The sequence below is a fragment of the Perca fluviatilis genome, chromosome 14, assembly GCF_010015445.1.
Source record: "Perca fluviatilis chromosome 14, GENO_Pfluv_1.0, whole genome shotgun sequence".
Classification (NCBI taxonomy): Eukaryota; Metazoa; Chordata; class Actinopteri; order Perciformes; family Percidae; genus Perca; species Perca fluviatilis.
This window is the reverse complement of record NC_053125.1, coordinates 10,022,542-10,073,126: the sequence shown is the minus strand read 5'-3', so window position 1 is coordinate 10,073,126 and position 50,585 is coordinate 10,022,542. Positions and strand designations below refer to the sequence as shown.

At 41.9% G+C, this 50,585-nt stretch overlaps 1 protein-coding gene across 3 annotated transcripts; it reads right to left on the bottom strand.

The window, feature by feature from the left end:
- Window positions 1-4,744: 4,744 nt before the first annotated feature.
- On the bottom strand, window positions 4,745-27,580 carry serpinh2 (serine (or cysteine) peptidase inhibitor, clade H, member 2). Of its 3 annotated transcripts, none has more exons than XM_039822038.1 (5): window positions 27,182-27,579; window positions 25,986-26,629; window positions 19,524-19,616; window positions 18,721-18,953; window positions 4,745-6,406 (listed from the first exon to the last, which is right to left on the bottom strand). In XM_039822038.1, exons 2-5 carry the CDS (start codon window positions 26,620-26,622, stop codon window positions 6,101-6,103), a joined length of 1,269 nt encoding a protein of 422 aa, XP_039677972.1. In that variant the 5' UTR covers window positions 26,623-26,629; window positions 27,182-27,579; the 3' UTR covers window positions 4,745-6,100. The 3 variants fall into 3 exon arrangements, with proteins under 3 accessions (XP_039677972.1, XP_039677973.1, XP_039677974.1); XM_039822039.1 differs by having other exon boundaries at window positions 27,112-27,194; XM_039822040.1 differs by lacking the exon at window positions 19,524-19,616 and having other exon boundaries at window positions 27,182-27,580.
- Window positions 27,581-50,585: the final 23,005 nt, after the last annotated feature.

Genomic DNA, 50,585 nt, shown 5'->3' with positions numbered 1-50,585 from the left:
GAGGAGAGAGATTTGACCCACCTATACTGGTGGGCACAAGGAGTTGGATGAGAAAAGTCAGGGTTTTTGTTCCTGGACTTAAGTTTTAATAATTCCTTATACATAATCAAACACAAATTGGAAAGTTACAGTAAATCTCAAACTTTAATTGTAATAATACATACTGTTAAAGTTATTCAATTTACAGCATAACAACTATAACCAGGGTTTCTGCGGGTCCTTAGAGTCTCTCATTTAACTTGTTGAAACCTGCAGAAAACCTGTATAATATAAAAATATCAAATTTCAAAATAAAGATTCATCTCAATTTCCCTTCAATGTTGATCAATATGTTATTACACCAAATATAAAATAAGATATTCAAGGAGGGATTAGTAATCCTAAAATGATGGTGACACCAATCATCCTGAGACCAATTTAAGAAAAGTCCAATTAGAATCCAAAGTCGGAGGTCAGATTGGTGGAGTTTGGTGTGTGTATCCCACCACAGCATCCTACATCAGATACACCGGAAGTCTGAAGTTGAGCTCTGAGGCGGACTGGCACGCAGACTTCCTGGCTCCTGGGCAGCATTGAAGACCGGCCTATCATCATCGCACTCTGCTGTCAGCAGCCACTCAAGCTCCAGAGGAACAAGTCCACTGAGCCGCGGTGGCTTGCCTCCACACAGCGACACATGATGTCACCATGCAGGGCTTCAGAGCGCGGCTGAGTCTTCCCCACAGCCCAAACGCCCACCATCAGCAGAGGCTCCGAGAAGCCAGGGTTACCCCCTGAGAGACGGCCTTTGTCTCCCTAGAATGCAGTTCACCAAAACAGCTGCAGGACACTCCCCAAACAGCTCAAAACACAGTGAGCATGAATTTGTCAACGTGAAGGGGTAACACCCGGCTGGAACAGGTTAAAGAGTCAGACTTTTTTCAGACGTCTCCCAGTAATCACTCACTCGGTGACTTGCAGCTGTCTAGACAGGTTAAAGCTATTTTTGGTAGAAAAGTAAAAAGACTTCTGGACGTCTAGGTCCCCACAGTATAACATCTAGGTAGGTACTTAGATGTTAAAGGGACCAGGATGCCTCAAAGACTTCCACTTTCAGACCGATTTAGCCTGGTTTTAACCTACCGGTGGTGGAGGAAGTATTCAGATAGTTTACTTTGGTTAAAGTAGCAATACCACCATAAGTAGCATGAACTACTCAAGTAAAGTAAAAGTACCTGAAATCTGTACTTAAGTACAATACTTACAGTAAATGCACGTAGGTACAGACTATTCCACCACTGAACCTAGCCATCTGGACTTCAAGTCACCAGTGGGCTACTTACTGGGTTGGTTACATACAGTAGAACTGTTGTTCCGTCATTTCAGTGAAATGCTGTAGAAGCAGAGTTAAATATGTAACCAGTAGACGTCTGAAGAGCTTGCACTTCTCCAGCCCATCAGCCAGATGATCGGCCTTCACATCAACAGTATACCATCCCAGCGCAACTGGGACGGGCGGGGAGCCCCACAGGAAGCCTGACCACAGTCGGGGAAAATAAGATGAAAACGAAAGGAAATTAGCATCATGCATGTTGTCAGCCTGATCTGTGTAATCAGTATGTATCTGAGGGTCTGCACAGCTTTGACCGGTGGTTTTGCCGCAGCCCGCCTCGAGCTTCAGAGCTTCAGAGCTGTCCAGGTGTCCTCTGTGGGTACTGAGGTGAATTTGTACAGGGACTGCAATTTATGCACGAGATAACACCTCAACATTTTAATTTATTCACACATACTGGTTATTGCATCATTGTAGAACCCATAGCTGTGATCATCTAATTCCATACTGCATTATATTCTCTCTCTCGCTCAAATTCAAACAACCTTCTTAAAATGAATGTTGTCAATAATGTTTAATTAAAGTGTTCAAGTAAATTCACAGTACAGACACAACTGAAATCTAACCATGACCATCTCTCTCACCTTCTTTATTCACTGCCTGGCCCTTTCTCTGGGACTCCTCGCTTGTCTCTCCTGCCAAAGTATAATTATAGAAATGTCTCACACATAAATGCAAGCAAAATCTGTGTTTTACAATTATATATTTATACAATAATAATACTGTAGGCTATTATTACACTATAATTATGCTAGGTGTTTGTGTTGTTTCTTCTCTCAACTCCATCACCTTCTCTCTTTTTCTCCTCATCTTGTCTTTTCATTTTCTGTCTCAGTGGAAAAAAACAGGGTCAATTGATAATTATACGTAAATGTGTGCATGAATAGGTCCTGAGCATGTGTGTGTATTTCAGGCCTGTGTGTAGTGATTTCAAAAAAACAGAGTGTAAATTGTAATTGTAATTTCCCCACTAGGGATCAATAAACAGTATAAATTAAGGTATAAATTAATTAACATATATATATAATACATAATATGTGAAACCTCTTCAAGATGGATGGTCCGCACAGGAGCTATTTGTCAGATGATGAATGCCACTGAATAATCAAAGAACCACCGTGTTGAGTAGATTTTTTAGTAATGACAATCATCCACTTATCACTTTATTTCGTGAAATTTGTTTTGTATATCTACACCTCAGAGAAAATACAGAGGCCTAGACCTCTGTCACCTCAATTGTGGGTACAGCCATGGTATCATCCTGTACTGCACACTGGCATATTTTCAATTCAGTAACATAGTTTTTGCATTTCCCTCTCACTCAGCATTGGTTTGTTTTCAGAGCAATATCTTAATTATTGCATCTCCAAAGGCTCTTAATTAATTAATAAATGGCACAAATAAATGTAGGCCTATACAAAATGAACTAGGTGTTTTAATTAACTAGGTTTTCCCCAACTCATCCTGCCAAGAAGACATGTCCCATCTTAAGAGAGCCTAATGTGAACTCTTGCTAAAGGTATGTAAACATTTGTTAGGTTCATTAATGTCTGAAGGCCATTTTGTTATCTAAATAGCTGAAAAAGTGCATCTTCATTAACATCTCCCTTGCAGGTTAAAATCCACATCTGAGAATTCTCTGAAGCAGGTGGATGTGTGTCTCTACCGTCGAACACAAGTATGAAACATCGCTGTTTCCCATGTATCACATGCCTGCCTCTTATTTATGAATAATCTCAGGCTTTTAACAAGAGCAAGGTGAAAATGGAACGGCCCCTGTAGCATTCCTATCAGCAAGGTGACCCCGAGTTGAGCAGAGCCACTTGTATGATTACCTCTAAAGGGTAAGTACCGTACTGTAACTGGGATGACTCTGCTCCGAGTGCTCTTTTGCAATCTCACCCTCTTTTCTGCCACTTGGATTGTCCAAGAGTTGAACCCACCACACAAGGCAGCAGGAAAGACAGGGAGTTCGTGGTCCGACATTTATCATGTTTTATTTAAAAACTGAGATTAAACATTAAATTCTCCTCAAACCTGTTTTTTCATGTGAGAGAGTGAGGAGAAGCTCCACTGTTGGCGATAGTGTCAAGTCATCACAGACAACTCCGAACGCAGTTCACCTCAATTACCTGTCCAACATATTGCTGCTTGCTATCGTCAAGGAGTGTTGCCGGTCACTGTGTGTGCTGAAGAGAGACAAACACACAGTCAACAAATATATATTTTGGAATATACTGTATCAAGCATCGTGGCACGACAGCTTTCACAGTTGCTATCTTTGAAAACAAATGCACAGTCTTGCACAAATCACTTTGGCTTGGGAATTATTTTGTGTTAATTAGTTAGGAACTTTCCCTTAAATGCTGTAATCCAACAAAATATTTTCTGATGTGCAAAGTATGGCTCAGTGACATAATTTACATGGAAAAAAGCACAAGTTTGTCAACTGGCCAATTAAGAAATCAAATCAATAGGCCTGTGTGCATTTTAAGGCTCACCCCGCAGCTTTAAAGCACTTTGGTAGTGACGGTGAAAAAAACACCCTCATCCAGTTCCCATCATACAGCTGTACATTGAGAAGCCCTTCAAAAGAATAAAATGATTAAGAACAAAATCACAAATCTTTCATGACCAAAAAACTGATCAAACATCATTTGCACCAAAAGACAGGATAAAAAGCCTGTACGTATGTATTGGTGCAACGTCAGTGTACATTGGCATATACTGTAATACCTACCCTCATAGTTGGATATACTGTACATATAGCTGCTGTATGCATCACTGAGAAGTGGTTACCTTTTCCTTTTGAGCAGATGTGGACATGTATGTTTGTCAGTTTTGTGAAGTGAATAAAATGTGAGGGCGAGCCAGCAAGGAGCTGGTGCTGGAATGAGCAGGATTGATGTGCTCACAGCATACGGCCTCGGATCCATCATCGGCTTGTCTGAACTGGGCTCCTGGGTTTATTCAGTGTGGAGTATACCTGCAGTATGGTGCCCTTTACAAGTCCCCGTCCACACAGGAGGCAACTGCAGAGGTCATTGTAGTAGCTTCACACACGCACGCACGCACACACACACACACAGTTGCTGAGCAAAGGGCTAAATTAGGAACAAAGCTGAAATACCGGGGTGTTAGTGGAACAGATTCGTTGAATGCTGCGCAACAGACGGACCAGCTGTGTGTGTAGACGCCGTTACTAAGCACTGTAACAGAACAGATGTAGCACACATTTTCACTTTTAAGAAAATACATTACTTCTTTTTCCTGGTACCAGACTTTGACAACTTCTAGAAAAAAAACAAAAACATCATGCTGGAAACAGCAATTGTTTTATACTCACATTACATGGACAGCACAACACTAAAGTGAATGTTGTATAGTTTTTAATAAAACACAATATAAGATACACATTTACCTTAGTTGGTTGGGAATTTAGTGAATGTTTTGACAAAGTTGATGGTGCACTGCGAGCTTATTATGCACTGCACCTCAAAATTCATTAACCGATGCTGGTTCATGGATTTAAATCTGAACCGCACACCCTTGAGGCTCAATGTCAGCCAATTTGCTTCAGGGTAGAAGTTTAAAAAAAAAAAAAAAAAAAAAGTACTGTCAAGAAAGAGCTGTGGCAGTCCATGCAAACTATACATTAATAGTACGTGTTTTGATGATTGGTTTCTATCAAATACAAATATTTATTTAAAAAATACACCTCATCAAATATCAAACATACACTTCACACACACCACAGTAGCTAGTGTGGTTCATTCACATATCACAACCATTTCCTCTGGTGCTTTAAAGAAAAACTAAATGTACAAATGAAAATCAATACCTCTTTGAATGGCTGTAATCATCCTAAATATTAAGTTGTTACATTTAAGTCGAGCGATGTCAGTCGTGTTTGTTTCCAGCGGCATAGCGCTGTCATTGATCCTGGCTGGTATTAAGAGATTAAAAGGTTCCCCGTCCTCTCCGTGTTGTTGACAAGCGTTGTGAGTCATTACAGCCATTAGCATTAAGCTGGCTCATCAATAAGCACTTGGCTGATCCATCAGTCTTCCTCTGATGTAGCCCAGGGGACCCCACCGTAACTCCCTGTCAGCTTCGGGAGCGGCCGCATGGGCACCCTTGATCTGTCGGTCACCGCGCACGCTCGCTCGCTTCACTCACTCACTCGCTCACTCACTCACTCGCTCACTCACGCACTAACAGGCTCTGGTGTTTGGCTGACAGGGAGGATTCAAGTGTCACTATAAGTCTCTGTTCTTTGTAGATGCTGCTGTATGTGTTGAGTGAGTGTAGCCACTTCTGCTCGTCAGCATGTTAGTTTGTCAGTGCATTCTTTTTTGTTATTTTGGTTTGTGTTGACTTGATCATTGAGGCCTTGAATGTGTGCGTATGTGAGAGACAATGCAGGGAGTCTCTCCAAGTTAGTGTTTTTGCTGTATCCGTCGACTTCAGTAATGTCTTGCACTGTATCTTTATGTATGCCATGTAGGGGTCTGTGTGTGTGCGTGTGTGTGTCAGGTATGTCAGTGTCAGTCAGCGCAGGACTATGCAGCGTCTATGTATGACAGCCAGCCGTTGTCTGATGTGATAGGGTGCCACAGTGAATGGCAATGTCTCGACTTAGAAACCAGTGGGTCGTCTTTGAGAGGGAGCTTGTAAGACACAGAGCCAAAAAAGAAGACCGGAAAAGGGTATATATGTTGGTGGGTATTACAGTTCATCATGGAGGGCCTCTCCCTCTACATGGTCCAGAGCTCCCATGAGCAGCAGGGCTCCAGTAGTGTTGTCTCTGACAAAGATGATGAAGGGGTGATCAGCGTAGAACAGTTTGGGCTTTTCTATGTTCTCCTCCTCTAGATCTGCATCTCCTTTCCCAGCTTGAGCAGCCAGCTCAAGGGAAGCCCAATGGAGGACTCCACCCAAGTGGAGTTTCCCCTTGCCCTTGTCTGACACCCCCGAGAAGTCGGCCACCTTCTGGTCCCAGGCATCGGTCAAGCCCAGAGCAGACAACTGCTTCTGGAAAGTGAAAACACAGAGTAATGGAATGTATGGACTGCCTTGAATCAATTCCCCCAAAGCTGTGAGGCCATCCCATAGAGAGGTCCTGCAAGTGTTTGCAAACAAGCAGCTGCCAGGACACTGATTAATTATGCACACAAGAATACCAAACAGCGAGTGGGAGGGAACGCACATTATAAAATTTCAGTTTGAGAAAAGCACTGCCATTTCCAAACCTCTCCGCATGATTAACGTACACATTAAACCGTCCACAACAGTCAATCAGTAACTTTTCTAAAAGGGTTTTGACCATGTTTATTTACTTTCTATCCCAGAAATTTGAGATGGGAAGGAGGCTGACAGTTGCCCTTGTTGTGAGCTGGCAGAACAAAGTGGGCGACAGGCAGCAGAGGAGACGGAAGGAAGAAGCAGAGGATGAATAATTTAAGAGTGATGCCCCGTGACCTCAGCACCTCCTTTGTTTTGGCTCTGATATGAATTCCACAGAAAGTCGTCGTCATGACAGGTAGTTTATCCTCCCATGGCAGAGGGCCACTCACAGTGACAGGCTTCTCCAGGGGCCAGATGAGAGCATGTGTGGGTGTGAGCGTGCGACTTGTGTGTGGATGTGCGGGAGGGCCACTGCTGGAAGAGGAAGTTGCAGAGGGAGATGAGTGGGCAAAGATCTGTTTTCTAGCATTGTTTAAACTTCCACTGATTAAAACTCTTTATTGGAAATACATTTTACCTGCAGACAAGAAGAGTAAATCACTTGGATGAGCTGTCTGGGTAAATGTGAGTGCTCTGGGAGTGCTGCCTTACTCACATTGGTTTTCTTTTCAAAACCACGTATGTACATATAATACTGCATAATTCCTAAAACCACATGCTGATGGACAATTGTAGTAATCCATCTAGAATGTCTGCTTCTCTACTTAAAAATGTAGATGTGCATGTAAGATGAAGTTAGACTGGATTGTGTCGACTTATGCCTAAACATGAAATACGTAGATGTATATACACAGTTGTATGCATCTGTCAATCCCATTCTAGTGTTTTCATGCAAAGCTCTTGTCTCTACACAGATACACACCTCCTGCTCTAATGCAATTCTATTGTCCTCATCCATTATTCCTGCACTCTTCCTCCACTCGCTACCACTACATCACTGTCTTCCTCTGCTGCTGTGCCACTTGCCTGGCATCCCCATCCCTCATATGCCCCGCCCGCCTCTATTTTATCCCACTCTGTCTCTCTCTCTCTCTGCTTCTAACTCAGTCTTTTTTCTCCCCGCCTCATCCTTCTCTTTCTACGACAGGCCGGCTCGGCCCGGTATACATCGCTTTCTCAACTCCTCCATCTCCATCTGCAATCATTCCAAGGTTCTTCCGCTCCTTATCTAACAAAGGAACATAAGCAGACTTACGCTGGTGGATTCCTCAGATTGGCAGATGGTTTCTGTGTTTCTCTGTGTCATCCGCCATGTCCATCCATCCTTCCTCATTCTCCTCAACAGTATTCCAGGAAGACCCAGCTCACTTGGCCTACAGTAGTGCAGGTGCCACTATGAACATATAAATAGTACCAACCAACCCCACATGACCTAGCTTTCCTCTCTGACTCTCTTGCTCTGCTTGTCAAGGCAAAAGCTTTTGGTAAATCTTTTTGAAGGTATAATGCGTTTTAAAAATTAAAAGGACCCCGTGGCAGCACGCTGGGAAACAGACCAGGGGTGTTAGAGGAGCCAATGGAGGCCCTGTGTGCCACATAGATGTGGCACTGCATTACATGGGGAAAAACCCCTCTGGGAGGTGGTCTATGGCTGCCCTTTCTCTCTGAAGCACCACATGAATCTTAGATGGAACAGCACTGGGCGGACTGCTGATGCGAGTGAGAGCCACAGGCATTGTCAGCTGGTGGTTTCCTCTATGTGGTGTGTGTGGTGTGTGTGGGGGGTGTGTGTGTGTGTGTGTGTGTGTGTGTGTGTGTATGTAGCGTTTACTTGGCCTACAGCGGTGCAGTATAACCGGGCCTGAGGTAGCATGGCATCAACCCTCAGGCGTGCAGCACTCGGCATCACATTATTTCAGCTCGATGGTTGAGCCCACTAAGTAGCTTGTTGGGTGTACCTGTGGGGGTTTTAAGGGGATAAGTTGTGACAGCCAGGACATGTTACAGCTCTATCTGTGAGGAGTCACAGCAGCTGATGTTAAAAGATAGAGCAGCCTTAATAATGACAATGGGGGAAAAAAGAAAGATGAGAAGAAAAGCAGAGATCAAACAGGTATACCAGGGTTTCCCAAAGCACTTTCCAGTTTAGGCGGCCCGCCTTAACAACACGTGCCTGCTGCCTTAATTAAGTCTTCAAAAGATGTTAAATATCTGCCGTGTTACTCTGTCCTGTCTGAGTGGCTGTAACGTCCAAGTCACAGCAACACAGTCACAGGAAAACAAGGTAACGGCCAGTTGTCAAGATACCACCAATCACAACGGAAAGAGCATTTGCTGCGGGTGAGTGTAGCTGTCGTTTATTCACATTTAAAGGGATAAATCGCCATTTCACCGTTGCGTGCGCGTCGGAATTTGTCAAAAAATGTGCGGGCAGCTGGGGCATGCCCGGGCAGAGACGGGGTGAGTGGACTTACCGGAGCGTTGGCATATGGCAGGCAGAGAGCATTTCTATATGTATCTCTGTCCTGTTCTTCACATCAGTGAGGCTTTCTTCTCTTGTTTCAACGAAGTGAATACATGACGAAGTGACTGGAACTATCCATCACCTCTCGCGCGTGGATTTCTCAACATCCTGGCTGTTTCCCGGTCTTTGAGACACAGCTGTTATCTGTGTTTTTTGTTTTGGTTTTTTTAAATCACTACATGTGGTTCACAACACACGGTTAGTTAGCGTAGTTAACACTACACACAGTGAAATTATGTGTCCTGTTTTTATTTCACGAATACTATCTGCTTTGGGTGAATGAATCTATGGGCTGAGCTATTATCACAGAGCGGTTTGTTTTGGAGAAGAGTTGTCAGGCGAAGTGGAGAGTGTGTCATGGAGGATAATGGGAGCCATGCGAGTAAAACTGTTAAAGCACCTTTTTTTATAGTTTAATGAGCTTAAAATTGCACATTTTTGAAAAGTTTTGAAAAGCTGGTTATTTATTAATTATACATTTTTATTGAAATGTAATACTTAGTGTAGTGTGTAGTAAACCCCCCCCCGGTCAGATGCCAATCCTACCACCTTAGCTAACAAATTTTCTGCGGTAAACCCTGTATACTATTGCTAAACAGTGCTTTTTATTATATATATATATATATATATATATATATATATATATATATATATATATATATATATATATATAAGCTGCTGTTTCCAAACTATGAGACTTGAACTGGGAAAAGACCTTAAGATGATTAAAACATAGGAAAGACTACACGCCACACATAACAACTATCTCTACCAACATCAGATAGGTTTTTTTCTCAGTCAAATAGGGGCACTTGCGGAACAACTAAAGAGTAAAGAAGACAACAGATTGAATCAAGTCCTGTCACTAGGTAACTAACGAAATCCCATGAAAAGCCTTGTATGGTTGTGTGTAGAATGGAATATACTTGAATATACTTGGTGTAGCTATGTAATTATTGGTTATATTCTAGCTTCATCATTTGGTCTATGAAATGTCAAGAATTAGTCAAAGAAATACCCATCATGATTTCTAAAAGCCCAAGATGATGTTTTCAAATGTCTTGTTTGCCAAGTAATATCCAAATCTCCATAAATGTCCAGTCTCCAGTGATATAAAACCAGCAAATCCTCACAAAGACTGAAACTATTTGTTTACCAAAATACTTGCAGAATGATTATCTGTTGGTCAGTTTCTTCTACTTCTTCTACTATATAATGTCTTCAGTCCCAATTCTGCTTGTAAATATCAAATATGTGTCCGGTAGCTGATTGGTTACAGCACATGCATAGTCCCTGGTGGGGACCTTTGTAGCATCCCATTCTCTCTCCCCTTTTTATTTCTGCCTCTTCATTTGTCCAATAAATAAATAAATAAATAAATAAATATATATTGATGAGAACATCTGCATCTTTTGAACCAGAATGCAAGTTATTTCAATTCTTAAAACACCACACACTATATGATTTTATCTCACCACGGTCAACATCAACTGACTCAGACTGAAACAAACTGGCCCAATCAACTGGGATACCTACATTGTGACTGTGATCAGTCCAACAATCATAAAACACTGGGGTTAAAACCTCCCTGCCCCCGCACAGTTTACACCTCCTGTTCCCTCCGGCTTACCAATCACACCGGCCAAATGATTCTTTAAAGCTGTCGCCACCTTAAACAACTACAGACGTGTTCTGCTTAATACAATACTGCCCTTAACATTCTGTGTGGGTGGTTTCAAGTATGTAGTACATGGCACTGGCATCATCACAGCTCCATTTCACGGACACATTAGATGCAGGCTTTAAAAAAAAACTCTTTCTATTGGCTCTCTTGAGGCTTCAAAGCCTCTCCATCTCTTTATTGAGTCTCATCAGCAATACTGCTACTGGCATCTTATTTACATTGGCTTTTACCTCTTTTACACAGTCAATACGCTCTCCGTCTCATTCACTCGCTCACATATATACACATAAATGGCTTTTTATTCCACAAGGCTATTTTCCAACAAATGAAAAAGAAAAAAAAAAAAAAAGCTTTTGCTTTTAGTAAGGGATTTAACGAATAGCCATGAAACCCATCTGATAAATTCATATGATGCAGGGCTGTGGTAGCTGGGTTAAAACAGCTGTCCCTCGACACTGTATACTGCAGTGTGTGCTCTTGTAAATATTTGATGGCCTTTTGACCTCATTAGCCGTGATTGAGTGAGCTCTCCGTTGCACACTCATATGTCTTAGTCACCGACTGGAGATACAGCCAGAATGGAGCTCAAGCTCGACCATTACTGTGTATGTGTGTGTGTGGCCTGGTCAGCACGGGATCAGAGACAGAGGGAGAGGGTGGTTTATCCAGTGGCCTCTGGGCCAGGCTTGTTAAGAGGGTTCTCCGTCTCCAAATACAGACTCCGACACAGCGTGCCCTTCACCAGAGGAGAACTTCACAAATAGGGAGACGGAAAGAAAGAAAAAGGCAGAATTCTGCAGCTATTTATAGTTCTCGGTGACGCTTTAAACCTTCTCCCTAAGCAATCATTGACCCCCCTCGTCATCCTCCACCTCTTCTGCTCACTTGCCTGCCGAATGTCAATCCTATTTAGGTCAGCAGAGCCAATGTGCGGCTGCTGACTGATGGCGTATTACAGTCACATGTGAGACCTACAAAAAGGAATTAGATCCCTGAAAATGATATGACGGAGAGGACAGAGGTGAGGGAGGGAATGGGTGTGTTCGGAGGTGGCAAATCCATGTAACATGACCCAGAGGTGCGTGATTTAGTTTGTTCTCATTGGTGTCGCACAGAGGACACTAGTGTTAGGGTTGATACAGTACACACACACGCACACACACACACATAATGATCTTCTATTTGTCCAGATGCTTCCCTCTAATCTCAGGAGTCCATGGTCGTCCAAAGCACTGACAGACAGAGTGGTACACAGTATTAACGCACGGTGATGAGCAATTATTTGCCCGACCCAATTGGAAAAATGAATGGCAGAAAAGACATGGCAGAATGTCACTGGCCAGAGGGGTTGGACAGACCGATGAAATGAGCTCGGAGTGGGTTGAGGGCTTGTTCAGAGATTTAGCCCTTTCATAATGATTCCTCAAATGCACTTCTTTTTTCTTCAGAGAGCTAACGGAGGCAGACAGCTCTTGACGAGTTGGAGAAACAGAGGCCAAAACATTCAAGTGCTTGTCCATAATTAGGTTACACAATGGGAGCTACTTTTAGTTATTTACAAGTGTAAAAAGTTGTTGTTTTCAGTCTGGCAAACTCTTGCAGAGACAAAAGAGGATCTGTGCAACAGTGCATTTCTGCTGTTTCCCTGGTAAACTTGTAGCTGTGTCAAAAGGAATTGTTTCAAGCTTTAGTTCTAGATTACAGCCTCTTCCCCAGAGTGTCCTGACAATGTTAATGTCAAAAGCTTGTTTTTCAGGGCATGTCTAGCAGAGTAACATGGCAGCACAACTCTTCTGAGATGTTTGTTAAACTAGAAAGAGGCCAAAGTGGATTTTGTCAGTCCATGATGAGGTTACAATATACATCTACAGAGGACATGGTAATAGGTTCCAGTCCCTTGCCCTAAGGAAATGGGTTTTTTTTTTTTTTTTTTTTTTTTTTTTTTTTTTTTTTTTTTTTTTTTTTTTTTTTTTTTTTTTTTTTTTTTTTTTTTTTTTTTTTTTTTTTTTTTCTCTCTCTCTCTCTCTCTCTCTCTCTCTCTCTCTCTCTCTCTCTCTCTCTCTCTCTCTCTCTCTCTCTCTCTCTCTCCAAGAGGGTCCAAACAGAAGTGAACTCACTCTAAGCTGTGGGATAGGAGCTTAGGCGCATCCATGCGATTTGGAAATGTTTCAACTTAACAGATAAATGATCCAGAGGTTGTATGACTCCACCTAATAATCGCAAGGAGACAAAAGAAAAGGGAAGCTGAAGGAAAATAACGAAAGTTGGAATTTCCAGCAGTTTTAAGCTAGCTAGCTTTTCCTTGCATTCAATCTAAATGCATCGTCTGTCTCTTACTGGTGGGTAACAGTGAGCACTAAAGAATGTCTGAAGAATATTTTAATGGTACGACATTGTCTTAAATGCAAATCCTTTTCTTTACTGTTTTGCTCACCTAAGCTCGCTTTTTAGCCAGTCTTGAGCTAGCAAATCTTTCCTTCACTGTCTTTCTTATTAGCAAAGAATGGGATACAAAACATTCATGTAGCAGCTTCACCTTTTGAGCCTTTGCCAGTTTAAATGGCAAACATTGCCCTTGGAAGGTCAAGTCAGCTGTGGTTAATTTACATTAAGTAACTAGAAAATTTTACTTGGCAGATTTGTGTGCTCTCTGCAAGCCGGTGTCTGTACAAAGATCATTTGTGAGGGAACCTCCACTTCATAACACAACTGCACAATCGCAAGTGTTTCTGTAGTCCCAATAGTGTGTCATCTATTAATCAACTTAAAGCTTTAGAGCATAACATTTTTATAATAATGAACGTCCGTTTCATTCATCGCCAAATGAGTTGCTACAAAGCTAATTAAGACTTTCAGCTCCACAAAAGTCTCTCTGTATTTCTCAGTATGGCTATGTTTACAAAATGGTGTCGTCTGGCAACTTTTGTGCGCAGAACTTCGAGTGAAGATAATGACCTCTTCAGAAGAGTCCATGTTTTGAGGGGTGAGGGGTGGTGCGCGATCACGGCTGTATCATGTGGACGTGCCAACAGTTTTGTTGTCATTACTTAGAACTCCTCATGGGGGAGACAGACACTACACACTGTAGCTTTAATAGTTTTGAACCAGCTCGTGAAAAATCAGGTGTGTCACATCCAAAAACCCATGACCGAGACATCCCTAGTGAGTTCATTATTTGGCAACTGCAAATAAAAAAGTGAACCTGTAGATCAGAACTATGACTGCAACTAATGTCAGCACAATATGCTTGAAAAGGCAACTTTCTTTTTGCCATGTCCCACATCCTCAAAGATGTGGAGGCCTGTGTGATTGTAGCAAGTCTGACGCTCTTGCCCCACACTATGAACCCTGTGAACTGGTCAAATGCGTGCTCTTACACTAGCTCGACAACTCTCCAACCTTTCAGTCAGCAGCCTGACACAGCCTCCGGTTTGGCCTGTGTGAACCTTAAGGGCCGGGACACATCAGGCCGATTATCGGCCGTGGGACAGTCTGGCGAGGTCAGTGTCTCAAATCTGTTCAGTGTGTCCCGTGCCGTCGTCCGTCTGGGGGGCTGTCGGCGTTCATTTTGGCCGACCTGACATGTTCGGTCGGCGGCAGGGAAATCGGGACTCACCCAGAAATGACGAGCGCAATGAGGTGACTACAGTCTCTCAAAATCTGAGGAAAATCTTTTAAACTGACCTTTGTTGAGCTGAAATGAAGACAGATTCAGCAACTGCACGGCCTATTTCTCGCTTAAAATGTTTTCAGAAACACGTTTCAGTGAACTATTTTAGTACAATATGAGATCGTATCGTAACTTCCGGAGAAAACAAACCCATGTGACGCGTTCGTCCAATCAGCTGCCGGTTTTCATTTCTTGGGCAACATTACAGATTAGCGCCGCCTGCTGTTATAGAGATGTATTACGTCTCGTCTCATCTCGTCTTTTTGGTCTGTTTTGTGGTAGTTTTTTGGACCTCGGGGACGCGACTGATCATATCAACGGGGTTTTCTGTCAACGGTCGGCCGTCGGCTATATGCGTCCCGGCCCTAACACGCCCCATGCCCTCACATTAGCATGAGCAGCCACTAAGCTGCTGCCTGTCTGTCTGCCTGCTGCTCCTCCTGGCTTCCTTTCCTCTGAGACTCAGACCACCTACCTGCTGGCTCCAAGGGCTAAGAGAAGCAGAGATACAGGCAGACTACCAGCTGGGCTGTGACATGACCTTTGTGCTCCTGCAAAAGGAAATCTGTGGGAGGCTTTGGAAGTCCACCGAGGAGCTACAGGTCACGGTCATCCTGAGGCCCCTCTCAGCCTACGAGCTGCCAGGGGTTTGATTCCCTGCTTACAGCCCAATGCTGTGAGTACAGCTGGGTGCCAATCACCTCAAGGGAAGGAGTGACATTTGAACGCATTGAACTGGAAGGGGCAAGCCAGGCCACTGCTTCCCTAAGAGCACTAAAAAGGCAGAGGAAAAGAAAGACATGTAGGCAAAAACAGAGGTCACAGGTGACGAATGCATGGAGGACAACAAGAAAGAGGAAGAAATGACATGCGAGAAACACTGTGCGACATGGAGGCAGAGCAGCAAGGCACAAGGACAGAGAGAGAGGAGGCGACAAATACACCTGAAGGGGAAGAAAAAGGGAACCAAGATAAGCAGAGTACGAGTTGGGAAAAGGAGGTGGATAAGACAGAAGCATAGAACAAAGAAGAGGAGACATGGAAAAACCAAAGACGAGGATGAAGAAGGCGAGGAAACAATGAGAATGATGACTGGGTGTCTTTGAGATATGAGAAACCGTATCAGGTGAAGTGAAAAATTATGCAGCGTGTGGACACAGGAAATGAATGAAAGCTAGAAACTAAAAGAAGAAAGCACAATTGTGGCTGCATGCAGGGATCCACTCTGTCAAATTCCACTACTGTATTAAAAAGCTGAGAAACCACTTCCCCACTGCACGTTTAATGTACTGTGTAAGCATATCACCTCAGTCCTCAGTGTCAAATACAAATGCAGGGAACGTGGATTAAAAGTAAAAAAGATTTAACAGTGTTACTCCCACAGAAACACCTGTAGATCCCCCTACAAAGAAAAACTACAAATCCTGTTGCTAGGGCAAGGTGAGGGGAGTCTGGAAATTAGGCTAATACAAGATGGACTGCGTCTGGTGGGGATGGAGCACCTGGTTGTTCACTCTCACAAGGATTTGCCAGAGCCAGCCAAGGATCTGGGGGGGGGGGAATTCAGAAGCCACAGCTCAGGCAGCTGTGCTGCAGCCATACACACAGGCAGTGCAGGGAGGAGTAAAAGGGATGCAACCACAGACCTAGAGGATGTACCTTGCTCAAAGACATAACCCTGATATGGAACAAGGTGTCACAGATGAACTACCTTGTAAAGTCAGCGACATAAAGAAGCCCCTCTGATCGCATTCAAAGAGTTTTTCAGCCTATCAGGTGAGGATTAAGACATCAGTCTTTTATCCAAACATTTTAGAGCAGTCTGCATCAGAGATACCACTCACTCTGCCTGCAATAAAAGACAGGCATGATGTATTAGCCTGAACTATATGAGATTCAAAATATGGGAAATATACTATAAAAAGTATTACGCTGTGATTGATTTAAAACTAAAGGTCAAGTTTATTCCATCTTAATGGAAGATATCGTTTTACTTATTTCACTAGTACAACTACGCTGCACATAGCTGTACATATCTGTCTATATGCAGGGCTCTAGAGTGCGACCAAAATTTGTAAGGGTGCGACTACGATTTTTCCTAGGTCGCACCGGTGCACTTAACATCCTTGCATCTGCTGCCTCTCCACAAACAAAGCGATATCGTTTATATCTATATGGTCTAATGTTGCGTTACATGACCCATTCCTTCTGTAAAGTCGTGCCTGGGTTTGGATCTCTCCTCTGCGCAGCCCCGCCCCCATTCAGTCACACACGGCTCCCCTGCAACATGGAGAGACACAGCGCCGCCGGTCCAGACTGCTGACATTTGTCTACAGTTTTAATTGTTATTAACACAGCTGTATATCGTTAAGTATGAGAGGGAAACCTGTATTGGTACCAGTGTTTCCGCTGGTAACTCTCTGTTATTGCGGCCGCTACGGCCAAAAACACATTAGAAGTTATTAAATGCAACTGACTTCAGTTGGTTGAGTAATAGCGTGTGAGACGAAGCCTGCTGGACCTGGGCGAGAGATGTGACCCATGGCCAGAAAATCATAGTTCATAAAAATGCAGCGCAGTGACAATACAGACATTTCATAGCCTACACAAGATGTGTGTAACGCCACTGACCCGCCAAAGCGCATTCGACCCGTGCTGGACCCATTCATAATGAGTCAACCGTCACTCTGTGAGTAGCATACGCTTCAGTCCATCGCACTCCCCCTCTCTCCCTCTGTCTTTTTGATAGGAAAGCTGAAGACATGAAAGGGGAGAGAGAGGGGGGAATGACATGTAGGAAAGGGCCGCGGGTCGGAGTCGAACCTCTATATATACCAAGTGAGCTATCCGGGCGTCCTCTTTCTCTTTTAATCAGTCTGTTATTGTTGTTGAAAACAAGTGAATGAGCTTTCTCAGAGATATATATATTTTTAATATATCCTAGGCTTTTTATTTCAGATAACTGTGTTATAAAATGTGTTGCAGCTGTATATTTTCAAACTGGTAAAGGAAACCCTGTCTTTGCATTTTATTTTAATCACAATCTGTTTTAATAAAAGAGCTTGTGAAAAGTGGCTTTGACTTAAAACTGAACATTTAGCCCACTTTGTAAAAAAAGACAGAGCTATATATTGTGTATCGCCATTCCGTGTTAACGGCGACGCAAGGAAAAATTTGGGTGCACCTAAATTTTGTGCTGGTGCACCTAAATAAAAAAAGTTAGGCGCACCAGTGCAACCAAGGCAAAAAGTTAGTCTGGAGCCCTGATATGGTTCATTCAGTATATCCATATTTTTCTTATTATATATTTTGTTAATACACTGCATATATCTATATCTGTATTATTCTTACTACTAGTATAATGTCACTGCTACTACATTGCACATATCAGTACATGTTCGTATTACATAGCCATATTTATTCTGCTTTTCTAACACTGCAATATATTTATTGTCCTGCCTATGCACCACCTGTCTATACTTGTATATCGCATTGCACTTTTCTGCTTTTTTTTTTTGCACTTCTGGTTGGACGCAGACTGCATTTCACTGTCTTTGTACTTGTACTCTGCACAATGACAATAAAGTTGAATCTAATCTAAAAAACTGTTTAACCATGAATCCATAGCGGAAGAGCCAAAAACAGTTGTTCTTTGAGTGGCCACTTGAGGCTGCCTCCATAGACCCCCATTTGAGACATTTTTTTTAACTCAACCGTTGAAATTATAGTCAGGCTGGGGCGGCCTCTAGCTCCTCCAATAAGATGTTGGCTGAGTCCTGCAGCGGCGCGGGTTCAAATCCGACCTGCTGCCCTTTGCTGCGTGTCATCCCCCAGCTCTCTCCCCCTTTCATGTCTATCCACTGTCACTTGTAATAAAGGGAAAAAGCCCCCCAAAAAAATCTTTAAAAAAAGGAAATTATATTCAGGCTTAAAGTTCTGCATAACAAAAGGTGTTCAGCTTTGAGTGACAGGTGGCTGCCATCACATGAGGCGAGCATAGACTCTAGGCTTCATTTGGCCCGCCTCAGCCCCATTTTTGGATTAGCCGACATCAAGCGCTGGCAAGATGGCGGCGGCTGAGCCACTGGGAGCTGCCCATTTTTAGCTTCATTATGGTTCTTCAGAAACCTACGGGTGCCGTCACGGAGAATATGTCCATATTTTTATATTATAGTCTTTGCTACAATCACAATAATGTACAGTAAGTTTAAACGTAATTTAACATTCATACCGATAGTTCAAAAATGCTTCACCAAATATGAATAAAACGTTGTTGTGCTAACCTGCAGACTGAGTGTGCTGGTGATGTTGGTCACGGGCAGAGAGATGGACACACTGGTGATATTGGTCTTCTCCAGCCACTTGGACAGCAGCTCAAGAGTCAGAAGCTTCTCCAACCTCGCCAGGCTCTCCACATGAAAGGGCATTAGAAGCACGACGCTGGCCTTGCCCCCACATAGAGGCGCCTCCAGAACCTGCACCATGTTTTCTATGTCTTCATGGTGACGGTACAAACCTGGAGGATATGACAGGTGGAGGCATGCACAGTGGGGGGGAAAAGATCAGAGTCAGGGAGAGAATTTGTCATAATGGAACATTCTTGCTTTTCAGTGGTAGTTCAGAGCAGTATCTCTCTGCAGCAGTTCTCTCAGTTCAGACTTGCATTTTCAGCTGTGTCACTTGGTGCCACCTGAGTTCTCACTGAACTGAATTACAGGAGAAAACACTACAGAGTTGGGTTGAATCCACTCAAACATGATGTGAATGCAACCTTAGACATGACAAAGGATCACTGAAATAATCTTTTTCATGAATTTGAAATGGCATACTAGAACATTAACTAGAATACAATGTATCCCTCCAACATCTTTTACTGCTGTCGTAGCAGAAATATGCTCTGCTCCGTTGTTGTTTTAAGACAATGCATAAAATATGAAAAGTGTGTTAAATAAATCATAAAAGGTACACAGTGATAAATAGGAGAGAAGCAGATTGGACCTTACAGATGTTCAAGCCATTTTAGAACTCAAATTGCTGCCGCATCTATTTGCTGGCAGGAGTGCAGCAGCGACAGACTGGCTTTTACCTGCTCTGTGCATCATCACCACTTTGGTGTATTCCTTCCCCAAGAAGGTACGATGATCTGTGCTCCCCTTGCTGAACTCTCTCTCCCAGAGGCCTGAGCAAACAGCCAAACAAACACAGAGGACAGAGCCATTTTGAATGCAGAGCGCCTGACATGGATAGGCTGTGAGAAAATACTGAATGATTGAAAAGAGGCAAAAAGGTGGACAGACACTAGGTTAAACAATGCCATGTTCATAAAATACATACAGACCTCATACACAGTGACACCGGCTGACACTGCTCATGAATCATCAATATCTACCGGCCATTAAAAAGTGTCTACTCTTCTCAATGCTGAGTTGAGAGTGCTATACTGAGGCAGTTATGAGGTCCTTAAGGCCACATCGTCCCATTCACTGTTCACCACATGCCACTTGGCCCGGCTAACCCCCTGACAGCTGTCAATTTAGGAGAGTAGTGGAATTACTGTTGTAATAACCTCACAACACATTCCCAAAGCCGCCGGCCCATTCTATTGTGCAGGGGACACTGGGTTGAGTGAGGAGGTCGACAGATTATGACTTGTACTTATGTCACTCTTTGTGAATGACGCCTGGTGCCAGCTAGGGCTAAAACTAACAAGGATTTCATTAATCGATTATCAATCACAACACTTATGACACAAAACTAAGGTGCAAGAAGGCCAAGGAAATATCAAATGGCTCATTTTCCCTGTTGAAAGTCTAGAGACCAATTGCTTGGCTCTATTATTAAATACTTGCACTGGACAAAGAGTGCAGAGCCTTCTATTCTCTATCGATAATCAGCTAGTCCCTAAAATGTCAAACAATTGTGAAAAATACATTTTGAAAGTTCCCAAAGCCCAAGGTGACATCTTTAAATTGCTTGTTTAGTCCCACACAATTCAAAATACTCCATTTAAAATGTTATAAAACCGAGTAAAGCAGCTCTCAAATGCCAAATATTCTCATTTGAATGTTTGGCATTTTTGCTTAAACAAATTACTTTAAAAATGATTTAGTATTTATTATAGCTTGTTATCATGTATGCTAACTTCTTTTTTAAGATTATAATTTTTTTGGCATTTTAGGTTTCTATTTGTATAGGACGGCTTAGACTTGAAAGAGGAGAGAGAGGGGGGCACGACATGCAGCAAAGGGCCGCGTGTCGGAGTCGAACCCACGGCCGCTGCGTCAGGGAGTAAACCTCTATATATGGGTGCCTGCTCTACTCGGTGAGCTAACCTGGTGCCCTATGCTAACATGTAATAATTAGCACTTAGAACACAGTGCAGCTGAGACTGATGAGATTTCATTAGTTTTTTGAGGTATTTAGCTGTTCACCAAAGTATTGGACAAATTAGAATTTTGACCTGACGATGGCCCTAGATGAAAAGCTAAGGGATAAACAAAGTTATTACAACTTATCCTGAGGGGGACGTGAATGTCTTTAACACATTTCATGGCAATCCATACAATAGTTGTCGAGAGTTTCTCCTCGCCACTGTCGCATTAGCCACTGCTAATGCTTGCTCTTGGGGGAATTACTGGAATTGTTGGGGCTTTGTAAATTATAGAGTGTGGTCTAGACCTACTCTATATGTAAAGTGTCTCGTGATAACTCTTGTTATGATTTGATACTATAAATAAAATTGAATTGAGATATTTCACTAAAAACCGTGAACGTCAACCTGGTAGGATTTCTTTCCAACTCTACTCCCCTGGTGATTTCATCAGTGATATTTTCTTCAGACATTGGAAAGCTCCAGAGCCACACAATACATTATACAACTGATTTTACAGGCTGACAGGTACAGAACTAACTAAACTGAACTTGATGTGTAAAACTGGAGCCGCTTTAAATAGTATAATTGATTATAAAAATGAATGATAATACATTTTCTGTTGATCAATTAATGAACAAAAATTACAGCACTAGGCTTTCCCAGAACCACCCAGCCTAAATTGGACCCCAGCCAATGAGAAGTCACAGCAGAATGACATGTGATTCTCCCTTCCAGGCATGCTAGCACAAGTCACAGACATTCGCTCTGCTTGCTATAACATCAGCGAGTGAAACATAATCGCGCTGGAATTCAAAAACAACTGGCTGAAGATTACCTGAAGTGGCAGCCGTGTTGTTGAAAAGATGTCGTAATGAGGAATAACTTCTCCACAGTATGGTGTACACGTGTATGTCTGAGTTGTATCGAGCAGGGACTTAATGACCTCACCAGCCTGTGTAACAGACTCTGTGGATCTCTGCGTGTGGGCTTGTGTCTAGACGAGCTTTGGGTTCGCCCTGCATTATCTTCTTTTTATGGGACACTGTAGCAAGAGAGATCACTTGAAACCTGAATCCATTCATATCAATCAGCAATAAACAATGAGACAATTGCACAGCTGAGAACTCCAAATCGCACACAGACTTACCAATTCATACTGTAAATTTAAGGCAAAAACCAGGGAAGAATCAATGAGGCCTACTGGCTCCCTCTCCTCCCTCATCAACTTTTGATTACAAGTAGATGTGGTATTTCAGAAGCTATTATTAGGAGGTAAAAATATGTGGGGACTTGTTGTTCTCTCTAGCCTTTTCTATCCTCTTCTCGTTCCCCATGTTGCTGTGTTATCCTGTGTATAAGTTTCTCTCAACAGTTTTTTTTCCACAATCTTATTTTTCTTCTTCCATCTGCAGTGTTTGTTTGTCTAAAATAGGAACAAAGCCTGAATTAATTAACCAGTGTGGACTGGAACTCCCAAGGTAAGCCTTTTACATCCCTCCACTATGTCTGTCAATCTCTTTCGCTCTCTCAGCAGGCCACCCTCTCTCTTTCCTTTTCTCAGTTTTCGCTATTTACTTGCATCGCTTTGTCCCCTTCCCACCCAGACATCTCTCCCTACACTGCTCATTCTCTTTGCTTTTAACATCTCTCCACTATAAACATGTTCCACTACTAATTGCCCCTGACCTTCCCTTTCTCTGAATGCTGTGTACAGCCCAGGGAAGGAGGGACCGCAAAGAGCTTTTTTTAATTCTCCCCTTCAATAATTAACTAAAGGGGACGACAGTGAAACAAACAAAAGTGGGCAAAAAAAGCAGATGCCTGTTCAGTGCCTAAAGAAATCCCGGCCCCATCTCTAAAACCATTACATTATCACACACTATGAATTGTGTGAAATCAAAGACAAATAAAAAAGTTACAACAAACCAAAGGCAGCAAGTACGAGCAAGAAGCAAACTATCGACCACTTGTGAATTATGAATTAAAACTAAAGGAATCCAATTTTAAGTAATCTGATTTGTGTGCTGCAATCTGCTGTGTAATCTAATTTGTATATTTTCTCCACAAAATTAATGAACCGACCAACGAGGGCCAGTTCACAGAAAAACTAATTTCGTAATGAAGTCAAAATATCAAACAAAGAAAATTAATTAAATTGCTTATCAATGTATAGTCTGTCTGGGAATGTTATTTTCAAAAGGCTGTCTATCTGTTGGCAACAGGTTTTTCACTTCAGCCGTCTTGCCTTCTTTGCACCTAATAAAAAGAATACCTGCAGGAGGAAACAGAAGGGATAGAGGCAGATAGAAGCAGATAAGGATGTGAACAGGAGACATGGGAAGAAGAGGAAGAGGAGACAGGGGGTAGATTAGACACACGATAAACAGTGACAAAAGCATAAAAACAGAGACAAACGCCACAAAAAGAAAAAGTGAAACAGAAGGATATATTTAACACATCATCATCTTTTGTGGAGACTGCAAACAAAAATCATATCAGCAGGCATGCGAATGTTGGCTTTGCTCTGAGAAAAAGAGAGATGGTACTGTAGATTATAGTCCTGAAAAGTTGTCAAGAAAATGGAAAATGGGCTATTTGCTATTTCTTTGACTCATAATGAACTAAAATCTAGTTGTACTGACACCCTTTAACAGCCAAATAAAAGTTACAATATTCTAACTCTATAACCTTTAATGGTACTTTTAAAAAGGTCCCATATTATGCTAATTTTCAGTTTCATACTTTTATTTTGGGGTTTCTACTAGAACATGTTTACATGCTTTAATGTTCAAAAAACATTATCAAACACATCATTATTATCTTATCATAATTATCATTATTATTTCTCATACTGTCTGTCTGAAACGCTCCGTTTTAGCGTGTGTCTCTTTAAACCCCCCTCCCGAAAAAGACCTGCTCTGCTTGGTCCGCATTTCTGTGCTTTCCGCATCTCTGTACCGTCATTGCAGCCGGGGAATGACTATAACCTCCAGAAAAACGCGATTATGCGATCGCATGATTCAATGCATAATCAGCCAAAGTCTGCATATTCATGCGGGGGCCGCATTTTTTCAAATATGCCGCACTTTCGCCGCATAAATTGCCGATTTCCGCTTGCATGATTTCATAATCCCCGCATTTTCGTTGCAAAATAGTCACATATATCTTAGCAGAAAGTTGAAAAAATGTTGTGTTTACTTCACACAAGAGCAGCCATTTTCCCCTGTTGCCATGGGAACGTTATGAAGTGTCGTAATTACCCAACGTGAACATCATCGAAAAGCAGGGTGTTGGAGGTTGATAATTTGAGTCTCTTAAGTTGGTATCCAATAAGAAAGCTATCTTAATATCTGATGTCTACTCAAATTTCTTTAAGTGCTCCTGCTGTCTATATTATTAACTTTAATATATATAGTATACTTTAATACTATATTATTTGTATATATGTTTGTATGTTATTTGTTTACTTATTGCAATGACTGAATATCTGTAAACTATTTTTGGAAATTAAGTTTAAAAAAAAAAGCAGGGTGTTGGGGGAATCACTTTTTCATCATCCCGCAATTTTTGCAAGTTCCCGCATTTTTTGCAAGTTCCCGCAATTTCATCGCATAAAATTACATAAATATCCTGCATATTCCATCGCATTTTTTAAGAAAACGTGCCGCATAATCAAGGATTTTTGCCCGCAACAATCACAAAAAAACTATTTTTTCTGGAAGGACTGTATAACAGCACTGTAGCGCCACTTTCTACCAATATATAGTATAGTTGTGACATCACAACTGTACAGAAGTCCTGACGGCTCATTTAAAAAGGCACAGTTTCTGAATACTGACTGTGTGCATTTTAGGGGTGGGAATCACCAGAGGCCTCACGATACGATATCATCATGATACTTATGTCACGATACGATATTATTGCGATTTTAAACATATTGCAATATTCTGCGATATATTGCAATGTATTACCTTTTTTCCCAACTTCTTCCCAATTTCAAATGATGTCCCCAAAGGAAAATTCTGTCATCATCTGTTTTATCTAAAAACATACATTTCTCTGTTTGTTCATCTCATGCAAAATGGGATTGTCAAGCAGACAGAGTGACCAACACATATATCATAAAATATCGATACTTGGCGTCTGTGTATCGATACAGTATTGCCACAAAAAATATTGCGATACTATGCTGTATCGATTTTTTGCCCCACCCCTAGTGCATTTCTCATTTTAATACTTTCACTGTGTTTATATAGCACCTCAACCTGCTTCATAATTAAAAAAAGATACGTAAATCTCACTTTTTACAATATGGGAGCATTAAAAGGGCACAATGAATTTCAGATTGTGAGATTATATGGATATGTTTTTGGGATGCAACCGTTAAATCACAGATGGGGCTTTTCGTACCGAAACACTGACTAGTTTCATCCACTGCAGCCCGTCACAAAGAACAGATCTGAGCCAAGCTGTGCCGCTGCAGACTTGGAGCGCTCCAAGCACAGATGTTAGGCATGACACCGAGGGAGAGAGTCTGGACACTTGTTACTCAATTATTTAAGATGACACATCACCCCCCAATGGAAGATGAATATGCTCTCAGTGATAGACCCCAGAATCATCCTTTATCTGCTGTGTCCACCAGCTGGAGTCCAGTGCATGCACACACACAGGAACACACACAGACATGCACACTGCACACAGGTGGGCATGCTGGCACACACAATGTAGTGGGCAAACTGGCATGTAGCCTCTCAGTGCTGTCTGAGAACACTGAAAACAGTATATAGGCATGTCATATTAATATTTCTTAAGACTTCTCATCCAGTGCAGCAAACAACATCAATAAAGAGGCATTGCATAGTTACAAATGACTCCACAATTACAAAGCACACCAGTCTATTTCAGCATTACTCAGTCCAGTCTAACTGCTATGTTACATATCTAATTTATTTCCAAGCAGTTATGCCACTGGATACTCACCATAATGAAATATTCAGTTGGCTATGAACTTGCATCACTTAGGGTCACAGATAGGACTGTTTTGGAGACACTGACAAGTGATGACATGTTTGCATACTATTTTAGGACTATTATTTCACAACCAAGTGAGTATAGACAAGCCCACTTCACTTGTAAATTCTTGTGTGTACTGTGTGCACGGTTTCTCCATACCTTTAAAGTGCAGGGCATTGGCCAGTATCAGAGCTCCAGCCTTAGCCTGGATGTAAGCTGCTAAAGGCGCTCCCTCCAGTCCACCAAGCCCAGCCTTGGCCCAACCATGGAGCTGCTTCAGGTCAGCCGTGGAGTCTCCTTTTCCCAGTGGGTGATGCAGCAGCCTGAACCTAGCCTGGCTCTCCTTCACAAACGCCTGGCTGACTGGAGGAGCTTGCTTGGAAAACAGAGCTGAGGATGTGTGCAGGTGAAAGCTGGTACCATTGGCTGCAGTGAAGCTCTTTAATGCCTGGGACAGAAGATCCCCGGTGTGGGCACCAGCCTTGGAGGGGGATGGGGTCTTGATGAGGTCTTTGAGCTGGCTGGAAGTGGTACCTGCTGAACCTCCATCCAGCGCTCCAAGTGAGGAGGCCACAAGCAGAGGGGAGAAGAGGGTGTTTACAGAGATCGAGTCAGAGCGGAGGGCCTGGTACAGGTGCAGACCAAGAGCCCAGCTGGGGTCACCCAGAGGAGGAGGAGGGCGGGACGGAGGTCTGGTTGGGGCAGCAGGGCTCTTCTTGGATGGATCGGCCGTGCTGCCCTGCACCAGAAGAACTGGCCAAGAAATGAGTATATAGACAGGAAGCCTGGGCAGCATGGCAGATCTAGAGGAAATCACAGGGAGGGAAATATAAACTATGTGTGTGTGTATGACAATGAGAGGAATGAAGGGAATTAATTCCTCTCATTAATACAAAGAATAAAGCTATATTCATTACAAATATTTTGGCTGATTTTTAACAGTGTAATGGCTACTTATGTTATTGCACAGTTCATATTTGAGATTTATATAAACACAGCCTAAGGGTTCCCTTTTGCTGTAAAACTACAACTAGGCTACTTATGCAAACAGCAGTCCCTACTCATACAGTGCCACAGCGGTAAACTTGATTTTGTAAATTCCTGCCCACTTGGCAACATGGTTATTATCTGGAAAAACCAGAGTGTGACACTTTGATCAAGTTTCAAAAGTTTTTCTCTATATTGCCTAACAAAAAAACCCTAGACTCGCCGACTGATTTGGCCGAGTTGGTGACAGCTAGGAGTGACGACAAACATCTGTTATCTAGAATTCAGCCTAGCTTACTCTTGTTGTGGTTTCCGCAGACCTCTAGACGAAAAGGAAAGAAGGAAACGCGTTATTTGATCAAATTTACCGTCAGTGACTTCAAGTCCTATCCCTCTCCTCCACTGCTGCTGCTGCTGCTGCTTTTAGCCGTGTCCGGCCCAGGAAGTGCCGGGAGTGGGTTTCAGACGTGGCAGGCAGCACACGGAGGAAGTTTTTCCGTCTTTCCTCAACTTCACCCCGGGAAAAGCTTCCTGTTTAACCCAAACCTCCAGGCATCTCATCGAAGCAGCTACTGTGCGCAGTTTGATATAAACGGTGGCAATTAAGGCTAACGAAAAAAATAAATAAATAAACGGGGTAAAACTTTATTCAACAGCTGTCACCCAAAATACCTTCAGAGTGAGATGTGAGATGTAGTTGTAGGGGTTTATAGTGCCATACTGTGAAAAAGCACCATGAAAAAGTCCCGTTCCGTTTTCAAAGCAGAACATCGCCCCGTGGTTAAAGTAGCCTAACCTCGTTTTACTGCAGTTACAGGCTACTGCATAGGCTATTACAGCTAAATATGCAACTTCGTCTATAAAAAAAAATATTTATGAATGTAGAATCCATTAGAAGCTAACCACGGGAGAAAACCTACAGTTAGGTCGCTTTAAAGTCCGTTGTGTCGTCTCTATCCTGGTGTACGCAGGCATAATACATTTATGCTTTACAAAACCATAATTAAATGGGACAAAGTCCCTAGGGATACATTATAGCGGTTTGCTATGAGCTTAGGGGTTATTATGTGCATGTAATGTTGGGCCTGGTATAGTTTTTTAAAACGAACAGAAATCCACCAGTTGAAGTAAATGAGGCGTTTCTCCATGCATTCAAAAGCGAGCTTTGTGGGTTTGCCCGGATAATAAACCCTCTTGTTCTTGGCTCAGTTGGGGTTGTAGTTCCCAAAGCCGTTCAAGCGGGGTCGCTAATGGTCTTCTCTTCGCCTCAGCTCAGTGACCCTGGGAGAGGCTGCAGCATGTGGGCCAGGGCCTCGCGAACTTGACACCCAGCCCTCCCAGTGGATAGGATATAGACCACAGAGCCAGCAGGCACAGTTTGCTCCAGGCAAATCCCCCTGAGGAGTTTTTACTTAGCCTATTAGTTGCGATTTAGTGTTAAATCTGTCTGCATTTTGGGACCATAATTAGGGAATGGGCAGTAACACTATGATGTTTAAAATAGCCCACCTTTTAGAATCTTTATTTTTTATGTCTAATTTTCTGAAATGTGCAGGTGACCCCCCCCCCACCCACTCCCAGTGCACCCTAACACAACCTTACTTTGCAGTAGCTGTATTAATCTACTGTCAAGAAAAAGTAGGGCACACCATGCAAGCCTGTAATACGTCTGACCCTTTCAAATGTCCTCATTCTGTATTCTCCTCATTTCCCCGTTTTTCGCTTTCCTAAATTGTAGCTGCACTCCCCCTACAGCAGAACAAGGAGTGGAGAGCAGATAACTTGTAACACACGGCTTCGGGACAAGTATTAGTGCCCAAATTGAAGGATGGAGAATGGTCATATAGGGTCCTAATCAATAAATGTAGAGATAGACTAAGGAGGCTAGAGAAGGATCACAGAGGGATATGGAGGAAGATAACTGCTCAAGACCACCAATTTTCAGCAATCAGGCCGAACATGACAGCTTGTAGACCCAACCAATTATTTACCCCAGCCAAATCAATAGAGCTCTCTCCGAAAGATAACCATCAGCAGCACTATCTGCAACACATTCACAGCAGAACTCACAAACACACACTGAGCACTCTGCTCGCTCTGCCACTGCCACTTTTCAGCTTTTCATCGACTGCACTTAAAAAATAAAGACCACAATCATTTAATTATTGGACAACTACACTGAAAAGAGAAGCATTAAAACAGCATATGTCAAACTGTGCCTACAGCTAACATGAAATGGCATCACAGGGACACCCAAAAGAAACATATGCACTTGCACACGCACACATTCGTTAATGGAGTTGAGGCTGCAAATACAGGCATGTTAGTGGTGATGAGTCGATGTGTGCAACGTCAGAAGTCTTAACCCTCACCACAGGAGTCACTGCCCCCTCCTGGGACCCCCCCAGCACCACATCACAGTCAGTTTCATCAGTAATGAGAAATGACACATATTACAGTGCAGTTGATTCATAAAAAACAGGGCTTGCACTGCAGTTAAACGAGTCCCCGAGGAACCGCTTAGGAACCTGAGAGGCCCATCAGTCAGAGGATTGTGCATCTAGGGATTTATAAAGTAATGCACTTTAACCACAATGCACCACCACATCTCACCTCCTGCACCCTGCCCTGTTTGCCCTCACCTCTCCGCACCTTGTTCAAGCCTCGAGCCCAGATTCAGTTTTCCATCTCCAGATGTCATTGTCTTAGGCAGTAAATGTTGTATTTCACCTCCCATGTTATCCGTTTATGCGGCTGTTAGCCATTGTTCTTGACTGTTGTTGAGGTTAAACGCTTGTGGCTCAAGGGCTCGGCAACAGAATCAACACCTCGCAATGAAAGCCGTTATGGTCACTGCCAACAGGCCTAGAGCTATATCCACTCCCCATGCCCGATTCTTGCTCTCATTTTCTCTCAGTTTCTCTTCAACACACATTTACTGTTTCACACATATTGTAGCCTTTATTTTTTTCCAACCATCTCTATTCCTTCGCTCTTTCTAGAATGAGAGATTTCACTTTGCACTACATTATCTCAGCTTCCTTAGACTCCTTTTCACCCCATAACTTCCTCTTTTCCTTGCTTTCCTTTTTCATCCATCCCTCCATGTCACTGTGCCTGAGGATTAAGTAGTTTCTACCTCTGGGGGCTCCACACTCACTCACGCACACACACATATATATATCTATTTCCTCCTCCTCCCTTTCCTGGAAGAGAAGTGAAATTTCTAAGACAGGACATATAGCAGACAGAACCCCTTTACCGTTAAAAACCTACCTAAAACAAAGACTCAAACTTTTCTTATGAATATATTAAAGTGTCCTCCCACAGCGCTCTTTCCTCTCCCGGCCTTTCCTCCACCTTCTCCCACCTCCCCTTACTCACTGTCGACCCAATTCCTCCCTGCTTCTCACCTCCTCTCATTCCTTCACCCCTACTCCTACACTTTTCCCATCTCTCCTCTGCTCCTTCTCCCTTTCCAACGCTGTCTAAATTTCTCCCCGTGCCCCCGTGAGACATTTTGGAGTCTGTACAGAACAAACAGCATGTAACATGTGAGCCCCTGTTCTCGTCGGTTCTGGTCTGCCTGTCTGTCATCAACTCTGGTCCGTTTCAACTAGTACAGTTTAGGCCCTGTCTGGACAGGTCCACAGGGTCCTGTTGGTTTACATCAAGTTCCATTGTGGTTCTTTCAAATTAGGGCTCTTACTTAATGTCTGGGCAAGCTGCTAAGCTGCAACCATGATTTTTACTGAAGCATTACCTTAACCCCAGTTTCACCCTGGCTGGAGATCTTCTGCCAAACCTAGACCATACATACAAGGAAAACACATAATATCCTAAGAGGATTTTTAAAAGTAACCAGGACCTTGACCTTTTTGATTATTATCAGCTTCTAATGTTGGGGATTTAGGATTTAAATTGTATTCACCGTAATGTAAAAATCAACTAAGAAAAAGAAAGATCGATTGAGGCAGACAAATGGAGACAAAAGTAAAAGGATAGTTCAAATATAAAGCAATCATTTCTGAACCGTTCAAAGCTAAAAATGATGGTTAGGTCTGCTTTACTGAAGATCTAAAAATACACATTTTAGATGGGCTCTAGGGTGGGAGATGAGTGTGTCCCCCAACTGTGATGTTTTTCTCCCCCACTTTGAATATCTAGGACAAAACTCTATAAGGCAACAGGAGGTACGGCTGCACAGATGGAAGGAAGGGAATACGTGTTTTTAATCGATGGGGGAAAGAGAGAGGGGGCAGTGGCAGAAAGGTGAGGAGGGCCATTGGCGGTTGGGGTCGGGGTGAACATGTTGAACAGTGCCAAAATCACAGACACATCTGCTGTTCATCTCAAATGTTTCCAATAAGCTTTAAATGTTTCCTGAAGCCCTGTGAAAGTGTACCGAGCTGCCAAGACAGAAGGGGGTTGGTGTTTGATTTTCTTTGTGTGTGTGTGTGTGTGTGTGTGTGTGTGTGTGTGTGTGTGTGTGTGTGTGTGTGTGTGTGTGTGTGTGTGTGTGTGTGTGTGTGTGTGTGTGTGTGTCTGTGTTAAAGAAATAGGTGGTCTCTCACACTTTTTTTTCTTCTTCATTGGACGTGTCTATAAATTACCCAAACTTGAGTGAAATGCAGAGAAGTACAAAAGCAAGGGTACACATCTTTACAGGCACACATCCACACAGCAAGGAAGGCAAATAAGTGGCTTTTAATGTGCTCAGTGAGTCAGGCAGAAAAGCAAATGCCAAGCACCTAAAAGAGTACACAGCTGCTTCAAGCAAGTGTTGACAACTATCTTTATAGGAATTAAATATTGCTCTTAGCCCCACCCCAAGTAACCGCCAAACACCTGTGACTCACATCAGACAGGCTCAGGTTCCATGACATTAAATCAACATGTTCGCTTTTTGACGCCTCACACACAAACTCATATATAATGTGCCTCACCCGCAACCACATACATACCTCAGAAATATGGACACACACCTTCAAAGACTGATATGTTGACACCCCTCACCCACACACACACACCCACACACACAGCTTTCTCTGGCTGTGAGTTTGCCAGCAGCCAGCTGGTACTGTCATGTCTGATAGGCTGCAACAGCGTGTGTGAGACGAGGCCGGGAGAGGAAAGAAGGAAGGAGGGAGGCAAGCTGAAAATGTATACAGCAGAATGCATTAGTAAGATTGAGAACACTATATCAAACCATGGCAACTCATTACACTGTCTTATTTGGGTCCACAGGGACTCCCCCTCCTCCTCCCCCCATGTCCTTTATCCCAATCCTCCACACTACAAGACATTTTTCTTTGTCTGCGGCCGCCTTCTTTTTATTGAATGACCTCCTGTTTGTGTTTTTTAAAGAACTTAAATATGAACTAAATATGATCATGACAGGGATGAATTGTGTATTGACACTTTGCATAAGTGAGAGATAATGATTTTGTGTGTCAGCTATGTTGTTTTTAATAAAAGGGAAATAAGAAAGATTTTTCCCTGCCCTGCAAGACAATAATTAAAATGTTGATCAAGACTAATCATCCAGCAATTATTCCATGATGTGACTAGCCAAAAAAGCACACAACAAAGCAGTATTATTATTCCAGTGTTTTGTAATGTCTGAATTTGCCTCCAGACCAGACATTAAGTGATTTGGTTGGTTGGGGGAATTAATGGCCACATAGATAGAAGCTGATAATTACATAGATTTCTTAATGTAAAACCAGCTGTCTATTGAAGAAATTTTTTACCAGCCGCAACACCTTGTGAGTCTGTGTGTCTGTGTGTGTGTGTGTGTGTGTGTGTGTGTGTGTGTGTCATCACGGCAAAATGTTGTCCTGGAGACACCTACTGTAGCAGCAACTACCACAGAGGCAATTTTGAGTACTTGGCCAGGTTGTTTATGTCTGCGGCCAGATTTTGTCTCTGCGATAACGCTGAACCGTGCAAGATGCAGTCACAAAACTTTACATGTATGTAGTTGACATCAAAATGAAGGCTGAGTTCCAAAATGGGTGTGGTTTCAACAAGGGCACCGGAAGTAGGGGGTAGAAAGTAGGGAAGGGGCCCCTCCACTTTACGCCCCTGGCCTGATTTGGCGTCGCAGCTGGTGTTATCCCAAGATGGTCTCTAGTTGATTTTTTTCCGAAGGGAAATCCAACTAAACAAAATTAAGTCTGCAGTCATGCTAGCAGCTCCGTGAGGCTCTACTGTAATGCTACCATGATCACAATGACAATGTTGAATATGCTGATATTTAGCAGGTATAATGTTTTTAAGACAAGACTGATACATTGTATCTATATTTGGCCTAGTTATTGAGACATTTCAATTAAAACACAAATAACAACCCCCTTGTTGGCATTAGAGGAAACGCCAGGATCACCAAAGCCATATTCTTCATCTAGGAACCATAAATGTCTGTAAAAAAAAAGTTGTGCCTATCCATCTGATCGATGTTGAGATATTTTTAACACGTTTTTCACACTATTCACATATGATACTTATATAAATATCAAAAAGCAATATACACCTCCCCCCTCCCCTGACACAAACACAGAACAAGAAATACCACCAAAAAGCAAAAAAAACAAATACAATTGAGACCCCCCTTGGTATTTTAGTCTGGACCAAAGTTGTGAACCGACAGACCAACTGACTCTCAGACAGTCCGACATTGTCATCCCTAGAACCACGATGCTAACATTGCTAACTATGAAAAGATCCACTTTCTTTTCACAAGCTATTAAAACAGTCAAAGTGCTGGCAAGCAGAGCACTTAACCCTGATCTATGACCAGTGGCAAAAAGCAAGTTACCCATTGCAGCAGCAGACAAATGACTTTGCATGATTAGCAGACATCATCTCTCGGGCATGAGCTCTCTTCGGGAATTAACTTTCAATTAAAAAAAAGTCACAATTTTATATTATTAGCATTATTTAATATTATTATATAAAGCAAAGTAAAGTTTAATTGCCTGTATGTACATATCCGTAAATCTCAAAATTCCAAATTAAAAACGTTATCACAAAACATTTCAAATGAGTGATGTATCCAGATTTAAAAGCAGTTGGGTTGCAAACGAATGTCCTCAGCAAAGTTTGAAACTTTTATTATAAAAAGAGAACTTAAGGCTGCCCTTTACTTAAAGTTTGTTGCAAAACCTTTTATGGTTAAACTATATTACAGAACTTCTACAGATCTCCCTTACACAGAAAGAATATTCATATATTCAAAAGTAATTGTTATTGTAATGTAATTCCTAACATAAAGGATAGTAATACAGCACACATTCAATTTAACATAACTGCAGAATGCAGTGACATTTGAACAGGATATTGTGAAGTCCTCACAATCACAGCCTCAGAGATTAACATCCATAAAGAGTATAGTCGAGCTACCATCACCTGTCCCCATGTTTTATTCACAGCCTATCCCCGTGCATTACCATACATATTTATAAGAGATAACTACATTTACATGTACACCCTTGAGCATGTGCATGTGCACACACACACCTAGTTCAAGTTCCAAGTTCAGCCTATCCCTCAGGGTTAAAGCTGTCATTTTAGTCCTTCACAGCGGTTACTGTACGTGTGCATATCATGGAGCATGCACAGATCTAATGTGTGTGTGTGTGTGTGTGTGTGTGTGTGGGGTGTGTTTGTGTGTGTGTGTGTGTGTGTGTGTGTGTGTGTGTGTGTGATTCAGATTGACTGATAGATGATGGCTGCAGGGCAGGTGGGCACTGAGTCATCTGCAGGTGTCGGAAGGTGGATGGATGGAGGGGAAATGTGTGGAAAATTTGGGGGCAGGGAGGGGTGGAATAGATGAAGTTAGGTAGCCTGTCGGTCAGGCTGCCACTCAGCCTCATGGGAAACTGGTTTCAGCACAGCTTAAGGGCACAAAGACAGAGGGAGGAAACCGAAATAATGTGGGAAAGGGAAGCAAGGCAGAAGGGGAAAGGGTAACAGGTCAAAATATGTGGCACATTGGGGGATTAGAGAAACTAAGAGATGCAAATGAACAGTGTCAGTGCTTTATTAATCACACTGCCATGGAAAGGTGGAGGGAGCGATCGACGCGGGGGAATCACAGGAACACACAAAGATAAAAATAGGGGAATTCTGGTAAGCAACAGGCAAAAGCGAGAGCAAGTGGATGAGTAATGGCACAGGAATGAAAGACGAGGTGGAGTGGCATGCACAGGCAGAATACAAAAAAAAAAAAAAAAAAAAATATATATATATATATATATATATATATATATATACATATATATGATGATGTAAAATATCACTGCTACCAAATCACCAGGTGATGTCATCTGGTTGAATGCAACATCATCACACTGGGTTTGGGGCGACAGGGTTGAGATGGAAGAGGGGGTGTAACTGCGTCCTCGTAAAAGAGCAAAAGAAATCTGCTCTGTACATTCTCATTATCCCATCATCTCTCTCTCTCTCTCCAGTTCCTATCAAAGCTTGTCTGTCTCCCTCCCCCCCCCCGCCCACACCTCTCCTAAGCCGCTCTACTATTCGGCTCGGCGAGGCTTAAGATGGAGGGATTTTGCCCTCTTCTCCCTCCATGTCAGTTCATTTCCAGTACAGAGTGCTATATGAGAAGCCTGCATCTATCAGCAAGGACATATAAGCTGCTATGAATGTCAAGGGTCAACTTGTGATATTATTCTGCTGTTAATGGCCCGCCGTGTTATAGGGCCTCTAATATCCCTGGAAAAGACTGCTCAGACAGCTGCAGTGTATGTATGAGTGTGTGTGTGTGTGTGTGTGTGTGTGTGTGTGTGTGTGTGTGTCACATCAAGAGGCTGTGAGACCACCTTGTAGTGACTCACATGACTAATGCTCTTTTAAATCACAAGCGGGTTTCAAAATCAAAGAAATATTTTTTATGGCCTCATCCACATCCAACAGCACACACAGGCGCATACACACAAACAAACAAACAAACACTTTAGGCCATTCGTTTGCACTTTAGCCAGCCTTTGTAAAGTTTTGACCTTTTATTTTATTTTTGAGTTTTAGTTTATAGTTCCACTTTGGCTCTTTACTTTCTCTAAAGCACTAAAAACACAGCAACTTTAAAAAAATATTAAATGACATTTAACGGCATTAAGTTAAAGTGTGTTGGGGGAAATGCATTAATTCCTTTTGCATTCATCAAAATTCTAATAGTTTCAGCCATACCCAGTGTGAAGTCAAAAGATGCACACTGAGAGGCCTGTAAATATTACTTCACTGTAATCTCAAAGTGGCCACAGGTGCAGCCCTCATGCATTTATTAAAAGCACATTTGAATTTTTAAACTGTTGAATTGCATTGTGTTGGGGTGCCAACATGCAGATTCACTTCATTTCTCTCCCTCCTGCTGCAGTGAGCAATAAAAGACTCACTTACAGGCTTTTAAAGCCCCCCACCCCCCACCACATCCATGTGTGTGAAGATTTCCACAGAAGCGAGTTTAAGAGCAAACCTTATAGGCAGTATACTATAGGTCGAAACTATATGTTCTTATTTTGGGACTTATGAGACCATTATCGCAAAACTACTGGTGCCATGTGGAACATTTAAACATCAATAATTCAGTGTCATATTCATTTCGAAACATAAAACCAATTACCATAAACCAAGAAATCCACAGCTGAGTAGAATGGCAGCCTGTATTGGAGTCTGCTCCATAATACATTGTTTCTGCAACAAAAAGTAACAGCTATCATGGAAAATGTGGATACTAAACATGCTCGTGGCATGAGCAATCATGTCCTTCATTGTCTCAACTGATTACAGCATTTATACTAAGGTAGAAGAATAGAAGAAGAGCAGCTTTTTAGATTTTTGCATGGATGCAGTCATTTAGGAGAAAAAACCTTTTTGTTTTTGGATGACATTGTTCTACCAAGCTATAACAGATGCCACACGGACTATCTGATTGGATCTGATTCATTTCTTTAGTCTAAAGGGGCCTTGCATTGTGTTCACTCAGAAGTGCGATTTTTCATTTCATTAATACACACAGTGAAAAGTGGTGGAAAAATAATCAGATGAGAAAAGTAAAAGTAGCAATATTATAATGCAGAAATACTCCATCATAAGTTTAAGTCCTTTTTAGAACTTTACTTGGAGGACAGATATATAGTATTAGTAAGATAATTTAATGTAGTATAATAAGTACTCATTCTGAATAATGACCCTTTTCAGTGTATTCAATTAGCAATGAATTAAAGTGTTAGCAGCCTTTTAATGTTAGCCGGTCACATTGGAACTGAATTTAACTACTTTATATACTGCTGTTGGGTGCTTTAACCTATAACATTATATTTTGCATGATACATTTTTATCAAAGTAACTTCACCCATCAGAAAAAAGAGGTGGAAGAAAATGTATCAAATGTATTTCCCAGTGAAATTCTGTGGGTTTAGTGGGTAATCAAGCTGTACAGTACAAACTGAAAACACAATAAACAAGATAAGTACTTCTCACCTCTGCAGAATAAATGTTACCAAAAAGGATATGGTTAAGAACAACCTAAGCTCTAAGGTCCATTTAATGGATTTTAGACTTGTTAGCTGAATATCACAGTTTGAATTCAGCAAATGGCGCTGGCTCAGGCTTCATCACATTAACTTAAAAAGATGGGTATGCATACCCATTTGTACATCATGTACACCATATGTTTTTGTTTGCTGTAATCACGCTTTCAATGTAATAAGGGGCGACGAAATCGACAATCCTAGTTCCATGCATAAAATATTCCCATGTTTATCTGAAGCTAAAGAGACTAACTCAGACTGCTTAAGTCTCGTATCAGCTTCAGCTATCATTTGGAATGTATTTTGGCGATCTCTGTGGACTGACCGTTTTGTGCATTTGAAGCACATTAGAAGGGGTCTTTTAATGGCCAGTATGGACAGAGGGATGATTAAAGCCAGATAAGAGGGGGATGTTTGTAACCACTATCCTGGTTCAAGGTTAGCCTGGAAATCCAGACCCAAATCTGAAAGATTAAGGGCCTGGCACTGAGTAATGACAATGGCCCAACTCGAGGGGCGGCACCAAGCATGGATTTGAAAATCTCACTGCACGCAATTTGATAACACTATGACCAATCACAACAACACAAGGGGTGACGTATCCAGAGCCCCATACACTTAGCTACCAGCGGAGCTAACTGGTAGATTACACTGTCGTCATCTGTTTAGCTCGCCTCTGGCCCGCCTATATCAGATACACCGATGTGATTGGTGCAGCACGGCTACAAGGGCATAGTTAATGAATTCCTCAATGCCAGAGTGACTCGCTGAGCAAATTCAAATTGTGCTCTCGCGAGAACTCTGGATTTCCAGGGTAGTTCAAGTTCAGAAGAGATCTGAGGAGCAGTCAACAAAAGTCCTCGTAAATCCACCGAATTTAAAAATCCAGCACAATCAAAGCGGAAGGAAACGGAAAATACATGCATCCGGGGGAATTTCCTACAGCACCGAAGCAATCCCGGAAGTGGAACGCAAAGGATATAGACTAGCTGGGCGATGACCATGACTCTATCCCAGTCGATTACATGAGCAGCTTTCGACTGGTGGTCCAACAGACAGCTGATCTTATCTGCTTCTGTACAGGGTGTTTCCCACAGCTATATTGCTGGTATACACAACTGTTTTTCTATCCAGGGATTCCTTTCTTTTTTAGGCTAACGCCTAACAATAAATAATTTGTTAAAAGTTGATCTGCTTTTCATTGAGAATGCACATGGCCCCTTCCTGCTATTCAAATAGCTTGGACTGTATCCGACTTTATAACAAACTAATGGGAAATTAATTATTTTTTTTATTATGGTTCATGTTAAAGCCTACTGAATTGAAAATCAATATGTTTTTGACTAGCTTTTCTTTCTGTACAGTGCATAAGCAGACCCAGAGACCACCTTGCAGGTATATTGCTGAGGACCCAAGGAAGTGCAATGTATCAAACTTAAACATTTTAAGCATCAGCGGTGTAACTTTCGGAATGTATGCTTTTGTTTCTGGAAATAGCCTGGTCACAAATAGAAAGCTGTTGTGTAGGTGTATTGCTCAGGATCCAAAGAAGCGCAGTCTCGAGTGTGAAGTTGTTTGCAGGGCGGTTCTCAAGAAAAGCTCGAATCGACTCGTTCCAAACGGGCACTGCACTAGTCCCTGATAATAAAGCAGCCTTTTTAGAAAATCACACCAATTCTAGTTTTTCTTTGCCCTTAATAACCCTCATCCTGTTGCACTACCTGGCTTGATTTACGGTCGTCAAGGTAACCGCTCCATTATAAGCATAATAGCTTGCACAGAACAATGTATGTCATCATTTTGACAAATTTCTGTATGGCTCGCTGGAAAATCATTATCATAATTGCGACTACATGTGTGTACCTCAGCGTGAGCACGTACCTGGGCACCTGGTATATATTTTTGAAATGGTCTGGTTCTGACAGCACAGACAAAGAGGGCCCAATAAGGGCCATACTGAAATCTGTTCTCGGAAGCTTTTTTACAGACTCCTACTGTTTTCTGTTGTTCTTTCTGAAGGTGACTTCATTTCTTCCCCTTAACAATTTCTACTCCTATACAGACAGCAGGAGGCTGACACAGAGGCAAAAGAGAAATGTTTTGTGCGGCAAAGACTCTACCAGCTACAATGATACACACCAGTGAAATTCATAAGGGACCAGCTCCTTTGCTGCTGCATCATATTCCGACTTTGTAGAAGTGATGAGAGCAGCACAGAGACATGGTAATAAACCAGGAGGCTGTAGTCTTAGCTATGCGGAGGCCTTTTGCATAATGAACAGTATAATTATTTTCTGTTGGGTGTTAATCCTAACAGATGAGAGCTCAGGTGGACAGAAGGCAGTAAAGAGCGTAGAGGCTGTTGCAGGGTTTAGTGTGCTGTGGCCTCAGCTGTAATGAAGCAGGTGGATGCAGTGGAGTTAGAGGAGGGAGCTGTAATCTGGGAGGCTGTCTGCTTTATTACCCCACTGTCTTGTCATGAGGCCACACACACACACACACACACACACACACACACACACACACACACACACACACACACACACACACACACACACACACACACACACACAAAGAAAAAAAAAAGAAAGAGAGAGAACAAATCTGAATGTGTGAAGTAGAGAACCAGAGGGAGGGAGGAAAGGGAAGCAATCAGCCGCCTGGTCCTAATCATGTTCCTCTCGCTTTCCTTTTCACTGAAGCCCTGCTCCCAGCTCCGCATTTGGAAGCATTAAGTTGCCTAAATTATTTCATAAGCATCTCGGCCTTCACCACCAGCGAAGGAAGAATGCAAGGGAACGATGTACAAGCCACTGATTAGACCTAATTAGGAATCCTGATTAAGGCTTTTAATTAGTCGAGCCAGCACTTCAGCTGGAGAGGGCGGCAGAGATGGAAAAGACAGTGGGAGAGTGGGAGGGGGGTATGAAGGAAATTGGATGAGTCTGTGGAGAAGAGTGTGGCGTAAAGGGAGAGAATGCAATAGAGCAAATGAGAAATATGGAATATTAATATAATATTGGTAATATTGATGATTATTATATTGAAAAGCAGAGAATAAGTGACACATGGGGCAGAAAGATCTGAACAACAGGTGCTTGGATAAATGTTTCAGTGAAAAGTGATTCCGCCGGTCATTGCTCTTTTTTAAAATAGTTAACGTTGAGTCATGAAAGATACTGATAGAAATCTTTTCAACAATACTCAGCACGCAATTACTGGACGGGGATGTGCGAGAGGTGGCTCAGTTCAATGTCAACCCAAATGAACGCTAAATATGATGTCATTGTACGGCTATTTTTATCAAGCAGCTTTGGAAACTATATGGAACCGTGTTAGAGCAGTGGAAGCTAACTGAGCTACACTACAGTGGGAAGAGCTCAGCTGTAGCAAAGCTGCAGTGTTTAGTGTTAGTTCGGACTTATTACTTATTACTGTCAATGTAACCTTGTAATTTATTGTATAATTTGGGGATGATGTCTTGTTTTTTTTTTGTTAAACCATGTTTTTATTCAAGAAAGGCAAAACAATACAGATCTAATCATTTGGTTACAGTGTCTTGATTTCTTTTTTTTCTTGTTTGAAAATGAATCCCATCCCACCCACATACTGCCATTACCAACAAAACAAAAGTGAAAGAGAGAGGAAAAAAAATAAAAAAATAAAATAAAAAAATATAAAAAATAAAAAAAAGAGCAGTTCCCACTTCGTGTGGAAATCATATCAGGCATCAGACAACGCAACTGTGTGTATTGGGTAGAGCTGTTAGGGCCTTATATTATCTGGGGGGAGGGTGTTAAGCCTCTCAAAGTACAACAACAACGGATCCCATATCTTATGGAATGTATCAGTCGATCCTCTAGAGAAATACTTGATTTTTTCTAATTTCAGGAATAGCATCAGGTCTTTAAGCCAGACTGACGAATATGGTGGTTTAGGGGATTTCCACTCCAGTACTATCCTTCTACGGGCCAACAGGGAGGCAAAAGCAAATGCGTTTCTCTTGTTAGTGGTCATTGAGACCTCACTCACAAATACACCAAAAATGGCCATTTCTACATTCAGCCTCACATTCGTGTCAAATGCTTCATTTAAAATTTTGCAAACAGTTGACCAAAATTCTTTTAACTTTGGACAAGTCCAAAACATATGAGCCATGTCGGCTGAAGTAGAATTACAGCGGTCACATCTGTCATCAATGTCTGGGTATATTTTGAACAGTTTGGATTTGGTATAATAAATTCGGTGAAAGACTTTAAATTGTATCAAGTTAAGGCGGGCACAGGAGGATGTGCCATTAACTCTACTCTGAGCGCAGTCCCAGGCTGCATCAGATATCTCCATCCCAAGTTCTTCAGCCCAATCAGTTCTGATTTTATCTAATGACACTTTTCGAAAAGATAAGATCGTGTTGGATATATTTGAAATCTGGCCTTTATGCTGATGAATGATGTCTTGTTGAGTTTGTTTTTGTGTTTTGTTTGAGTTTTTCTTTTTATATGTGTTACTGTGTAATGTCATGTTTTGAGCATGTGTGGCTCTGGCTGTTATTTTCTAATAGTGATTGAAAGGACCCCCTTGAAAATGAGATGGTACATCTCAAGGGGCTATCCAAAATAAAGAATAAATAAATGAAATAAATAAAGGATTCACCAAAGTCACACGATAACACAAACTAACTAACCGATCGAGGCGCCGGTAAACAAGCTACTCCCGTGTTCTGACTGCTTTTGGTACCTCATACAACCCCACTTAAAAAAAGTCCAAACTATCCCTTTAAGATTGTATTATTAATTATCCTGAAGGTACATTATGAAAACAATAATTACTGCTAGTTACCATGTCATTCCTGAAGAACATTTCAATAAATGTGAATTAAAAAAAAATAGACCATGGACATGTATTCTTTTTCATGTTCAAACTAATTCTTATAGCATACTATAATGATGACATTCCTAATGTTAATCAGTTTTTATAGATTATTAATGCATTTTTATTGTGTGAGAGGTAGTAAGTTAAACACTTAATTAATATAAAAGCCTATTCTTCTGCTGGGGGCAGTGTAAATTAATGAGTAGCTTCAATAGTTAAACCACCACATGCTATAAGCTACTAGCAACTCTGCTGATCCCCCACACAGGGAATAGAAAGACGTTTTCATTAAAGACTAATCTTATCCCAGTCTTCATTTATTATAATAATCCATATCAGTACTTTTCAACCTGACGCTCCCTAGTCCATCAGATGTCGTAGTCCCATTGGGTTTTCTCCGTGGAGTTCAGGGACATAAGTTAAGTACTAGGAACATCCTTTACGTATCTGTGCCTTTCACTAAAGAAAAGCAGGAAATGCTAATATTTCCCTTTGACTTCTCCACCAGTGTTTGCATCCATCCTTCTGATCTTCCTCTGCTGGAGAGCCCTGATTTGCCTCTCTGCTGTTGATCTTCACGATTTGACAGATCCTCGTTACAAACATAACCTCTCAGTTGTTACGTTCTTCGCCTCTCATCTTCCTCCTTCCTCATTTTCTTGTGCTTTTTCTTTGTTCTGCTTCCCATCTGGCTTTTTTTTTCTCAAAGTACTTCACACACTCTCTCTCCCCCCCTCTCTCCCTGAATCTCTCTCCCTGTCTCTCTCTCCTGTCTCTCTCTCTCTACTGTAGACCATTTGGCAAAAACCTCATCTCTCCCCTCATCCCTCGCTCTCACCTCAATTTTCGGCTGTTGCATAATTAATTAGCAGCACTGTTCACTATCAATGCAATTACTCCAGAGAATGGAGAAAGAGAGAAACGGAGCGAGAGAGGAGATAGAGGGGGGGAAATAAAATGGGAGAACAGGGCCAAAATGGAGATGCCGTGAAAAACGAGAGAAAGGGAGGGTGATTTTAGCCCGCAAAGAGATGGAGTCAATAAGGGCTAAAAATCTAAGTGGTAATTTTAACAATGCAAAATCCATTTGGAGGCTCGGGGATCCAGATGGAGACAACACTTGTATAGTTCAAAACAGAATATGGTAAACATCCTCATATTAAGAAGAGACTCTCACAAGTTAGATTTTAGATTGTAAAATGCCTCACCTCACCACTGTCTGTCCAGGGGCCAAGTGTTTAAAGAGCTGTGTAGACTTGTGACTAAACATCTGCATGTGCGCTGCAGATTTATACATCTTGAGTCATTTTTGAAAGTGTTTGCATGTGCGCAAAGCAACCGCCCATTCCCCCAAAATTATTTATGAATTTATGTCAACACTCCCCTGTTTAATCTTGTTTGGACAAAACCCAGACTCATTCCATTGTTGATCTGGCACTGGCAATGTAGATGGTGTTACCCACAGCCATATGCATCACTATACTGTGCATTGTGATCCAGAACAGCATAATAATAAGACTAATGATCCTTAAGTGGGTCAAATTTATAACTATTCTTTTTCCCACAATACTGTATAATTTGGATGGCTGACTATATAAAACAATCTGGACACATGCTGGAATAAAATCAAGCTTGTAGAAAGAGATATTTATTCACACAGCTATAAATGTTATCCATACTAAGTCTAGGCTGTTGTTGAAAGCTATGATGTCATGAAAAAGACTGCGGTTTCAAATGAAGTGTCACACATGGTGTAAAGCATGCGTGAAGGAATGCACATTTCTAACAATAAATACCAGATTCTGTGCAGGAAAAGTATTTTTCTTTTGTCCAGATACATCATTTATACATCTGGCCCCTGTTATTTTTTATATTGCGGTGACAGGCCCAAAGGGAGGCTCCTACAATTACAGGTCGAAACCAGGTGACATATTTGTTAGTGATTGACCCAGATAAGTACAGCAGCATTTGCTGGAAATGACATGTCTGCTGTTGTCTGGTTTGTAACAGCTCTATCAGCTGGGTTATTGTTACAACAGGGAAGGCATTTCAATTTACTAAACCTACAGCATCACCTCCAGAAGATGAAAAGTTATTTATTGTGTCAACAGCCCCATTTTCACTCCACACCATTTACTAAAGCCCCTAGTAAAAAGGAAGACTGACAGTGAAAAGTAGCCCCTTGTTTCATTCCACGTGGGAACTTTTATCATTTACATGCAAATGGCCTTTAGCAGAGATTTAGCCAAGACCAATTCCTTACTCGGTCGCAATTAACACAAAGCCAGTGCATTCAAGTATCGATGCCATTGTGTCTGTCTTTAATTAGTTAGCCAGACATCATATTACACTGTTGCGATGCTTGAGTCCAGTATTTCATGCGTGACTGAGAGATCTGGGGAGTGCGATGCATATGGAGAGGCTCACAACACCAAATCACCAACAGAGAGAAGATGTCTGACAACCCGTAACTGACGGACGGACTAATAACGACTTAATTTCTTCAGCCTGTAATTCTTTGTCCAGTCTTAACAATGTAATTGTAATTCAAGGCTGGATGTATTTCCACATACAGTACAATGCAACTGGTGTCACTGTATGCTATTCTTGGCTGTTTGCCACATACCATTTCTACGCTATCTGTCATGAACTGTCAAGTCGATTCATTCAGTGCAGATACAAATCTTCTTTTCACAGAAAATAATAAACAGGATGTGTTAAAAACATGTCAAGTAAAGAGAGACAGGCATACAGAGGAAGCTATTTCAGTGTATCCTCTTTCCCTTTTCAGTTGCAGTCCATTCAGCACCATTTGATTGTTGTTTCTTTGGCTTTCCATTACTGAAATAGCAATTCTATGAGCATTAATGAGCGAGTCGCATAAAAGGCCAGCAAAGTGGAAAGGAAAACAGTTTTAAAAGAATTTATTAAGACAGCACGCGCACACACAATCATTCACGTGCATACGTTCGCTCGCACGCACACTTACACACAGAAATAACCTGGAAGGCATTCCTAATTACAGGCAAATGTATTCATTGATATTGTTGCAGCACTTTATCATTTGAGGATGTGATTTGCATTGGATTTTCTTTGCTGTTGCTTTGTTGTGTTAATTGTTTACTGTGGGCTAATTAAATCACGCCAGTCATTAACCATGATCACTGCTCTCTGCAGATGGGAGGCAATGGTGGCAGACCCCGACAGAGGGAGGACAGGGAACAAAAGAGACTGACTGAGAGAGAGATAGAGAGGACATGGTAGAAGGATCATTGAGAGTATTTTTTTACTATGCTCGCAGCATCTAGGGATGGCAATGTCTGTCCACCGCATTGTTCCAAACTGACATATTACTAACTATTGGATGGATTTACATAAAATATTGTGCAGCCATGATGCCCAGAGGATTAATCTTACTGACTTTGGTGATCCCCTGACTTTTTCCTTTGTGCCACCGTCAGGTCAAAGTTTTCACGCATCCACTGAAATATCTACATCTAAAAGACGGATTGGCACAACATTTTGTGCAGACATTCTTGGTTCCCTGATGATGTATCCTAATGACTTTGCTGACCACCTGCCATTTATTCTGGCGCCACAATGAGGTTGACATTTGTGGTTTTGAGTGAATTTTCTTAACAGCAATTACATTGATCGTGATACAAATCGCTCCGCACAGTATCATTGTTTATTGTTTATTATAAAGAGGATAAAATGTACATTCTGTAAAAATGGAATCTTCACTATCAAACTTTTAATTTACCTCCATACGTTAAGACATACATTCATAATACTATGTATTCATTTACCATATTCACCATCCCTTCACCATACGGCATCACAGTGTACCTTTGATAACAAAGTTGTTGTTTTTTTATGTTGCAATTTGCATTATTAGATATGGAATCATAAACTCCTCATAATCATGTTGGAAATGCTTTACATTATATCTCCAAAATGAAGATATACTATATACAGTATAGCTCAAAGTTTACATAGAAAAATATGATATGAAAATGTAAATAATGAACCATAAAGTCCTGTCTTGGCAAAATGTAACTCAGTGATGAACATCAAAGATTTGGCAGCAGTTGAAACAGAAAATGATGATCTCTTTAAGTAGAGAAAGTGTGATTGCAGCTGTTGTAATAGGATGTGTGGATTGTGTGTGTTCTCATGCTTGTATGTTTCTGCATGTTGGCCTGTTGGTGCGGGTGACTGTGTGTAAAAGACAAAGTGAGCTTTGTGGGGGCTCTTGTCAATCACTGTTAGCTGGAGTGGATGTGTTTGTTAGTGCATGTCGTTCTCCATCACTGAGTGCCCATCCACATTAGATCTTATGGCAGAATTAAGTGGCACTGCTAAAGGTACATGGCGGCCAGGAGTGGTTATATCTTCATTCACAGCTGGCAGCTGGTGATTTGTTCCTGTGCACATCTCACAGGTCTGTGTGTCTGTATGCATGCATGCACACAGAGTCAGGAGTAAATGGGGAGTGAAGAGACTTCACCTCAAGCTGATCCACTGTGTGTATATCACATGAAGCTATAGGTGTGTGTGTATGTGTGTGTGTGTCTGTGCGTGTGTGTGTGCATGCGTGTGTGTATTTGTGTGCGTGTGTGAGAGAGAGACGGAACTAAAATAAACTAATCTATTGCTGGCTGCCTCTTCATATTCAGGCAGAGGCATTAAAGTGGTATTGATCTTCATATCTAACTCTCAGCAAAAAAGCTCATAAGTGTATTTCCCAAACTGTCCTCTTATTTTAAAGTGTTGATTTGTCTTCTGTTGTAAATACTGTAAATTTGCACATCTCTGTCTATGCAAGATAATCACAGGTGTTTTTTAGTCTGGGTCCATCCTTTTTGGATCCTACAAAGAGCTCGAGAAAACCAGCAGGACCAGTTAGACTGGTGTCCTTGCTGTGGTATTGCAGTACAGGACTGGTTAAATTACTGGGCTGTTTTCTTGAAGGTTTTAAGGTGACATATCAAACAAGATAAAACTCAGTTCTCCTGCACTGTTAGCAGTTGCATCTTTAAGTGAGAAAAGAAAAGGCACGGATAGTTTTTCAGCCATCTGCCAATTTTACCGCCCCACGGCAAAAACAAAATGACTATATATAAAAAATAAGTACAAAGGAATTAGACTCACTGATGTGGGATATAAATTACACAGTTTGCAGCAGGTGAGCCAGCCAATGCTAATTTGGACCTAGCCATGCCTACCCATGTATGCCCTACCTTGTCCAAGCTGACAATGCCAACAACTATCACCAGCGCCTGCTTCTTTTCAGCTCCTGCCTGAACAAACAAAAACACTTCCCTATCAGCATCGGGTTATGCTTGACTTTTTCTTTTAAAGAGAACAATAATAGCACGTAGCAAACACTGAGGCTGATAGCAATAACAAAGAACTTATCTTTTAAAAAAAAAAATTAAATAAAAACTATTTGCTGTAGAGAAAAGGTGTGTAAACTTCATTTCTCTGACTTAAAAGCTGTGTAAACTATGTGTGTTTATCCTCTAACGGTGCCAATCAGCTCTTTGTCTATCTCGCTGCCCCCAGGGTCCTGGCCCATATGCCTGCCTGGTCTGCAAGCCTGGTCACACAGGTCAAGACCCTGCCAGCCTCACTGGGACACACGTCTGTGTGTGTGAAAGTGTGTGCATGTATGTGAGAGAGTGTGTGTGTGTGTGTGTGTGTGTGTCTCCATCTGTTACAATTGAGGTGCGTCGTGTGACAGATCACCCCTGACCCCACCCCTCTGGGAGGGAGCTTTGTGTGTATTGCTCGAGTTACACACACCAGACGTAGAGTGTGTTCACATGCGTCTTGTCTCTGAACATGTACACATTCGTGTGCTTGCATCATGCCCCCATACCTCTGTATCTGTCTTTATAAGCAATAGGCGTGTCTGACCCCCCAACCACTAACATCACTCCTTTCAACACCCTCTCCCCCCTCCTCTCCTCTATCTGTGTATTCTGAACCAGATGGGGTGCCAGGGTCACCTCTGACCCCCTGCCGCACTGTGACTGATGGGACAGCCCAGCCCTGTCACCCCCCTCTATTGTACCCTGATGGGCATCTGACACCACTCGGACTCATTTATTAAGAGCACTACCACCACGCACCTGCGCTTCTTAATAAGTCTGCCAATCAGGGTTATCCTATAGGCAATGTGTTTCAATAACTCTTTGTTGCTGCAAATGTATCAGAGGGGTATAATCAGTCATTTGTCATGTGGCACCTGAGCTTTATAATAATGCTGACAATCAATGCATTAGGCATTAGAAAGCAACTGACCTGTAGTTAAAGGGTTGATTTACCCAAATGACAAAAAAACATTACCTTTAGTGGGATTCAGCCATGCTGATAGTTTTGGGTTAATTTGCCCACGTTTTGAGATATCTGTCTGTGAGATTTCTGCTTCCACCCCTCGGGGGTTAATAACAGCATTTTAAAGAATTTCAAGTTTATATTTTGACAGCAATGTAGCCAGAAAAAGTGTCTTAATTACTCGAGGACAATCTAGATACCAAACAGTTTCATAGGGACTACAAATTAAACGTATATTGCATTGGGGTGTAGTCTGAAATATTAGAGGTATATACAGTATCTAAAGATCATTCGACCTAAAACTAAAATTATCTTTATACTAGTAGAAGTGAGAGAAAACATTTCATAATTTCTACGAACTGACCCTTCAAACTTGCCCCTCCATTCTCCATGGTTGAGATGTTACCACATTGTCCCCTCTAACACCTTCCCCTGCAGACTCACAACACAGCCAGCTATGTATAAAGGCACCTTTATGACAGCTTCAAACATAAATACATTTGAATCAAAGGAATGCACTTCAGTCCGTGTTTGACAATTCATCTCATGTGTCTTCCTCCTTGTGTCCGTCTCATGAACTCTTGCCTGCATGTGAAGCGCTGCTATCTTTGTATTGTAAAGCGTACATTAAGGCCATCAGGAGGAGGTGGATGTTTGTCTCACGGAATCTGAGGGAATGCCTCCTGCTTACGCTCTGAGACAAATTAGCATACAGATTCAGCCGTGGCTGTTGTAAATCCATTTTTCTCCTTGCAGATCTGTAATAAACACCGTTGTTGGTTATGAGAACTATTTTTTTCCCCTTGTGATGATTGCTTTTCCCCCAGTGTGAGGAAATACATCTTACTGTATTATGTGATTGCTACAGCATGTTGCAATATTAAGTGTAATGCGTTTCTTTTCTTTTTCTGGATGATCTCTATCAGTGTATCTCGTGAGATTGAAATCATAGGGTTGCATGGGCCCAGTGACGTGCAAATCTCTTTAGGGCAGAGGTGATAAGCCAAAAAACTTATTTCCTCCAAAATGCCAGGGAGGTTTGAAGAGGTCAATCTACTTCCCTAACAAAAAAAAATTATTATCTCAGACCGGTTGAGAAAGAGATTACGGTTTCCATCCATTACAAAAGTGATATTTTTAAAAAGTGTATAAGCCTCAACGTGGACATATCCAGCACAATGTGCTTGGTGCACTTGTTTTTGTTTTATGCTTCGTTTTATGCTTCAACAGTTGCAATGATATTACAGGGCGCAAACACGGAAAACACCAGGAACAGATAAGACAAAATGCATGTGGGACATACTGTGCGGGAAGCAGCAAAAGCATGACCATGTCGAAGATGATAAAATCCACATGTGGAGCCATTTCTCTTTCAGAATTATTGACACACCTCTTACTGCAAGGACTGCCTGTAAAGAAAACTGTTTTTGGAAGTTATTAAAGTGCTGCTTGCGATTTTTGTCTTATTTTGAAAACAGTAGGTTACAAATCAAGTTTTGAAGTGAATTGAAAGCACTGGGGAAAATAAAATCTAAATGAAAACTAAAAAAGCTATTTGCCATCTGCAATCCATATCCTTTGGGAAAATGTGCATATGCAACAGTGAAATAACTGAGAAAAAACCATTTGGGGCTTTAAAGGTCAAATGTTGACTGTGAAGTGCTGTCCATACTCAAATGAGGCCCCTGGGGCTGTGTTTTGAAGTGAGCGTTTAAAATGAGTACAGTGAATAGCACAACCAGTCACCTCTCACATTCTGAAGGTTACATTATTTAAAAAGGGCAGCCTTCACCCCAGAATGAAGGGTTTTCCGGACTGCGTGCCACATACAGTACAGTAGTTCTGCATTAAGCCAAAGTACAAGACCACATCCACCTGCTCTGGCTCCAGCTGGCGGGGTCATTTCATATGCCTCTTCAATTTGACTTTCCTCACGTACACTTTGGTGTTGACCCTTACATTTTAATATTGCTATGTATTTCAGCATGTTTTAGTCATTAGAAGT

What these genes read in the sequence shown, in the direction of transcription:
- serpinh2 (XM_039822038.1), bottom strand. Translation starts at nt 26,622, where the DNA reads ATGCTGCCCAGGCTTCCTGTCTATATACTCATTTCTTGGCCAGTTCTT. An exon ending in CAATGCCCTGCACTTTAAAG is followed by an intron (nt 19,617 to 25,985) that starts GTATGGAGAAAC and finishes CTGTTTGCTCAG; the next exon opens with GCCTCTGGGAGAGAGAGTTC. An exon ending in CCAGCACACTCAGTCTGCAG is followed by an intron (nt 6,407 to 18,720) that starts GTTAGCACAACA and finishes TTCACTTTCCAG; the next exon opens with AAGCAGTTGTCTGCTCTGGG.